This window comes from Capra hircus, chromosome 25, assembly GCF_001704415.2.
Source record: "Capra hircus breed San Clemente chromosome 25, ASM170441v1, whole genome shotgun sequence".
Classification (NCBI taxonomy): Eukaryota; Metazoa; Chordata; class Mammalia; order Artiodactyla; family Bovidae; genus Capra; species Capra hircus.
The window spans coordinates 14,410,187-14,480,915 of NC_030832.1; the positions used below are offsets into that span (position 1 = coordinate 14,410,187).

At 48.2% G+C, this 70,729-nt stretch overlaps 1 protein-coding gene across 1 annotated transcript; it reads left to right on the top strand.

Annotated features, from left to right (window-relative positions):
* Positions 270–56,854, top strand: LOC102178324 (nodal modulator 1). The gene is made up of 31 exons (XM_005697968.3): positions 270–546; positions 5,246–5,335; positions 6,869–6,914; positions 10,126–10,226; positions 11,119–11,225; positions 13,539–13,611; positions 15,396–15,548; positions 17,114–17,251; positions 17,582–17,671; positions 20,739–20,844; positions 21,025–21,175; positions 25,688–25,862; positions 27,197–27,338; positions 28,540–28,671; positions 29,918–30,054; positions 31,547–31,634; positions 35,144–35,207; positions 35,771–35,866; positions 39,025–39,243; positions 39,346–39,428; positions 40,255–40,414; positions 40,773–40,899; positions 42,426–42,539; positions 43,411–43,538; positions 44,458–44,599; positions 49,268–49,351; positions 50,525–50,635; positions 51,593–51,694; positions 53,169–53,288; positions 55,708–55,800; positions 56,280–56,854. Exons 1-31 carry the CDS (start codon positions 382–384, stop codon positions 56,409–56,411), a joined length of 3,669 nt encoding a protein of 1,222 aa, XP_005698025.2. The 5' UTR covers positions 270–381; the 3' UTR covers positions 56,412–56,854.

Consider the following 70,729-nt stretch of genomic DNA (forward strand, 5'->3'; position numbering starts at 1 on the left):
CGTCATTTCCAGTTTCAGTGCTATTGAATTACAAAGTAGGGGATTTGGAATTCCAAATTCCTAATTCCAAACTAGTAAACTACGAAATTCAACTTTGCAGTTTATGCCTGTACATCCGCACCTTGCAACTGTACCTGCCAGAAGGTGCGCGGAGTCCTCCAGGCCTCCAGAGGGCACCAATGATCTCCTTTCATTGCTGAGCTTGTACCGTAGTTATTCGGTCTGGGGGAATAGCCGTGGGGGCGGGACGCTCATGCGCGGTCGCGGCGGGGGCGGGGACAGGGCTGTCAGTTGCCTTCGGAGGAGGAAGCCGGCGGCAGCGTGCGGAGTGAGGGGCGGGACCCGGAGGCCTGCGGAGGTTCAGGCTGCAGAGGCCGGGCCATGCGGGGGCGCCGGGGTATGGGGCCACCCGAGCCGGCGGTGGTGGCCGCCACCGTTCTGCTGCTGCTGAGCGGGGTAGAACCGGCGTGCGGCTCCGAGGACATCGTGGTGGGTTGCGGGGGCTTCGTCAAGTCGGACGTGGAGATCAACTACTCGCTCATTGAGGTGAGTGCCCGCCCCGCGGCCCGGAGCTCGGTGTGTGACCCGGGGCCAGGCGCACAGCCTCGTTGAGCCGCGATGATCTCGCCTCCCAAGCGATTGCCACCCCCACCCCCCTCCCCGCAACTCCCCGCATTCTGGGAGCCCTTTCTTGAGAGGCGCTGCTTTCTGCGGGCTCTCCGCTGGTCTCCTCCCCGGTAGCGCTGGAGTGGGGGTTCTTATGTTGGGGTCAGCTACGCGGTGAGGTGGGGGTGGGGTGCGGAGCTCTGAAGGTGTGTACATATGGGTGTGAAGGACGTTTTTGGTGACGATGATAATGGTTTATAACTTTTGTTAGGTCACACAAAACTAAGGATCCTCCAGATCGAGACCCCAGATACTTAAGAAGGTAAACTCCAGATCCCCACAATGCAGGCCCGAGATCTCTTAAAACCCACTCTCAGCAGAACGCAGACCCCAGATCCTCAAACCCCCAGGAACCCAGACCTTCTGAAACTCAGATTTCCTGAAACTGATATTCCAGAACCTAGAGACTGCAAGTCTTAACCTCCACAGCACTGAGTTACCCCCAGATTCGAATCGACCATTCCTCCTACCCTCTGGGAAGCTTTAAAAGAGCATGAATTCTCATCCCAGAGATCATGACCCAGTTACTGTCTCTTGGCATCTCTGGGGCTGGGAAACTATTTTTAATTTCCCTGATAATGAAGAGTTGTCAGTTCCCTGATCGCTGGGTAGTTATTGGAATTACACAAGAGATTTCTGCCGAAGTCTTTTTATTAAGTTGCAAAGCTCTCTACAGTCAGATGGTTATTAGCTCAGTGGAATTGTGACCCAGAAAGCTTTTGTGAAGAGGAAGGGAGATAGATAGAGGTGGGCATAGAAAATCACTTGCAGGACAGATAGGAAGGGACCCCAGGGAGGGCTGGCCTCTATTTTAGGAGGGTAGTTACTGATGATGAGTCAAAAGAAGGGAATTAGAAAAGAAAGATCCTGGGAGATGCCGAAGCGAAGGGACTGGGGACCAAGACCCCAAAGGCATTCTGCCTGAGTAGCTAGAGGGCTATGGTGAAGAGCTGAACCAGCGTGTTCCTACAAAGCAGGTTCCTGAGAATTTGGGGGAGGGATCAGAAGTAGATTCTACAGTTGTTTGACTTAGCCTTGCTCCAAGTCCCAATTTTTGTTCCTGTAGCATGGTACAGATACTTAAGAAGGAAAACTCCAGATCCCCACAATGCAGGCCCGAGATCTCTTAAAACCTACTCTCAGCAGAACGCAGACCCCAGATCCTCAAACCCCTAGTAACCCAGACTTTCTGAAACTCAGATTTCCTGAAACCGATATTCCAGAACCTAGAGACTGCAAGTCTTAACCCCTACAGCATTGTTCAGTTCAGTTCAATCGCTCGGTCGTGTCCGACTCTTTGCGACCCCATGAATCGCAGCACACCAGGCCTCCCTGTCCATCACCATCTCCCAGAGTTCACTCAGATTCACGTCCATCGAGTCAGTGATGCCATCCAGCCATCTCATCCTCTGTCGTCCCCTTCTCCTCCTGTCCCCAATCCCTCCCAGCATCAGAGTCTTTTTCACTGAGTCAGCTGTTCGCATGAGGTGGCCAAAGTACTGGAGTTTCAGCTTTAGCATCATTCCTTCCAAAGAAATCCCAGGGTTGATCTCCTTCAGAATGGACTGGTTGGATCTCCTTGCAGTCCAAGGGACTCTCAAGAGTCTTCTCCAACACCACAGTTCAAAAGCATCAATTCTTCAGCGCTCAGCTTTCTTCACAATCCAACTATCACATCCATACATGACTACTGGAAGAACCATAGCCTTGACTAGATGGACCTTAGTCGGCAAAGTAATGTCTCTGCTTTTGAATATGCTATCTAGGTTGGTCATAACTTTTCTTCCAAGGAGTAAGCGTGTTTTAATTTCATGGCTGCAGTCACCATCTGCATTGATTTTGGAGCCCCAAAATATAAAGTCAGCCACTGTTTCCACTGTTTCCCCATCTATTTGCCATGAAGTGATGGGAGTGGATGCCATGATCTTAGTTTTCTGAATGTTGAGCCCTAAGCCAACTTTTTCACTCTCCTCTTTCACTTTCATCAAGAGGCTTTTGAGTTCCTCTTCACTTTCTGCCATGAGGGTGGTGTCATCTGCATATCTGAGGTTATTGATATTTCTCCCGGCAATCTTGATTCCAGCTTGTGCTTCTTCCAGCCCAGCGTTTCTCATGATGTACTCTGCATAGAAGTTAAATAAGCAGAGTGACAATATACAGCTTTGATGCACTCCTTTTCCTGTTTGGAACGAGTCTGTTGTTCCATGTCCAGTTCTAACTGTTGCTTCCTGACCTGCATACAGATTTCTCAAGAGGCAGGTCAGGTAGTCTGGTATTCCCATCTCTTTCAGAATTTTCCACAGTTTATTGTGATCCACAGCACTGAGTTACCCCAAATTCTAATCGACCATTCCTCCTACCCTCTGGGAAGCTTTAAAAGAGCATGAATTCTCATCCCAGAGATCATGACCCAGTTACTGTCTCTTGGCATCTCTGGGGCTGGGAAACTATTTTTAATCTCCCTGGGTCCCCCATTGGGACCCCTTTCCTCCGACAATGAAGAGTTGTCACCTCCCTGATCTCTGGTAGTTATTGGAATTACACAAGAGTGGGAGAGAGGCTGCAGAGCTCAGCATCGTGTATATCCTAAAGAAGTTACTCATCACCTTCAAGACTCCTATATCTGTAGCTTTTCCATCATTTTTGGTCTTAAGAAGTCAGGCATGGGACTTCCTTGAAGGTCCAGTGGTTAAGAGTTCAGCTTTCAATGCAGGGGGTTGTGGGTTCAATCCCTGCTCAGGGAACTAAGATCCCACAAACCCAGTGGGACATAAATAATCAGAACATGAATAACAGAAGCAATATTGTAGCAAATTCAATAAAGCCTTTAAAAATGGTCCACATAAAAAGAAAAAAAAATCTAAAAAGAAGTCAGGTGTTTAATGAGTCTACCCACTGGCAGTGGCAAGGCTTCTAGGATCTCTGGGTGCCCATGCCACCTTCTGGGCTGTGGGCACAGGGCATTCCAGAAGCTGTCTTGAACAGCTTTGCAACTTGTAGCTTCCTGGGGCTTCAGGAGAAACGTGTAGAGCACCAGGGACACTCCCACCCCGAACGCTTAATAGTGACTGGGAGAGTGGAGGGCAGGTTCTGTGACCTAGTGTGAAATATGTTCCCTGAGCCCTAGGGCTGCCTGTCCAGGTGGCCTGAGAAATTCATTCTTTCTTCATTTCTGATTATGAAATCTAGTGTTTCATACACATAATGTATCTTGTCATTCTGTGTCCTAACCTGTGCTTTACAGAATAAATGTAAATAAGATATTTTACAATCATTTCTGGGTTGTGTTTTCTGTGTCCCAGTAAAACTACCTTCAGTCCTCTCCATACTTCTTCCCTTCTGGGTATTTTCCCATCATATTCATTCAGTAACTGTTGAGTGAGCCCCAGCGTGTTCTGAAGCCTTGTCCCTGGTGGGTACAACAGTTCAATGAGCAGAGCAAAGTACCTAAAAAAGAAAAACTATATTCGTTGCTAATTCTTTAACACGTAGGAGGTTTCACATTAAAAACTGCATTCCTGATTTCCCTGGAAAGCCAGCTGATCTTTGGGCTGCAAAACTTGGCTTGGGTTAGGAAGCAGTCCTGTCCCCTTTTAGATGAATGCCCATTGATGGGACTTCCCTGGCCCCCTCTGGACAGGTGGGTCTTCAGTCCCTGCTTTAAGTGCATGCATCTGAATTTCTTTCTGGCCTGTGAATAAGGTCGGGTATTTATGGAGTGTTTACACTACATAAGACACTGGCCCAGGCACCATGAAGTGTCAGCCGTGGTCACTGCCCATGGGAGCCTGCAGTCTATACATGATTGCAGTGTTTCTTTCCCAAGCACGCACATTGTGAATTTGCTGCTTTCTTCATCGTCTTAGCTGGTATGACTGGGTTCTATCGTTTTCATGTTAAAGTCACAGATTATTAACACTGAAAGTTTTTAGATGGATGTTACTCCAAGTATTAATATTTTGGGGTTCTTTATACAGATCTCTGGCCCTCACCTTAGACCTTCTGTTTTAGAAACAGAAGTGGAGTTCAGGAATTGCATTTTTTTAAGGTACTTAAAAAAAAAGTAGTTGACTTACAGTGTTGTGTTTAATCCCTGGTGTACAGCAAAGTGATTCCGTTATATGTGTATATGCATTCTTTTTCATTGAGATTTAATGCAGGATATTGAATATAGTTCCTTGTGCTACTCAACTGTACCTGGTTGTTTATCCATCTTGTATAAACAGTAGCTTCCTTCTGGTAGTCCCAAATCTCCAATCCAACCCTCCCCGGGAATTGCATTTTAACAAGCCCCTTTCTAATAGCAAAATTGGTTTTAGACCCCAAAACAACATAGAGACAGACTAAAATAAACTGAAAAGCATTGAAAAGTACAACTTTTTAGACTAGTTTGTAATCTGAAGAATAGCAAATCATATTATTTGGGATGCTTTGTCTTATTTCCCTCTGTCTGTAATGCCCATTGTTAACAGCTTCCTAAAGTAGGTCCTCAGCAAATGCATTTTGACTGAATGCATTCAGGTTCATTGTATGTAGCTAATTCTCAGTGGTGATATCATGACTTCTCTTTCCTTTCTAGATAAAGTTGTACACCAAACATGGGACTTTGAAATACCAGACAGACTGTGCCCCTAACAATGGTTACTTTATGATCCCCTTGTATGATAAGGTAAGAAGAGAGAGCACTTAGTGGTTTTTGATGGGAAGTTGTCAGTGTGGCCCACAGGGCTGCGCTGACTGGGAGAGTGGCTTTCCCAAGTGAGCAAATACACCTCTGTACTATAAGTTATAAACGGAATATGGCAATTCTGGCCAAACTATGAGGGTGACGGCTTATATACTGGCTTGACTGATTAGCAGTGATTCTCAGTGTCTCCAGGGATACTTGGCAATGTCTAGAGACATTTTGGCTTTTACAACCATGAGGGAGGGAGAGTGGTCCATTATCTCCTGCTTGGAGGCCAAGAATGGAGCTAAACAGGCTGCCATGCTGTGCAGGTCAGGGAAAATGTCAGTGGTTCCAAGTTCTGAGAAACCCTGACTTAATAGAACTTCCTATTAATACTTGTAAGCGGGTTAAAACATTGTTAAAAAGTATTACACAGGGCTTCCCTGCCAGTGGAGGGGATACAGGTTTGATCCCTCTTCCCGAGATCCCACGTGCCGCGAGGCAGCTAAGCTCGTGCGCCATAGCTACTGAGCCAATGGTCTGCAACGGGAGAGGTCACTGGAGTGAAAACACTGGGCACCTTGGAGAGTAGCCCTTGCTTGCTGCAACTAGAGAAAGCCCACGCACAGCAGTGAAGACCCAGCGCAGCCAGTAAACAGACAGGCAAATAATTTTTGAAAAGTATTATACGAGTAGTGTGTGAATTCATGAGTATCGTGGGGGGAAAAAATCAAAGTTTTTAGAAGTATATGAAGTAAATTTTATCTTTCACCCCCCAAGTCCCCTTCCCTCTGTAGTGATGACTTCTGATAGGAGTTTCGGTGCATATCCTAGCAGATGGCTTTCTCAGCATTTCGAGTTGTACAGATATCCAAGAATATACATGCATGTACACATACGCAGACATGCAAACGCATGTGCTCAGAGATGGGTATCCGCATGCTTGTATTCCTACTCCCCATCCTCCCCACATTTCAGCTTTTTATGTGGAAATATAGATAAACGCAAGAAGTCACAAAAGTTACTACTAACAACACAGAGATGAATATTCTTGAACTTATATCTATACATAATACCTAAGATTGTTTTCTAGAGGTGGATTAGTTGATATTGAAATCTGTTTTTTTTTTTTTTTTTTTTAAAGCATTCTCAAGGAACCCTTTACTCAAGGGTGTATGAATAAAATCTCGTTTTAAGAATTGGCTTTAGTTTCTAAAGATCTGGCTGACCCTGGCAGACTTAAGGTTAAGGGTTAACATATGAAGGGTTAACATGAGACAGTAGAATGTTTGGTATTGAAAGACCATGAGTGGCTGACTACAGTGTCTCCAAGTCTTTGCTGGATTAAGTAGGAGTTTCTGGGGTTGAACTTGGCACACTGGTAGGGAGTCAAAAGTCCACTCCCATTTATGAGCGCAAAGTTTACACTTGGAATTCCATTCCGGGTGTGAAAATTCTACTTTTCATGATTGTAAAAGTTGAAGCATCATCAGTGCTTAGTCTTCTGCGTTGATTTTTTTTTTCCCCTCATAGGGAGATTTCATTCTGAAGATTGAGCCTCCTCTAGGGTGGAGTTTTGGTAAGTTAACAAATAACCAGGTATACTTTGTAAAGGATTAGGCTGTATGCTGAATGTTAAATTGATGGAGTGCAGAAATTGTTAAAATATGAAGGGTTCATTTCTAGTGTGCAAGAACATTTTTTTTTTTTTTTAACTGCTCCATCCCTGTTACTTTAGAGTAGATTGAATTTACTTTAGACCTATCCTAAGGTTTTCTTTCTTGTTTCTTGAAATAGGCATCTTTTCTTGTACATGATAGGAAATTCTGTTTTTGCAGCTTCATTCATTAAGTGCCAGAAGAACTTGATGACTCTAGGGGTCAGGAGTGGGGACTTGATTTCTGGCCTGGGATGGCTTCTTTCTTAGCCCCCTCAGTGTTTTTTTAATAAACTTTTTTTTTTAGTGAATTAATGGTAATATTAAACATTGTGAAGTTTGACATAAAAATTCAGATCTACTTAAGAAATCAGAAGATCTGGTAACCTTGAGGCCTTACCAGCTCTGTGACAACTTTGGATGAGTTATTTCCGCTGGGTCAGCATCCATCAGGCTCCCAGGTGGCTCAGTGGTAAAGCCTCCACCTGCCCGTGCAGGAGACACAAGAGACACAGGTTCGATTCCTGCGTCAGGAAGATCCCTTGGAGGAGGAAATGGCAATCCACTCTGGTATTCTTGCCTGGGGAATCCCATGGATTGAGGAACCTGGTGGGCTACAGTCCCTGGGGTCGCAAAGAGTCGGACACGACTCTTAAAATGTGTTCAGTTGTGTCCGACTCTTGAAAGCAGTCTTTCTGCACACAGAGAAGCTGCAGACTTCCCTGAGGTGAGTGTCTTTTAGCACGGTGGGAGGAGCGAAAGTGGGGTTGATCAGAAGAAAGGGTTCTACTGTGGTGTGGCTGATATTTTTGGAGAGCAGAGCCTGGATAATTCGGTAGAGGTGGGTGTGTGATCCCAGTTCTGTAGCTTGAGGGGAGAAAGGGGGCCCAGTTGTTCCTACCAGGCCTGCCTGTGAGTTAGGGGACGAGGAATTGAGTCCCTGCTGTCACAGAGGCAGTGATGTGCACCTGGGAGACCAAGATCTTTCTCGGGTCACAGCTGGGGCTGCCTGGCTGCTGGGGTCCAGAAGTTGGAGGGGAGTCAGCGCCAAGCCCTGGCCCGAGAGGTCGCAGATTGGAGGCCTGCGGGAGTGTTTTGTGTGAATCCCCTCCCTTCTTGTCAGTTCTTTTTCTTTTGATAAGCTTGTTAATTGAATCATAGCATGCGCGTGTGCACGTGTGCTAAATCGCTTCAGCCACGTGGGCTGTAGCCCACCAGGCTCCTCTGTCCATGGGATTCTCCACCTGAGAATACTGGAGTGGATTGCCATGCCCTTCTCCAGGGGATCTTTGCTACCCAGGGATAGAACCCGATGCTCTTGGTTTCAGAAATTCTCGTCACAGTGGTATCAGGCAGTGAAGTTCAACAAAATGAACACACATAAGTACCACCTAGATAAGGAGACAGAACCTGACCAGCTCCCAGAAGTGCTCCACCCCAGGTGCTTACGAACTGCCCTGCCCAACCCAGAATGATAGATTATTTTACCTGTTTTGACTAAATGGAGTCATCCAAGGTACAGTTTTGTGCCTGGTTTCTTTCTTGATGTTGTTCACAGGATTCATCCTCACTGTGTGTTACTATGTTAGTTCATTCGATTCCTGTGTGGCAGAAAGTGATTTACCCATTCTGCTGATGGTGGGCAGTTGGATTGTGTCCCGATTTTGGCCACTGAGAATAGTGTTCCTGTGAACATCCTTGTTACTCCTGTGAATCTTGTGGTGCACACGTGTCTGCGTTCCTGTTGAGTATTAGTATATACCAGGGTGGAATTGCTGGGCAATAGACTTTTTACATGTAATGCAGCCCTGGTAGAGATTTTTAGACCGGCAGAGTAGGTGTCGCAGAGCTTTGCTCTAGTAGCCGCGTGTAAGAGTTCAGTCCTCCACATCCTCACCAGCGTCGGCTGTCAGTCTCTTTTATCTTAGCCATCTTGATGGTGGAGCGGTTTCAGCCACTCACTGTGGTCTCAACTTGCATTTCCTGATGGTCCGTGAGATTGAACACTTTTTTATGTGTGTATTGGCCATTTGGATATTCTCTTTTGTGAGGTGCCTGATAAGGATTTTAACCATTTTTCACTGACATCTTCCCCTGAGTGTGTGTGTAATTCTTTATTTTACCCGACGTTCTCTTTTTAAAAAAATTATCTTTTTCTTTTGGCCACACCACACAACACGTGGAATCTTAGTTCCCTGACCAGGGATCCAACCTGGGACCTTGGCAGTGGGAGTGCAGAGTCCTAGCCACTGGACCGCCAGGGAATTCCCCTGAAATTCTCTCGATTTGTCCATTTTTTTTTTCTGTACCTATCACTTCACATTCTTCCTAAATTTTTAAAAACTCAACTTTAACCATATTATGATGAACTCTTCAGTTATTTTTAATTTCCTTGAATTGGTTGCTGATACTGAAAAATCAGGACACAGCGGATAAGACCCAGATTTTCAGTTTTTCACGAGAACTTAGAAGCTCAGGCAGCACCGGGTCACATGGCAATAGTGGGTGGAAGCTGTCCCCTTTTTTCCATTTGCCTCAGTCCACACTTGGCCTCTGCTGACTTCCAGTCCACCTGTTTACTATGGACACTGGCGTTTATGGTCTTGGTATAATGTGGCTGAACTCACGTACTTGACAGATCTGGAGCCAGACTTTGGCGGTTGAGAGTGGGCTCTGTCCCCAGGAGCTCTGTGATTTTAGGAGAATCCTTAACCTTTCTGTGCCTCAGTTTACCCCTCAGTCAGCTGCAGTGTTACTACCTACCTCTGAGATAATTGTCAGGCTTAAGTGCACCCAGCTCAGTGCCTGGTCTCTGGTGGGTGTTCAGTAAATAAAAGTTTCTGGCACTCACTAGATTTTCCTTGGGACTCTGAGATACAAGTCAGCCGCGAAACTGTTACAAACTGTTATCTTATACTCTTAACCCTGGTTCCCTCTGGGGTGGGGGAGGGAGACTTTTCCCTCCTCCTCCTCCCTTTGGATTTCCAGCCACGAGAGTGGCTCAGAAATGAATACAGTGAAAGTTAAGTAGTGCAGTAGGTTTTATGTGACAGTTTATATCCTGTCTGAGAACTCTGCTTGCTTTGTGTCCCGTTCTCTGTCCCCCACCCCCCACCCCCCTGTCATCGCGCAGAGCCGACCACTGTGGAGCTGTACGTGGATGGTGTCAGCGACATCTGCACGAAGGGCGGGGACATCAACTTCGTGTTCACAGGCTTCTCCGTGAATGGAAAGGTCTGGCGTTTGTCACGTTTGCTCTGTGGTACAGACTCAGTCTCCTCTTACCTTTAAAAAAGCGAGAATTTTGGAACGGGAGGCTTTGAGGCTCTAAGGGATGCACAGACAAGCCTCAGGAGGGCCTGGGAGCTCGATGAAACTGTATGTAGAATGTGGCGGGGGCTCTTGGGGGCTGGGTCACTCCTTTGTCCAAGTACAGCCGGCAGGAGGGCCTTGGAGAGAGATGGGGCCTCGGGCCAGTCTCCCCCTCGCGGCCTGCAGTGCCGCGGCTGGGGTGCGCCTGTTTATTGCCTGCCTTTTCTTCACGGTGGGTTTATTCTCCTTTTCCTTTACCCTGAGAGGGAGGGCCTTTGGTCCTGGCTTTATGTCTGGGTTTCTTGTCGGAGATGGGGACCCTGGGTATTTATTCTTCCTCTGTGGTTTAGTCATGCATCTTTAATTGATGATGCTTTAGAGTCTTTCTCAGGTGGTAAAAGTCATTCTCAGAGGTAAGAGAATCCCCCTGCTAACGCAGGAGACATGGGTTCAATCCCTTGGTCGGGAGGATCCCCTGGAGAAGAAATGGCAACCCAGTCCGATATTCTTGCCTGGAAAATTCCATGGACAGAGGAGCCTGGCATTCTACAATCCAGGGGATCACAAAGGATTGGACATGACAGAGCAGCCAAGCACACAGTGGAGTCAATGGCTGAAGTGCCATTTTCGCCCTGCCGTTCCTTCTCCCTGTGCCCCTGCTTCCCCAGGAAGGGCAACCACGGTCTCTACCGTCTTTTCCAAGGAATCCTGACCCAAAGAAGGTCGTGGCAGCAGGCGCAGGCTGGACAGTGCTGCTGAGGGGAGCATGTGACTGCTGGGCGGCTCCTAACCTCCTCCTCCTTCTCCACGGCAGGTTCTCAGCAAAGGGCAGCCCCTGGGCCCTGCAGGAGTTCAGGTGTCATTGCGAAACACGGGCACCAATGCGAAGATCCAGTACACAGTCACACAGCCTGGCGGAAAGTGAGTTAATGCCTGTGCTGCCCTACCCTGCAGCTAGAGCTGGACCCTGATGCTGGGGGGGTGGAGCTCTGGACTGAGGGAGGCCTGGGTTCAGACCCTGATTCAGCCTCTTACCTTCAGACAGGTTCATACCACACAGGGCCTCAAGTTCCTTACCTGTGAAGTGGGAGTCTTTTGACCCATATCTAGTGGTGATGAGATGATTAAAAATGAGATAAATAAAGCACCCGCTGCAGGACTAGGCCTTCATTTACTGGCTGGGACTGGCTCTGGTTCCCAGGTGGCTCAGTGGTAAAGAACCTACCTGCTAATGCAGGAGACGTGGGTTTGATCCCTGGTTCGGGAAGATCCCCTGGAATAGGAAATGGCAGCCCACTTCAGTATTTTTGCCTGGAAAATTCCATGGGCAGAGGAGCCTGGTGGTCCATGAGGTCACAAAAGAACTGACCATGACTGAGCGTGGCGTGGCGTGGCACTGGCTCTGGGGCCCAGCAGCCGGTTTGAATCCTGTTTCTCCCATCTGCTAGCTGTCTGCCCCACGGCAAGTTACTTGAGACCTCTGTGCTTTGGTTTCTTCATTTATGAATGAGGATAATCATGGAACCTACCACCTAAGGTTATTGAGAAGATTAAATTATGATATTATTGTTTCAAACTGTCTGGCATAGAATATGCACTTAATAACTTTTAGCTCAATACAGATTAGCTCAATTACGATTTTCAAAAATCATTTTATCACTATTACATCGCAATCATTTTGTAGTTGGAACTGATGACTATTTAATTAACCTTGTTGAGTCAAATTTAAAGCATTTATGTAATGGATTTATATTGTTGCATTGTAAATGTTAATAGATGTGCCAAGATTAATATCCGAATAGTTCCAACTGATCATTTTGAAAGCATACAAATCACCATTGACTGCTTCAGTACACAAATCTGACTAAACTGCAAAATAGAAATTTATAATGAGCCTGTCAGTATATCATCCAATTTTTAACTGATGCTTGTTGAAATTATATTTCAGTTTTGAAAAATACTTCTTGTTGCCTCTCCAACTCCCTCCTCTGATCTGTAGAAGGGAATGTAGGACTTTCATTTTCTCTGGTCTCAGTAATTTGCTGCTGGCCCTGATGGGGGAAAGGGACCTGAGCTTTCTGAACCCCCTTCCTGTGCGCACACTACACGGAGAGTCGCATGCAGAACTGGGGTGCTGTAAGCACAAGCTAGAGGCTGAATCTGACCCGGAGCGAAATCCAGTGGCAGTATCAACGGCCCTGCAGCCGGCGCGGCCCTGTGATGTTATTACAGGCTACATCGGATGTGATAAAATACCGCCGCAGAAGAAGGAACTGAGTTGAAATTTTGGCATTCCTGTCACTGGAATTAGCCCGCCTGTGGTCTGGTGCTTTTGCACATCTGAAGGGCTGACTGTGTCAGAATCCTGGAGGCAGTGTTTCCAGGCTCAACTCATCTCACTCTGGTCTTGGTTTGTTCACAGCTGCTGGAACAGTCTTTGTCGGCTTCTGGTTTCATCACAGTTGCTTTGCGCAAGAGCCCAGAGTGGCTTCTGTTTGTTCCTGATAACAGATCTGAATAAACTCTCTGGGGTTGGAGTCAAGCTCGTTATCACCTGTCCCCTGACGCTTAGTGTCATCTTGCGTCAGCGTCCGTCTCAGCTCAGCGGGCCTGTCCGCCAATTGCTTTTTTTCAGTTTTCTCCTTTAATTTTTTAATGAGTTCGGTTAGTTACTTGGTTGTGGCTTTTTTTTTAGTATTATTTTTTGTCCTCACCATGTGGCACGTGGGATCTTCCTTCCCTAACCAGGGGTTGAGCCCATGCTACCTGCAGTGGAAGCGTGGTGTCTTAACCTCTGGACCGCCAGAAAAGTCCCTGTCCCCCATTCTTCACCGATCTTTCCTCCCTTCCCACTTCTCTTCGTTTAGACACTTCCCCTCTCCTCACCTCTTCATGCCTCTGTCGGCATACACTTGAATGATCTGTGACTGACCCCTGCTGAACCATGGGGGCTGGTGTTTAGACTAGAATCCCTGGGGCTGAAGGAAAACATCAGCCTTCCTTCTCGTCAGCACACGAGCGAGCCCCTCTCCTTGCACACAGCCAGTGCTCAGTAAGTGCTGTCTGATGGGGATTTGAACAGTGAAGGATTGAATTTCATTTATGCTCCTTTAACTGGCTCAGGGCAAATTTGTGGTAACTCATGCATCATTTTCTTGTGCTTGGAAGAGTAGTCCTAAATTACAAATATTCAGGTTGCTGGAAGAAAGTGAAGTGGTATTTTTTATTTCTTAGGTTTGCATTTTTTAAAGTTCTTCCTGGAGATTATGAAATTGTTGCAACTCATCCAACCTGGCCATTGAAAGAGGTGAGCATTTATTTCCATTATGTTGATGGCCATGCCAACAATGTGCTGATCTGGGGACAAATGGAGTGGTTTTCAATTCCGGATATGAAATTATTTTATGTTTTTTCTAGAAGTTGATGGAAAAAATAATAATGCTGCTGATTAGTTTGGTGGTGTTTATACAGGAAAACTCCCACACTGTAGCAGATGCTGCTTATGTTGGTTTTTGTTTTAGGTAACAACATTGTCTTCCTGCTGTGAAGTTGGTTTGTTATTAACTTATACCTATTTTAAGCTAAATCAACACCAGAGGGACCTGATGAGATTATTTTATTGTTCTTTTTTCTGTCTGTAACAGCAATACTTATTCTGAATTCTTGTTCTTGTGCCCAAGGAGAATATGTAAGAGTGTTTATTGCAGCTTTGTTTGTAATAGCAGAATATTGTAAACAACCTATATGTCCATGAAGGGGAGAGTGGATTGTGGTTTCACCACATGATAGAGTTCTGTATATCAGCAGTAACAAATGAACCAGAGCCACGCGTATCAATATGACTGTACTTAAAAATATAACATTGAAGGGAAAGGCAAGTTGCTGAAGGACAAGGTAATATGATACCATTTATATAGTGATTAGAAACACTTGTGATCAGAACCACTTCTGGATACATTCATATGTGGGAAAACCATAAAGATGCTGCAAATGGGAATGGCAAACAGTGTATTCATTATGGTGCTGATGTCTGCAGAGGGAGAGGGGAGGGGTGTGCAGGCCTGCAGGGTCTAGAATTGTATTTCTTCTCTTTTATTCTTTAGCTGGTTGGAGCTTATATAGGTTTTCTTTGGTATAGATCCCTGTATCTTTTTGTTTGACTGAAATAGTTTATAATAAAAGGTCGAAAAAAAGAAGACAACTACTAAATGTGGTTCTGTAAATAACTGAAAAATCAGTTTGAAATAAGACCTAAAGAACATTTCAAAAGGTTAGTTTTTATATTGGTTTTGAGGCTGTGTTTCATTCTTGCTAAAGAAGCATCAGAATTTCAGTTTTTACTCTGTGAGTTTTATGCATTTAAAAGTGATGGTATAATTTCACACCTCGATGTGTCTGTATCCTGTCTATGGTCTGGTTCTTAGGATCTCTCTTTTGGTCAACATTTTAAAATGTTTCACTTAAAACTCAGTAGCTTATAGGTTATAAATAGAATACGTTTTAAGATTTGCATTGTTTGTTAGTTGTATGCAAAAGGAATTTGAGTTTATTCATGTAAAATTGTGTTTTAGAGTAAAGCAGGCTATTAAAAGTCAGGAAAATGGTTGCCCTTTGGGGGAGCAGTATCAGGAAAGGAACAAGAGGGGGCTTCTGAGGACCCAGTGTCTGTTCCGTGTCTGGGTGCTGGATGCATGGTGTGTTGGGGAAAATTACTGTTCCTATGTGAATTGTACATTAACCAAGAGATTAAAAATACATGGATGCATACCATTCAACATAGAAAAAAGTGTTCATTAAAAAAAAATTGGAATGTACACAAGAACATGAAGGAGTGGAAGTGGAAATTTTGGAAGGTGGTAAAGTGTAAAAGAAATAAAATGCCACCATCATCGTTTCCGTTTTGCTGCTTTTCCCTGCACTTCATCTTGCCCGTTAAAAACAGTTGTGATCATGCTCCACATTCATATGCAATTTTATACCATTTCATTTGTTGCTTTTCTCTGACTTAATATTTTAGTGGAAGCATGTCCTCCTGTTGTTAAACACTTCGTGAGCATCTGTCCTTTTGGAAGTTACAATCTTCTTTTGTAGGCGAGCACCACTGTGCGAGTGACCAGCTCCAATGCCAACGCCGCGGGTCCCCTCATAGTGGCCGGCTACAACGTGTCTGGCTCTGTCCGCAGCGATGGGGAACCCATGAAAGGGGTGAAGTTTCTTCTCTTTTCTTCTTTAGTGACCAAAGAGGTAAGCAAAGAGGAGTGAAGAGCAAGAGAGATTGTGGGCAGGGAGTGGAGGAGATGGGCGATCAGAGAGTAAGAAATTCAGGTCAGTCACAGACATGGAAATCAAACTTAGGGTTTCCCAAGGGGGTAGCTGGGTGGGGGAGGATAAATTAGGAGCTTGACATTAACATATACACACTACTGAATATAAAATAGATAAACAGTAAGATCCTACTGTATAGCACAGAGGTGCATATGTACTCAGTCGTGTCCGATTCTTTGTGAGTCCATGCACTGTAGCCCACCAGACTCCCCTGTCTATAGGATTTTTCAGGCAAGAATACTGGAGTGGGTTGCCATTTCCTCCTCCAGGGGATAGCACGGGGAACTATATTCAGTATCTTGTAATAAACTGTATAATTGTGGTGCTGGAAAAGACTCTCAAAAGTCCTATGGACTGCAAGGAGATCAAACCAGTCTATCCTAAAGGAAATAAACCTTGAATATTCACTGGAAGGACTGATGCTGAAGTTGAAGCTCCAGTACTTTGGCCCCCTGATGCGAAGAGCCAATTTACTGGAAAAGACCCTGATGCTGGGAAAGGTTGAGGGCAGGAGGAGAAGGGGGGGACCACAGAGGATGAGAGGGTTGGATGGCATCACTGACTCAATGGACATGAGTTTGCACAAACTCCGGGCGATAGTGGAGGACAGGGAAGCCCGGTGTGCTGCAGTTTGTGGGGTCACAGAGAGTCAGACATGTCAGTGACTGAACAACAATAAGCTGTAATGGAGAAGAATCTGAAAAAGAATGTATATATGTATAACTGAATCACTTTGCTGTATAGCAGGATACAATTCATCATTGTAAACCAACTATACTTCAATTAAATAAAAAGATGCAGATCAAAGTTGATGGATAGTCTCACCATCTAAGAACCTTGTATCTCTCTTTTGACTCAAAGTAAATTGAATGTCTGCTCTGGGAGGCAGTGTAATTCAGTGGAAAGTGCCCAGGCTTTGAAATCGAACAGACCCAGCTTCAGACAGATCCCAGCTCTGCCTCTGGGCAGCTGTGTGAACTTGGGCCAGTATGGTTTCTCATCCGGACTATGGTGATCCATGGTAGGGGAGGACAGTCGTCATTTTTTTTTTTCTAAGAAGGCTGTACCATTTTTAACTTTGCGAATGAAAATTGAAGTGTTACTCACTCAGTCATGTCCAAGTCTTTGCAACTGCGTGGACTGCAGCCCACCAGGCTTCTCTTTCCATGGGATTCTCCAGGTAAGAATACTGGAGTAGATTGCCTCTTCCTTCTCCAGGGGATCTTCCCGACCCAGGGATTGAACCTGGATCTCCTGTATTACACTCAGATTCTTTACCATCTGAGCCCCCTGGGAAAACCTTAACTTTGCAAACTTGTATGGAAAGATTTTTACATTGTGCTCTGTTCTCTGCTGCATCGTAGGTTTCAGAAATATTTTGTGAAATAAAACTTACGCAAGTTTTTTGAAAGGTGGCTATTTGATAAAAATCAGAACACCGAAGTGGAAAAGGAAGTCATTTTGGCCTTTTTCTCCTGACATAGGATGTCCTGGGCTGCAACCTCTCCCCGGTGCCCGGGTTCCAGCCCCAGGACGAGAGTCTGGAGTACCTGTGCCATGCGGTCTCCAAGGAAGACGGGTCCTTCTCCTTCTATTCCCTGCCAAGCGGGGGCTACACTGTGGTGAGCAAAGCTGGCTTCCGTTCTGTTTATGTTTGGGAGTCTTAGGACAGGAGGTATCAGTGCCCTTGCAAAATCAAAGGACTGAATGGTTGGCCTGCAGTTCCATAAACATTTTATTTAGCAGTAACTTAAGCTGTGACTCTGTCTCCTCAGTAACAGCTGCAGAAAGCCTAAGTCTTTCCTCTTTTAAATGTGAAACCGTTATGATTAATAGTGTCTGTTTGCCCACTTTGAACCTCTAGTTATTTGTGGGCTGCTGGCTTTGAGTGTTAGTATTGATGGTTGAATCATGTTCCTGGCTCTTGGTAATTAACAGACTTTCCCTTCCAGATTCCGTTCTATAGAGGAGAGAGGATTACCTTTGACGTTGCTCCTTCCAGACTTGATTTTACCGTGGAACATGACAGCCTGAAAATTGAGGTAAGACCTCCCTGCCTCCTGGAGGGACAGGTGTTGGAGTGCCCATTCCTGGGCACAGGTGTTGCAAACGTGTTAAAAAACAATTAATATTTGTCTAAAAGTGCTGTTGGAAAAAACAGAATCTTACACTTTCTTCCACTTTATTCTGGGATCCACGGAATCCTGCATGTCGCTCACATAACATCTGTATCTTAGTCAATTGGAGCCCTGGTTTTATCTACTTCATTCAGTGAGATATGTACACTGAGTGTCAGTGACATATATTTCAGGTACTGTTCTAGTGATGGGCTTATTGGAGTAATTGAAAGAGGCGAAAATTCCTCTTCTTGTGTAATTCATGTCCTGATGGCAGAAGGAGATGATACATTTATAAATAAGGAAATCAGAAAGTGTATGAGAAGGGCATGTGTTCTTTAGAAACTAAGCAAGAAGGGAGATTATACCGTTTCAAGGTCAAGTGGGGGTTGAGGTCTCCTGGGTTGTACTTGGGTAGGCCTCACAGGGAGGTGACTTTTGAGTAACAGCCTGAAGGGGAAGAGGCAGTGAAGTGTACTTAGGTCTGTGGGAAGTGTGTGTAAGACCCGGGCGTGGCAGGTGTGAAAGTCCTGAAGCACGAGCGTGGCTAGGAGGTGTGGGGAACCCCCAGAGGCCAGGGCGGCTGGAACGGAGAGAGTGAGGAAGGAGGGAGGAGGAGGGGGGCCAGAGCGGTGATGGGGCAGGTCGTGCAGGTCCTGGCGGGCTTTCTGGGCGACACTTGGCACCACTGAAAGGTTCTGAGCAGGAGCAGGTGCGCCCCCCTGCCTGCCACGGTGAGCAGAGTCTGCAGGGGGCAAGGTGAAGGCAAGGGACCAGCCTGGAGGCTGTGGCAGGAGACCAGGTGACCTGACAGAGTCTGGGCCATGTGGGTTGACAGGTGAGGTGACGGGTAGGGTGAGAGGTGGCCTGACAAATGCTTTAGACCTAAACCAGGTGGTGAACGTGCTTTTCATCACCTTTCTATCTTTAATTACAGAGGTAGAAGATGGTTACTGTAGAAAATGCGCTACGTCAAATCCCCAAAGAAAACAGCAGCCTTTTATAAGTGGACCACCTAGTGTTACAGTTATTGAAAACAGTAGATTTTAATCGTTTTCTTTTACATTAGAAAGGACTACATTGAAGTAGCTTAACCGGGTGGAAGCTAGCTTTCAGGTTACGTGCTCAGCGGGATTCTGACTCTGCCTTTTAAGATCCACTAAAGCATTTGACTGTTCCACTGTGTGCTGGAGGGGGGATGGGAGGGTAAAGGTCAAGCCCTTGGTGCTTCAAGGGACTTGCCCAGAAGGATGGGGGCAGGTGAGTGGGGAAACACATTTCCCGATTGCAAACCAAAGTTTTAAACAGACATGAGTGGAATTTCAGGAAGCAGTCTATAAGCTAAATAATGTAGGACCGTTGAGTCTTGTTCTTTTATTGTATTTCTAATACGTGATTTAGTGCCAGGTACATGGCAGGTGCCTAATAAAGATGATTGTTGAGCAAATAGATGATTTAATAAGTGGGTTAACCACGTCTTTTTAGACAAAGAGCTATCTGACTGAAGAGGAAGCCATTTTCTTAAAGCTCTCAAATACCGTCACATGCATGCTTTCCATCCGTTCATTCAGGAGCCATTTATTGAGTGCCTACTGTGTAGGCAATGGCACCCCACTCCAGTACTCTTGCCTGGGAAATCCCATGGATGGAGGAGCCTGGTGGGCTACAGTCCTTGGGGTCGCGAAGAGTCGGACACGACTGAGCAACTTCGCTTTCACTTTTCACTCTTCCTGCACTGGAGAAGGAAATGGCAACCCACTCCAGTGTTCTTGCCTGGAGAATCCCAGGGACGGGGGAGCCTGGTGGGCTGCCGTCTGTGGGGTCACACAGAGTCAGACACGACTGATGTGACTTAGCAGCAGCAGCAGCAACTGTGTACCAGGTGACTAAGACAGAAGAGGGCCCTGTTTTCATGGAGCTCCCATTCTAGTGGGAGGCAGACAAAATAGGAAGAAGTCAAACAAGGACATTGGAAAGTTACTGGCTATTGGGAAGGTTTTTGCTGAAGCCACTAAAGTGGATTAGTGTGATTGTCAGTGCGTGGCTGGGGCAAGAGGCAGGGGCTCCCGGGAGAGGGTAGTCAGGGATGGCATCTCGGAGGTGGTGACGGTTTGAGCAGAACCTGGAGGATGAGATGGGGCGGCCCGTCTCCCATCTTCTCAGGTGTGGAAGGAGATCCAGGCTGAGGGAGCAGCTGGTATGAAAGCCGTGGTGAAGGCACATGGGAACCCCAGATCAAAGTGGCTGGAGCCCAGCAGCTGCGGAGGGCTGGGCCCTGGCCCTCACAGGCAGGGAGGGTGCAGACACATAAACCGAGCTGAGAATGTGGGATGAGGGGATGCGCAGCAGCAGGGGCTGAGCAGGGGGTGTAGGCGGACCTAGGACTTGAATTCCGGTGTGGCGGGAAGGCAGGAGAAGGGCCCGAGAGACCTTGCAGAGGTGGAATCCACGCGCCTGTGATGCTGGGGGCTGGGCAGCGGCGTGCACGGCGATCCTGGGTCTAGGCTGGGAGACTGCAGGGTGGCCTGGCCCCCCAGAAACAGCGTCTGGAGGGGAGCGGACATGGAGGGGTGCTCTCACAGGTCTGACTCAGTGGTCTCTGGGGAAGTCAGTCTCTTGATCTTTTTCATTCAGTTATTTGACAAATACCCAGGTTTTGGGAGAAGGAAATGGCAGTCCCCTCCAGTATTCTTGCCTGGAGAATCCCAGGGACGGGGGAACCTGGTGGGCTGCCGTCTGTGGGGTCGCACAGAGTCGGACGTGACTGAAGTGACCTAGCAGCAGCAGTAGCAGCAGGTTTTGGAAATCTGAGAAGGAAGGAAGACAGTCGTGGGAAGGGGTCGCTGGTGGGTGAGTCGAGAGGGAGCTGGGCTGTCACAGGGGACCTGGAAGAGCCAGCGTGGGCCGGGGTGCTGAGCGATGGCCTGAGGGGCCTAAGAGGGGCTTTCTCAGCTCAAGTACACGACAGCTTCTCCCTGTTCCTCATCTTCAGCCGGTGTTCCACGTCATGGGATTCTCTGTCACTGGGAGGGTCTTGAATGGACCGGAAGGCGAAGGTGTCCCGGATGCGGTGGTCACCCTGAACAGCCAGATCAAAGGTGGGCAGACACGCTGGGCCCAGGCCTGATTTCCGGGGCTGGGTTTTGCTACAGGGGGAAATGGAAAGGAAACAAAATCTTGACTCTGTGAAAACAGGCCAGCTTTCGGTATCCCCGTGTAGATGAGGGACATGTAGCTGTTTTTGGCTCATCCTTTGTCAGCATGTTTTTGTTCCACAGTCAGAACAAAAGCTGATGGCTCGTTCCGCCTGGAGAACATAACCACCGGGACGTACACCATCCATGCCCAGAAGGAGCACCTGTACTTTGAAACCGTCACGATCAAAATCGCACCCAACACACCTCAGCTGGCTGACATCATCGCCACAGGGTAAGGGGGTCATGGGGGGCCACAGGGCTTACGCTGGCAGTCAGCAGAGACCAGAACACCTTCGATCTGACCGTGTTTCTACCACGGAGTCTCATCCAATCTCTGACGCCTGTGGAGACGCAGTTGGCTTCTTTAAAAAGATGAGAGCTAAACGTTATAAACTGAAGGTACTTAGCTGTTGGCTGCTTCCCGAACATCATCTTGCTTCAGAATTAAAGTGGGTTTACGATAGAAGAGGATCTGTCGTGCCTGATTTCACATCTGTGGGGCCTTCCTTGGCTTAATTGGAAGGTAGTGTAGTTGGTTGAGAACATTGGTTGTAAGATGCTTCGGGTCATGGGTCACAATTCTTCCTGTTTTGTTGTGCTTAGCGTGAGTTGTGAGGGGACATGCCGTGGTTGAATTCCTGTAGTTTCATCACACAGTGACAACGTTTAGTGCAGAGAACCCCGGCCTTGGAGTAGAATCTGGGTCTTTCTTCTCTGCATGTTCCCTAGAGAGTGGAGGTGGGGGGAGGCTGCCATCTTTTCCTCGGCAGTAGGTGCTCACTAACAAGTTACTTGGTGGCTCAGTTGGTAAAGAATCTGCCTGCACTGCACGAGAGACCCGGGTTCGATCCATGGGTCGGGAAGATCCCTTGGAGAAGGCAATGACTACCCACTTCCGTATTCTTGCCTGGAAAATCCCATGGACAGAGGAGCCTGGCGGGCTACGGGGTGGGGCAGGGTCTGCATGGAGAGCGGCCTCTCAGAGCAGCGTGGTGTGGATGAGGGATGGGAGCACAGCGCCTGGTGTTGCTGGAGTAGAAAGTGCTGAGCAGACGGAGGGAGCAGGTGTCGCAGGGCCTCTTCATGCCCCATTGGAAGTGGAGGGCTTTTTCCATCAGGGAGAAAAGTCAAAGGCCAGTGAACAGTTGTAAACATGGAGGTAACATGGGTAGATGTTTGTCTTCACTGAGACATGTTGGTGCCATGGCGGGGCAGGCCTCGAAGGGTCGAGATGAGGGTGCGGGAGGCTGAAAGCAGAGTTGTCTGATGGAGAAATGTCTCGGGGTTCCCAGCCCGAGAGGCCGAGGCCCTGGAGAGGAGCCAGGTGGGGCTGAGGCTTCGGTTGTGACCACGGGGTCCGCAGGCCCGCTAGGTGGCGCCCTTCACCAGGTGCTCAGATGGATTGTGACTCCGGAAGACTTGGTGGCAGAACCTTGGAAAGGGTAGGAGCGGGTCATGGGGCACAATTCTTCCTGTTTTGTTGTACTTAGCGTGAGTTGTGAGGGGACATGCCGTGGTTGAATTCCTGGCATGGAATCTGTGGACTGGAAGTAGAATGTCAGTCCTCGAGGGGCGGCCTCAGGAGAGCCTGAGGCGGGGGCTTTAGCTGTGACCTCCCGCCGGTCATGGGGGTCCGGGAGCTGAGCCCTGAAGACATGTGTTACTGGCCTGGTCACTGAGGAGGTTTTCTCTAGGCAGGTGGGGGCTCTGGGTCAGGGCTCCAGCGAGGAAGCAGACCCCCGAGGGGCCTCAGGAAGCGATCCTGGGCTTCAGTTCTCCCTGAGCAGTTCTGAGCGGCGACTCTGGGTGAGGCACCGAGGTGAATGCTGGGTGTGTACAGTGAGCCAGACTGTAAGCTACGGTGACTGTAAGTTACGGGGGGTGTGCCGGAAGCGCTTGGGGACCCCCAGGGGACTTCCTTCAGGCTGGGGGCTGTGGAAGCCGAGACCTTCGGGAGGACTGAAAGGCAGCCGAGTGGACGACTTGGCAGGTGGAGGGGTCAGTGTGTTGCAGGAGGGGGGCTCCTCCTGGAAGGTTCTCTGGGTAGAGGGGTGGGGGGACAGACAGCGTGGGTGGGGGTGACGGTGAGGCCTTGTGGCCATCTTGTGTGGGTGAGCTTTTCCCCAGGTGAGTGCAGCCCCTGGACGGGTTTTCAGCAAGGGAGCTGTGAATCAGGGTGCTTTGGAAAGGGTTTCTTCTCCTGACTGCTGTGTGGGGAATAAATGGGGGAGTGGGGAGCCAGAGTAAACTTGAGGGAGTAAATAGGAGGTGCTGGAGGAGTTTCCTGGAGGAGATGGTGACCCGTGGGACCTGAGACCGGGTTCTGGGGGGGATGGGAGGAGTGGGTAAGTTTGATGTGTGATAGGCCTGTGCCTCAGAGCTCAGGTTTCCTATTTCAGCCATTTGGGTAGATGGAGGAGGTACCATTCCCCGTTCATGGAGGTAGGGAAACGTAGTTTAATTTTACATTTACTCTTTGAAATGGAATTTTGAATCAAAGAGAAACCACATTCTTTGAATATCTTTGGAGAAGCTGATCATTTTTCTTTTGGGCCATATAGCATGTTTGTCTTTTAATTCATTGATATTTCTTTCTTTTTCTTTTGTTCTCTTTTAAAACATTATTTGAAAAAGAGAAAAACTGAGTTAAATGACAGAATGTAGCTGTCTCACTAGGCACCAAAATTACTAATTTCTCTCCATAAATGTATTAAATTCTGATGAAAGAATTTTTTTTTCAGAGTTTAAACTTTTTATTTTGTATTGGGATATAGCCCATTACCAATATTGTCTGATGAAAGAATTTATTGGCACAAATTGATTTTTAAGGGCTTCAGTATAACAAACACTCTCCTACCAGCTTTTTAGTTCTTTTTCTAAATGAATGTGTATTTGAGGTTTAGTGTAATGGGTCACTTCTCTTTAATGGAGAATATGAGCTAAAACACATCATATGGTTAAAGTATTAAAACTTAGGCAAGGGGGTTCAACTTGTAATGAATAAGGGGACTTCCCCCCGCCCTCCCCCCACCGAAAAAGACACAAATGAAGAGTGTATGGAAGGGCCTTGAGAACAGTTCTTTCAGTATTCCCTTCCTGTCGATTTTCTCTGAAAGCACACAGTAGGGAACCGAAAAAAAAAGGCAAACCTTTGCATCCAGATCAGGGCTTGGCACACTTTTTCTATCAAGGACCAGAGAATAAATATTTTAGACTTCATGGGGCCATACAGTCTTTGTGACGAAGCCCACCATAGACAATTCATAAATGAATGGGTGTGGCCATGTTCCAGGAAAACTTTATGTGCGCACACTCTAATGATATACTTTTTATATGTCATGAGATAGTCTTTTGATTTTTTTTTTTCCTTTTTAACCCTTTAAAAGTGGGAAAACCATTCTTAGCTCATGATCCCAACCAAAACAGGTGGCTGGTGTGACTTGACCCCTGGGCTGTGGTGTCTTACCCCCTGCTGTCCAGCCTGAACCCTGGTGGCCAGCCTGGTCACGTCCGTCTAGAGCAGTGGTCCCCCAGCCTTTTGGGCACCAGGGACATGTTTTTTTTTTCTCTTTTGAGATCTGTGTTTTAGAAGACAGTTTTTCCATGGCCTAGGGGAAGGAGGGGGATTCTGTGATGATCCAGGTGTGCTTTATTTATTTATTGTGCACTTTATTTCTTTATGACATTGGCCCCACCTCAGATCACCAGGCGTTAATTAGATCCAGGAGGCGGGGGCCTCTGCTCTAGAGAGACGACCGTGGCCTGCACCGCCTCGTGGTTCCTTCTGTTTTTTCTTTGCAGCCGAGTGGGCCTGTCAGCACCTAGTGCACCCCATTATTGTCCAGCACTGAACCCAGCATTTTTTATTCTCTTCCTGTCAAAAGTAGCAACTGGTTTTTATCTAAAGCGATCCTCTTGAAGATTACAAAATGTAAATTTTAGGCCGTTGAAGAATTGCTTGTGACCTCCAGCGGTGGGACATGATTACAACAGACTAAACATGAAGATGGCCACTCAGGGGACACTGGGCTTTGCTGGGTTTTATTAGCGGGTGGGTGTGCCTTTCCTGTGCTTCTGGAAATGTGCCATGTCGTACTTTACACTCTGCTCATTTACAGTCTCCAGTCTGAGTCATTACCTTAATAGGGCTTTTCAATTATAAGTTGCTTCTGTAGCTCCTGGCTCCTAAGGAGTTCAATTTTAGCTCTGCATTTCTTTAAACTTAATTACCTTTCCTATTCAGATCTCTCAGATTGCTTTTCTGTGTGCATTATATATAATCACAGGCGAGGAAGCCGTCTTTGATAACCTTGCCTTGTTTTATCGCCTGGGTAATACCACACTTCCTTAGGCAGCTTTCAGCTCTTGCCTTTAAGGACTCATCCGCATTCTTGGTTGTGGCTGCTCCACCGTCAACGATCCAATTACCTGAAACATTTTTATTATCCACAAATTGTCTGAAAACCGCTTCTGCAGTGGGGAATGGCCAGCTGTCACCCAGAACGCACAAACAACCCTGCCCCAGGCCCTCTTTCTGCCTTTCCATGTGCAGAAAGAGGTCCAATCTTCTTTCTAATGATTGCTTATAAAATTGGAGTCGTTTGGTCTGTATTCCCGTCTCTTCATTAAGATCACGCTAATCTCAAGGATGAGGGCTGGAAGCGAGATTCCAAGTCTGGGTTGCCAGCATCTTTCCTGTGATAATTGAGTTCTCCTGCTGGGCTGAATGGTCCTCTTGTTGCAGGTTCAGTGTGTGTGGCCAGATATCAATCATTCGCTTCCCTGACACTGTCAAGCAGATGAGTAAATACAAAGTTGTCCTGGCCTCTCAAGACAAGGACAAGTCTTTAGTCACCGTGGAGACGGACGCTCAGGGATCTTTCTGTTTTAAAGCGAAACCAGGGACCTACAAAGTTCAGGTATGACGAGTTTTGTTCCGTTTAAGATATTTGAAAAACAAACAAACAACAACAACAAGGATTTGAAAGGGTTATTTTAAGATGGGATCAGAGAAGGAGCATTTTCATTCCCAGCTTCTTATTTTGGTAACTTTACATTCCTGCGTGTCAGTAGAGCACATAGGCAGCCAGCTTGAAAGGATGCGACAGGTGTTTCTCTTTTCCCGTCCTGATGTTTGTTAGGGGTTAGTATCAGGCTGCCAGTCACACGTCTACCTCCTCAGGCTTCTGGCTGCTGTAGAATATCCATGGGTCGTCAGACGAGATCAGAGTGAACTCTCTACTAGTGGCAGCTCAGTTACATCCACAGAGCATGGCTCTGGACCCTGAGGCCAAAATGGAGCTTCCCGTTTCCTGCCCTGCTGTAAATTGGAGATGCTGAGCAGGCACCCCCTGATTCCTCTATCCATCTCCCTGGTGAAGAAGCCGGGGAGACCCTGGCCTGTGGTCTCACCACTGGGGTGAAGGCCTGAGCACAGGTGGGGGCAGGAGGCCAGAGGTGAGACAGAAGCAGAGGTTCAGCCCACCAGCCCCACACTGAGACCGTGTCAACTGCTGCTGCTGCAGCGGTTGGGCGAGGGGAGGGAGTCAGGGAGGGTCCTTCTAAGACTTTGCTCTCCTCCAGGCCAGTGGAATCTCCCCACTCTGAGGAGGTGGGGTAGAGGCACAGCCTTCCCCCTGCGTCCAGGAACAGCATGCTGTGTGTGTGGTCAGCTCCTTTACCAACCAGCCAGCTTCTTGTGGTGTTGGCCACATAGACAAGCCTTTGGAGACTCCATCAGAGGCACAGTCAGGGACTTTTCCAAGGAAGGGCAGCTCTGGAATGTGATCTCTCTAAGGATGAAGAAGGCCAGCACTGCCTCTTCTCCCAGCCCCTCTTGTGAGCCTAAGAAAGGCACGCAGAAATGAGGGAAAAAGAAATGGCCCAGGTCCACTATTGGTCATCCACGTGGGTCCACAAGCTCACAGTTCATGTCACAAGTGACCTCACACCAGAATTCTAGGAGTCTAGAATCCGGGTTCTAGGATTTAGTGATCAGTAACAGCTTTGCGTGCCCCGATACGCTTTTGTGTGCACCCTGACACCACGGAAGGCTGGTGTTCTGTGTCTGATTAGAAATACATTTTCTTCACACCAGCAATATGCAGATTTGTTGTGGTTATAAAACTATGCCTAGGAATGAACCTTCTCCTTCAGAATCCGTCTAGCCTCAGGCCCAGATGATCTGGTGTCCTGTTGGCCAGGGAGCAGTGACCCTGATGTAGCCGCTGACCTTGTCCTGTGTGTCCCACAGGTGATGGTTCCTGAGGCAGAGACCAGGGCGGGGCTGACTTTGAAACCCCAGGCGCTGCTGCTGGCTGTGACCGACAGGCCTGTGATGGACGTGGCCTTTGTGCAGTTTTTGGCATCGGTTTCTGGGAAGGTCTCTTGTCTGGGTGAGACGTTAGTTGAAAGCAAGAATGGATGAGTTCGAAGAACCAGGCTGATAGAGGTGGGATTTGGGTGGGCTCTTCCTCACTGGGCGGTGGCAAAGATCACAGCAGAAGCTGATTGGGGGAGTGGTGTGTGTGAGGCCATGTTGTGTGCAGTTCTTTCTGAATAATCGCCGCAATCATCAGGAACATTTCTCTTAGAATACTCCTGCTTTGGCTCCCAAAAGAACGTGTGGGATTCTTTTTCTGAAAGGAGTTGGGCCCAGGTTTCAGTCCTAGCTCTGTCATTTACCAGTATGAGACTATAAGCATTTACTTGCCCAGCCTCAGTTTTCCTTCAGTAAAATGGGAATACTGCTGCTCTCAGAGGGTTTCAGTGAGGCTTAAATGTGGTCATATCAAGAGGCCGTATAGTATAGTGGTTAAGATCATAGACTCCAGAGCCGGACCACATGGGTTTGAACCATCGCTGTGTGATGTAGGGTAAGTGACTTAACCTGTGCTGTGAGTTCCTCATCTATAACGTGGGGATGTTATCAGTACCTGCCTCACAAGGTTATTGTGACGATCAAAGGAGTCAGTGTGTGTGTGGTAAAGAATCTACCTGCAATGCGGGAGACCCAGGATTGATCCTGGGTCAGGAAGATCCTCTGGAGAAGGGCATGGCAACCCACTCCAGTATTCTTGCCTGGAGAAGCCCATGGACAGAAGAGCCTGGCAGGCTACAGTCCACGAGTTCTCAAAGAGTCAGACATGACTGAGCAGCTAACACTTTTTTCATAGCCATTAGAAGTACCTGGAACACAGCAAGAGCCATATAAATCTTTGCCGTTGTTAGTAATATGATGATGATGATAAAGGGCCCAGTACTGTACCTGGTATGAAGTGGGCATTCAAGAAAGTTTCACTGCTTGTCTGACTTTTTCTCTGGCTCCCGTTGGTGTTCCCTAGATACTGTTGCTGCCAGTGTGGTAAATGCTGGGCAGCCTTATTGCTTGGTGCCAGTACCTTACGTGGTGGGAGAGGTGGGGGTGTGGGGAAACTTCTTAGAATCAAGTAGACGCCTGTTAGCTTTGAAGGACCCCTCCTGGGGCTGCCCTTCAGGAGCTAAGTGGTAGCAAGCAATTCACAGCAGTCGAGGGTTGGAACAGGTGTTGTGGTTCCCAGAGCCGCCAAGCGAGGCCCCTGCATCTTTTCTCTGCAGACACTTGCGGTGACCTGCTGGTGACCCTGCAGTCCCTGAGCCGCCAGGGCGAGAAGCGGAGCCTCCAGCTCTCCGGCAAGGTCAACTCAATGACTTTCATGTTTGACAACGTGCTGCCCGGAAAATACAAGAGTAAGAGCTGAAGGCAGCACTTCCTGTCTTTGTAAACTTTCTGAAAACTCGCTCTCTAGTTGCATCCCAACGATACTTGTTTAACTCTTGTTTGTCTTTGTCCTTTGACCTTGGATTTGCATCATTTAGCTTGGGCAGTAATGCAGGAGTTGAGGCTTTCTGAACCAACTGCTGCCTTATCAGGATGATCCATACACTCCTCATGCCATTTTATTTGTAAATTCCTGAAAACAGTGACACATGATTACACTGACATGCTCTACCACTTAGCAGCTGTGTGAGCCTGGCAGCTCACTTGATCTCCCTGGGGCCCGGTTTCCCCTTCTGAAGCAGGAGTCTGCACCTTTCTGCAGAGTGATGGAATCCAGTTTGTAAAGCCCCGGCACAGTGCCTGGGAAGGAGAAGGCACTTTTCCTTGTCTTCCTCAAGAAGCTGCCCATTGCCTATACTTTTGTTCTGTCAGAATTCAGCTTGAAGCTGCTGGCTGTAAACAGCCTCGAAAGTAGTAGACTGATTTTTCAGGGAGATTATGTTTTCTGTTAATGTCGGGTGTTGGCAAACTATGATCTGAGGGCAGCTGCCTGTTTTTATGAATAAAGTTTTATTGGAACAGCCACGCCCGTTTGTCTGGCATCTGTGGCTGCTTGTGCGCTGCAGAGGCAGAGTTGAATAGTTGAGACCGTGTGGTCTGCAGAGGTGAAAATATTTACTCTCTGGTCCCTTAGAGAGCAAGTTTGCCAGTGTCTGAAGGTCTTACCTATAGCCTGGTCTTAGGCTCAGTTGGATTTCTTTGTTAATGATTTTAATGGCCATTGGTTTCAGTTGTTTTTTGTTTTGTTTTTTAAGCAATTATTTATTCCCAGCATGGCCAGCTCTGTATATATACCTACACACACACACATACTTGTTTGTATATATGTGTGTATAAGGGCCTCCAAGGTGGTTCAGTGGTAAAGAATTTGCCTGCCAAAGCAGGAGACAGAGATTTGATCTCTGGGTCGGGAAGATCCCCTGGAGAAGAGCATGGCAACCCACTCCAGCATTCTTGCCTGGAGAATTCGATAGAGGAGCCTGGTGGGCTACTCTCCGTGGAGTCTCAAAAGAGTCGGACATGACTGAGCGACTGAACAATAAGAACAGCGTGTGTATAAACTCATTCACGCACATCATTAGCACTGTTTTTCTGGGGGTATTCAGGGAGGTGGTACGCTCTGCCCACATGGTGTCCGTGTCGTGTCCTTTGCAGTCAGCATCCTGCATGAAGACTGGTGCTGGAAGAACAAGAGTCTGGAGGTGGAGGTTCTGGAGGACGATGTGTCCGCCGTTGAGTTCAGGCAGACGGGCTACATGCTGCGGTGCTCCCTTTCCCACGCCATCACTCTGGTAAGCGGGCTGCTAAGGATGCTCTTATTTGGAAGGACACTCGCCTTTTGGAGAGAGAGAAGGACTAGTGTGCCAAGAGGACCATCAGCATAGTCAAGCCAGATTTCCTTTTCTGCCCCTCAGCTCACCCACCTATTATGGAAACACCGTCAGGAAGCATTTTGAGTCCCTTAGTGGAAAGATGCCTTTGTTGGGGAGAGTTCCTTGTCCTGGCTCCACGTTAAACTCTAACTCTGACTAGTGGTTTTGGAAAGCTGTTGATGTAGTGCAGAGCATGTGGGCTTTGTAGGCCCTGCCAAGTTCAAGTAATGTTTGTGAGCCTCCATTTTTCCTTCTGAACTTGAGATCGTAATACTCACTCCCCAGGGTTGTAGTGAGGCATGAGTAAATCTCTCATGTATTTGAAGTTTTCCTGTGTACCCTGCTCTTTCTTAGGAACAGGTGCAGCTGAGCAGAGTTGGTTGTCCTCTTGCAGTCTCTGTGGCTGGGTTGGCAGTTACCCAGTGGGTTTTAGGATGGGAACATCTGTGTAGCCCTGCGTAGGTCTGTTCCTGAACTTCGTATAATCTTCTGACTTCTAGCAGTGGCAGGTGTCATTGTCAGATCTCAGTGGCAAAATGGGGGCAAATGACAATTAAGTGGCTGCTTATGTTAGACACCAGAGCAGTGAGACTGGTCTCTCTAATGCCAGTTGAACACTCGAACCACTTAACTACAAATGGTCCACAGACAGCTTTGTTATAGGAAACGGGTTGATTACTATCCAGTTGAGAACAAGCGAGAGATATTCGGGAAACCAGTCCTTGATTTCCATTTCTCTTAGACTAAGAACGTACTCCTAATGACGGCCAGACCTTTGCTGACTCCTGTCTCACTCCCTACCCGTCTCCCCCTCGTTCACTAGCTGCCTCCAGTTCCACACCAAGCTCGGTCCCTTCTCCGGGCCTTTGCACATACTCTTTTCTGCCTGAAATGCTGCGTCTTCTCTGTGACTCAGTGTGATTGCTTTTTCTCATCGTTCAGGCTGAAGCCCCAGTGTTACCTGCTTGAGGGGGCAGGGGGTGGGGGGGCCTGTCTTGAGGCCAAGCTGAACAAGCCTCTGCGGAGGGCACTCTGTCCTGCTCCCTGTTTATTTCCTGCTAAGCTCTGTGACTTCCTAGCTGACGTCTACTGACTTCTCTGTTGACTGCATGGATTTCCTGTCTTCCCGTATCAGAATGTAATCCATGCTGAAAACAAGAGCCGTGGCAGCAGCCAGGGCCCAGCCTTGGGCCGGCCGCATGGCAGGTGCTCAGTAAATGTTAGTTGACTGAATGAAAAAGGTCACGTTTCTGTTGGAAGTTTTGGAGGGCTTTTAATTTTCCCCTGGCTTCCAGCTGTTCAAATGATTAATGTGCAAAACAGGTGACTGGTTCAGAAGCAGAAAGCTCACTCCTCGTCCGGGTGTCTCCATCTTCCCTGGTAAGGCATCGGCTTGGCTTTGTTCCCGTAGGAATTTTACCAGGATGGGAATGGACCTGAGAACGTGGGGATTTATAACCTCTCCAAAGGAGTCAACCGGTTCTGCCTGTCCAAGCCCGGTGAGTCTGGAAGGATCGATGTCCTCTGAGCGAGGGAAATGGAGAGGCTCTCGAGAGTGTTTTCAGAGGTGTTTTTCTCCATCTCGGTTCAGTTTGCATCAAGCTATCAGTTTTGGTTGTGGGTAACGCCTTTGGAGGGAGCAGCACTTTTACCCAGAGAATTAGAGCTGGGGGTTGGCACATGTTCCCAGGCTCTTGAGTTTGAGTTGAGTCCAGACCACAGGGCCCTTTGACTTTGAAAAATCGAACACCATCAGCCCATCATCTCTCCTGCTGGGTGATCACTCCCACCTTGCTTAAAATCCTTCAGTGGCTTCTTTCTTTGTTAATCACTTTATTGAGATGCAATTTACATACCATAAAATTCACCCACTTAAAATGTACAACGCAGTGGTTTTTAGTAAATATACCTAGCCATATAACCATATAATCCAGTTCAGAACATTTTCATTGTTCCAGTGATGCCTTCCTACATGTTTACGGCTCATCTCTATTCCCAGCTTTTGGCAGTCACTAATCTATTTTCTGTCTCTAGGAATTTGCCTTGTTTGGACACTTCATATAGTGAAGTCATACAATACTGTTATTTTTTAGGCTCCTTTCACTTAGCATAATGTTTTTGAAGTTCATTCAGGTCATAGCAGATACTAATAATTTGTTCCTTGTTATTGCTGAACAGTATTCCATAGCATGGATATATCACAGTTTGTGTATCCATTCACCAGTTGGTGGGTAAATTGTTTCCAGTTTGGGGCTATTATAAATAATGTTGCTATGAACATTTGTGTACAGGTTTTGTGTGGATATCTCTTGGGGAGATATCTAGGAATGGAATTAAATGATAAATTTATGTTTAATTTTTTAAGAAACTGCCAAAATATTTTCTGAAAAAGCTGTATTTGCCATTTGATATTCCCACCAGCTATGTCTGAGGGTTTCAGTTTTTCTACCTCTTTACCATTATTTGTTGCTATCTTTTTGATTTGTAGCATCCTGGTGGTTCTAAAGTAGGATCTCATTGTAGTTTTATGTTGTGTTTTCCTAAGGAATAATTTAGGGACTTTTGTTGGTTCTCAAGATAAAGTACAGTAACCTCCATTTACCCATGGTTTCACTTCCCACGGTTTCAGTTACCTCTGGTCAACTGCAGTCTGAAAATGTTAAATGGGAAATTTTAGAAATAAACAGCTTATACCTTTTAAATTGCATGCCTTCTGAGTAGCATGGTGAAGTCTCTGACTGTCTTGCTCCTGTCTGGCCCTTTGGCACATCTACATATATGTTACCCACCTGTTAGTATAGGTAAAAACTTAGTACGTAGTGGGTTTGGTACTGTCTGCGATTTCAGGCATCCACTGGGGGTCTTACCACGTGTACACCACGGATAGGGCACAGTCATGTATAAAACCCTTAATCAGACCTTGAACTCCTGTGTAATCTAGCTCGACCTGTCACCCTCTGTTCCAGCCACTGTTTCTGTGTTTTAATTAGGATGCCTTTGGCTGCAGGTAACAAAATCTGTATGACAACCCCCGACAAGTGGGGTTAATTTGATTCATTAACAAAGACTAGCAGCGGGACTTCTCTGGTGGTGCAGTGGTTAAGATTCTGCCCTTCCAATGCAGGTTTGATCCCTGTTTGGGGAACTAAGATCCCGCATGCCATGCAGTATGGCCAAAAAATGAAAAAAAAAAAACAAAAAAAAACCCAAAAAACAAAGACTAACAGCTCAGGCGTGGGTTCAGATGGTAGGTATTAGGGTAGGTGTCTTTGTGATTCTTTTAGTCCTTTCCCTTTTTCTTTTTTTTCTAATGAACTATGCACTGCTTTTTTTTTTTTTTTCAATTTTTAAGAAGTGTATTTTGTGCTTGGTCTCCATTAGTTTGTGGGTGTTTCTTTAGTTGCAGTGAGCAGGGGCTACTCTTTAGGTGCAGTGTGCAGGCTTCTCATTGTGGCAGTTTCTCTTGTTGCTGAGCGTGGGCTCTCGGGCACCTGGGCTTCAGTAATTGCAGCTCCTGGGCCCTGAAGTGCCGGCTCAATAGTTGTGGTTCAGTGACTACACAGCAGCAGAACGGGCTCAGTTGCTCCGTGGCATGTGGAATCCTTCTGGACCAGAGTTTAGACCCTTGTCTCCTGCACTGGCAGATGGGTTCTTTACCCCTGAGCCACTAGGGAAACCCCCACTTGGTTTTTTTTCATTTTCTGCCTCGTGTTTTCAAGGAGCCTACTGTTGCTCCAGAAAACTTAGGTCTAAGGCAAGGAGATGAGAGGAGTGGTGGGCAAACATTTTCCATGCCACATCCTCCAGGAAACTTCCTTTATGTCTTATCATCCAGAACCGTGTCCCTTGGCCACTTCTAGCTGCAAGGGAGCCTGGGGCAGCTGGATTTGCTGCTGGAGGCTGGCATGCCTTCACTTGAGCGTAAGCGGGAGCTGGTTTGAAGGCAGGAAGGCAGCTGTTAGGCAGCCAGCAATCCTGTGGTTCAGATGCTGTGCTCTGCCGCAGCGCCCTCCACCCCACCCGCCTTCATCTAGCTCTGCCTGCCCGCCTGCCACTTCTTGGTTCTGATGTTCCTCCCCAGGGAGGCTAGTGCCCCAGTGTTGCTGGGAGCTCGGCTGCTCATGCCCACGAGGCCTAGTTCCTCCCCAGACCGCACCCATCACACCTGGTGGCTGTGGAACCCTTCTCTTCCTCTCTGTAGATGGCAAGCCCCATGAAGGCAGGGACTCTGCATGTTCCCCACTCTGTCAACACTCGACACAGCACCTGGCCCGAGTGTTGCCCTGCCAACATTTGTCAAGTGAAAGAACAAAGAAAGTAAAGGAAGAAACCTAACAATTTGCTTTTTAGGTAACTGCACTGAGGCTTGATCAGTGTGATGAGAACCGCAGAAGTGACTTGAACGAATTTCATGTTTGGGCTGGGCGGATGGCCAGAATGCTGGTGAAAGAGCATTTGGGAGAATCCGCTATTACACTTGGCTCCTTCCTGGAACTGTATTCTTCTGGCAAACGACATCATATGCCCTTAATCTGAGTGTTGGCCTGATGAGCTCATGGCGTGGAAGTGTTTTCTGTAGTTATTTTTTGGTTTTCTGAGACTTCCCTGCCCCATGCACCTTTTAGGAATATTTATAGGATGGAGTCCAGACTGTAGCTGTCTTTTGGATCTTTAACAGAATCTGTTAAGTAGGAAATTCTCAGTCTGAATCCCAGTAGAAATGTACTTCCTGTTCCTCCTCGTGCATGTGTCTGTTAGCTTGGTCTATGCAGAATAAACTACTGTGAGCTGTTAAATGATGGAAAATGAAAATCCTGACCTGGTGAGCAGACCTTTGAGTGGATGGGTCATTGGTAAGAAGCCGTCCGTAGGCAGCGGAAAAGGCCTTTCAGATCCTGTGTGTGATCTGTTAGGAAAGAGAGGCACCGCCTTGGGATTCCAGATGTTGGAATTGCTCAGTGGAATAGATGCTGTCCTCTGAAAATGACTTTTGATTTCCTGGCTGCAGGCGTGTACAAGGTGACCCCTCGCTCCTGCCACCGGTTCGAGCAAGCGTTCTACACCTATGACACGTAAGCTGGGTGTTGACCGCTCTGTGCTGTCTGTGGAGGGGAGTGAGCGTGGATCTCTGCGACAGTTATTTCTGAGAACAAGGGAGTTTTTTTTTGTATGTTTTCTGGAAGTAGTAAGGTTAGGGAGTGAAAAGAATTTGTAGATAAGGATTTTAAGACAGTTGGGTAAATAACTGAGGAAGCAAATATAGAGCTCTTCCCCAAGAATTCTGTAAACCCAGGACGGAAGCCTGTGGTTTTGAACTGTCTTGCACGTAATGTCTGTTGAATCTTCCAGCCTCACTGATAGGAATTTCTCAAGCTCTAGTCCTCCATTTTCCTGTTTTTACAGATGCTTGTGGGTTTCACTGGAAATTAGAGACGTAAAGTTTGGGAATGGAGAATCAGTTTACCCTTAAAGACACTTGTATGTATTTGAGAAGCTTTCTCATGCCAAGCTAAGAGCAGTTTCACGTAGTATATTTCAGGGTCAGGAAGGTCGCCCATAAAGGGCGTTGTTTGTGATCCTTTGAGGACGTCGAGGTGGTGTTATGGTGTTTTCTTTCCCCCTCTCTGATTTACAGGTCTTCACCCAGTATCTTGACATTGACAGCCATTCGCCACCACGTCCTTGGAACGATCACCACTGACAAAATGATGGATGTGACCGTGACAATCAAGTAAGGCCGGTGTTCCATGGTGGGCCGAGCGTGGGAGGGTGGGGGGCCAGGCCATCTTCTCTCAGAGCTGCTCTGAAAACTATTTTTGATTTGTTATTTCTAGGTATACATACAAATGGCCTTCGCTCTTATATGACATGGCCGTAAATTCACAACAGCCCTCCTTTCCTTTTATGATTCAGGAATTAACCGTGGATGAGGAAGAGCCTCCCGACAGCTCGTTTCAGTGCCTCAAATTTCTGCCTGAGCTCTTTGTACTTCCTGTCTCTGCTGAGGGGGAAAAAAAATCTCTGGTTTGTTCATTGTAGTTCAGGTGTTTCAGCAAATTCAAAAAAATTTGCGTATTTTTCTTTAGGCCGTTTCTCGAAGTCTTGGGAAATAGAGATGGCACCTTGTGTGAGAAGGGTCGTGAGAGAAAGAGGGTGAAAGGCACTGTCTCGCTGAGGGCCACGTTTGCTTGCGCACCACCTTTGAGAGGAACTTCCGCCCTGTGGTGGCTGCATCTGACACCCTAATTTTCTCAAGAAATGAAGGGGTTTTAACAGTATGACTGCCTTTGTCAAAGAGAATGGATATCTGAGTAACTTTCTTCCAACTTACCTTACTTGAAGTTGCCTTTCCCGCCACGTCTGCATTTTTCTGTATACCTCCTGTCCACCCATCCATCTGTGAAGAAAATATTTACGGAGCATCTCAGTGTTGTGTTAAAGCACTGGGCATAGGCAACAGCCCCTGCCCTTGTGGAACTTACAGTCTCACGAGGGAGGCAGATAGTAGTCCAGAGCTATAAAACTGCAGCTGTGTCAAGTGCTTTGCATAGAACAGGCTTCCCTGATAGCTCAGTTGGTAAAGAATCCACCTGCGGTGCAGGAGACCCTGGTTTGATTCCTGGGTTGGGAAGATCTGCTGGAGAAAGGAGAGGCTACCCATTCCAGTATTCTTGGGCTTCCCTTGTGGCTCAGCTGATAAAGAATCTGCCTGCAATGCAGGAGACCTGGGTTTGATTCCTGGGTTGGGAAGATGCCCTGGAGAAGGGAAAGGCCACTCCAGAATTCTAACCTGGAGAATCCCATGGACTATACACTCCATGGTGGGGGCGTCTCAAAGAGTCAGACACGACTGAGCAACTTTCACTTAAGTGCTTTGAATTTGACCTTGTTGGGGGGTTGGGGTCTATGCAGGAGAGGTAGGCTGCTGGGCCCAGGCCATGTTAAGGGTTTTAGCTTTGGCCCTGGATACTGTGACATATTTCAAGTAGATGGATCATGCTCTTTGTTTCAAGAAAGTCCCTCTGGGTGCTGAGTAGAGAACAGATACAAGAGGCCCAGGAGTGGGCGTTGACCAAGGCAGAGGGCAGAGAGTCCTTAGGAGACAGGCTGAGAGAGGATGGGGGCTTCATCCAGACGATGGCAGTGGGTGGAGGGCAGTGGACAGATTGGAGAGTCATTGGGCGGACTGAGTGGTGAGACGTGGCAGCAGGCTGACCATGTGGGCTCAGGGAGGGAAGAACAGCGGGGGCAGCTGTTGGTCTCTGACTTCATTACTGGGGTTCATATTCACCAGGGTGACCAGGTGGTGCCGGAGCAACATCTCTTAGTAGTTTCCCACCTGAAAAGTGTGAATTACTGGTATGACTAGGAATTCACATTTTTACCAGTAGTGAGTCCATGTTATATTGTGTTTGGTCTTCATTAAGTTTATTTTTGTAACCTCAGAAGAGTTTTTGTTTTGTTGGCTTGTGGTGAGAGTTACATGAAATGCAGCTGGACATGGCCAGGGGTGGGGTCCCTTATGGGGATCTTGTACTTCCCGGATCCCACACCGGGCTCCTCGTGGTCACCCTCCACAGATCTCCTCTGTAGCCTTCCCTGTTTCACATATGGCAGCTCCGTCTTTCTCGTTGGTCCTTGACAAAATCTTTTTTTCTCTTGCATTGCATACCTAGCTGATCCACCTGCAAATCCTGGGCTCTACAATCCATGGGAGTTGGTTCCAGGGCCCCCCGTGGTTACAAGAATCTGCAGATGATCAAGTCCCTTATAAAGCAGAGTCCCTTTGCATATAACCTGCTGCACATCTTCCCCTGTGCTTTAAATATACTTTAAATCATCTCTGGAATATCTTAGAATCTTACTTAGAATATCCAGTGCAATGTAAATGCTATGTAAATAGTTGTAAATACAATGTAAATGCTACGTACATAGCTACCAGCATGGGGCAGATTCAAGTTCTGCTTTTTGGAACTTTCTGGAATATTTTCCCCCCAAACATTTTCCATCTGTGGCTGGTTGACTCCTCAGGCGTGGAGCCTGTGGAAGCGGAGGACTGACTGTGCGTCCGCCATCCGTGGCTTTCTTAGCACTTGGCTCTGTGCTTTGGTTTCACCCACTGTTGTCTCCCGCCAGTTCTTCCTGTCTGACCTCTGTGTTTTGGCTGTTGCTTCATAGCAGTGTTGTTCATGTGAAATCGGAGTGATCTTAGTAGAAGTGAAGTGAAGTCGCTCAGTCATGTCCGACTCTGTGCAATCCCATGGACTGTACCCTACCAGGCTCCTCCGTTCATGGGATTTTCCAGGCAAGAGTACTGGAATGGGTTGCCATTCCTTCCTGAGCCCCTAATAGAATATAGTCACCCTCCTCCATCCCTGCCCGCCCAGCTCTCTCCTCTTTCCATGCTGCTTTAGTTTTCTTTATTGTACTTATCATCTGACATCATTTTTCTGTTGGTCATCTGCCTCTTCTCACTAGAATGTGGATTCCACAGGTTAGCGGCTGCTGTCTGTCCTGTACAGTCTCCCCAGCCCGATTCTCTTGCAGAGCACATTCTCAATAAGGTTGAAAGAAAGACGGAAGATGGTAGTGTGGAAGGAGCTCCACATCCTTTGGGAAGTTGACAGTTTCCTTCAGATCATAAAGGCAGTGATATTTCATCCCAGCCCAGATCTCCCAGATGCTTCCGCATGGCAAAGAAGTTCAGTTTCCTGTTTTTTTTTTTTTTAAACTGTTTATCCCAAACAGGAGAGGACTGTGCCACAGTTGGTGGTCTTATGAGGTGCTTGGTTTCTTTTTAACTGATGGATCTCTGCTTGCAGAAGTGTCCGATTTCCACCGACCTCAGGGGTCCCTGACTCCGTGTGCTGGGCTGCTCCTTTCCTCCAGGTCTTCCATTGACAGTGAGCCCGCCCTGGTCCTCGGCCCCCTGAAGTCTGTGCAGGAGCTGCGGAGGGAGCAGCAGCTGGCCGAGATCGAGAGCCGCAGGCAGGAGAGGGAAAGGAGCGGCGGAGAGGCCAGCAGCGAGGGGAGGACCAAGCCCCCTGTGCAGGAGATGGTGGACGAGTTGCAGGGCCCCTTCTCCTACGACTTTTCCTACTGGGCACGGTAAGCGCCCGTGGTGGGCTTTCCTTGCAGGGTCCTTCTGTTCAGATGTCCTTCCTTCTAGGGGTACAAGCCAGCCACATTGAAGTGTCTTAATTATTTTAGGTCCGGAGAGAAAATCACTGTCACACCCTCATCTAAAGAACTGCTCTTTTATCCTCCTTCCATGGAAGCCACTGTCAGTGGAGGTAAGTGTCAGCTCAGCTAGCTGATGACACACCTTCACAACTGTCCTTTTCCCTGCCTTTAGGATTCTGTTCTGTGCTGTTTTATAGTGAAGCCATCTTCGTAAGGCATCTTCAGTCCCCGTTGGCGCATAGATGTTACTATTTGATGAGTGAGTGAATGAGTGAGAGGTCTAAATCAGTAAACGTAACTCTCACTGTTAGAATTGGGGATCTTTTTGAAAAGGGACTTACTTTTCCTTGATGTTATCAGGTTGACACCAGAAGGCAGATAAAAAGCAACAGCATCCGTGGTTGAAACGTCTGAAATGTCTTCATGTATCTGAACTGTTCGTGATGTTTATTTTGGGTTGGGGTGATGGAAGGGTCTTTTGGGGATCAGATAACCAGGAGCTGGTGGAATGTTTAGGCAGCTTTTGCCAGCATCGCGGGTTCAGTAAACTCTGAGCATTTGTGTGTTTAGAAGGAGAGTGTTGAAAGGCATGGCTGTCCAGCAGGCAGCCTGTCTGGAACCACCTTCCATGCTGGGTCCTCAGGTCTGGCTGCAGAGGCCCTGACCTGTGGTACTGGCTTCTCTCCTCACTTGTGGTCACTGAGGGCTGAGGAAGAGGAGCTGGGGAAAGCCAGCTTTGTTGGCTATTCCTGCTAACATTCCTGAAAGTTTAACAGGGCCGATCATAAATGGTGACAGGCTTGGGCCACTTGTAGTTACTGAGGATTCTGAGATAGTCAAAAGCCTCACTGGAGTTAACTTTGGATATCTCAGTTTTAGGCCCTTCTTTAATGGGAAGCCCCACTCTCTTCCTCTGTTTGTCTCTTTCCTTTGTAGAAAGCTGCCCAGGGAAGCTGATCGAGATCCAAGGGAAAGCAGGCTTGTTTCTAGAAGGCCAGATCCACCCTGAGTTGGAAGGAGTTGAGATTGTCATCAGTGAAAAGGGGGCAAGTTCACCCCTGATCACGGTCTTTACCGATGACAAAGGTGCCTATAGGTAAGCCCGTGACTAAGAACCAGTTGGTTGGGACCAGTCAGGGAGCCCATGCTGAGTCAGACGGTAAAGAATCCACCTGCAATACAGGAGACCTAGGTTCGATCCCTGGATTGGGAAGATCCCCTGGAGGAGGGCATGGCAACCCACTCTTCCCTGGAGTGTTCTTGCCTGGAGAATCCCATGAACAGAGGAACCTGGCGGGCTACAGTTGATGGGGTCGCAAAGAGTTGGAACACGACTGAGCAACTAACACTTCCACATTTTCAGTCAGGAAGCCCAGGGGGAAGCTGGGGAGCCAGGTGGTGCTTCCTCTAGGATTTGAAGCAAGGCATCACCAGCGTTTCTTTCTTTTATTCAGTGTTGGGCCCTTGCACAGTGACCTGGAGTATACTGTGTCCTCGCAGAAGGAGGGCTACGTTCTGACTGCAGTGGAAGGAACCATAGGCGACTTTAAGGCTTATGCCTTGGCAGGCGTGAGCTTTGAGGTAACACCGTGTGCTTTTAAAAAGCAGTTTTATGGAGTATAACAATCATACAATAAACTGCACGTAAAGTGTGTAATCTGACAGTTTCGACACGTGACAACACCCATGAGCATACCACCACAGTCAAAATAGTGGACACATTGTCACCCCTCAGGATTTCCTCCCACCCTTGGAAACCCCTCTCTCCTGGCCCTCCCCACCCCTCTGATCTGCCTTCTGTCACTGTGGATCAGTTTGCATTTCTTAGAATTTTATATAATGGAATTATTCAGGCCGTACTCTTTTTACTCTGCCTTCTTTCACTTGTAATTTTGGAGATCTGTTGACTTCAGCTTGTGTGCATACCTTCTGGGAAGCATTTTAAGCTTTCATCCTTGACTCTGTTCTCTGTCAAAGGACACAGAATGTTCTTAGAGTGGAGTAGATGTCTTTCTCTCTTCCCTCCCTCCTTCTTGGGAAGAAGCATGCTGTGTGATGGCCAGAGTGAGTCCGGAGACCCTTGAGGCTGAATGTTGTTGACATCGAGACCAAAAGAGGAAAAACATCCCATTACCTAATAAATTAAAATTCTGCATTGCAGAATGCCTTTTAAAACAAATGGAAAGATAGTCCAACTGGAGAGAAATATCTGTTCCATAAATAACAACCCCAGTTTACAAGAGTCTCCTAAAACCAATAAGAAAAAGACAAGCCAACAGAGAAAAGGCGAATCAAGGACATGAAAGGCCATTCGCAGAAGTCATCCAGGTCACTCGTAATCACTCGGGAAACGCTTGACTTCGATAGTGACTGGGCAAACGCAAAGGAAGTTACCATAGAAACTCTGGGTTTGGGGTTAGAGTTGTAGTAATGAAGACACTATCCATTTTTTTTGGCAAGTGTGTGTTTTCCCATGCATAGGTAATTTAGGAGCTGGAAATGGTTATAGCCACCCTGGAGTTCAGTTTGGGGGTTTCTTTCTGGATTTCAAGTGCATACATCCACGAAGTCATTTCTACTCCTAGGAATTGACTGTTTGGAAAAAGAAAAACTTAATTGTGCAAAGATACACACACTTGGGGACTTTCACTTCGTCCCTTCTTTTCCATCGCAAAACTCAGAGACTGGCCTGTGTGCCATGGTTTGCCAACCCTTGCTTTAGAATGAGATGCAGCTTTTCTGAACAGTGAGGCTGATTGGTGGGGACTGGTGGACAAAGGCAGTGGGGGAAACAGCTGAGGCCAGAGAAGGCGACTTGGCCAGAGGGTTGGGGGCCCTCCTCCACCCCACTCCGACCCACTCGCTTATGGAATCCATCAACAGTAGCCATGGTGTTGTCTCTTTGTGTGCGCACAGAGAGTTCTGGAAGGCTGCAAAGCAAATTGTTTATACTGGTTACCCTGGGGGAGGAGGGGAGACCTTCTGACCTCCCCCGCGGGCTCCAGTGAATGACAATAAAAGAAAAACTAGCCGTGCAGAATGACCTCTTGACACCTTCGCGGTTTGTATGAGTTAACCTTGCTCTGGGGTTCCTTTCTCACCCCCAGATAAAAGCCGAAGACGACCAGCCCCTCCCTGGGGTCCTCTTATCCCTCAGCGGTGGTGTGTTCCGTTCCAACCTCCTGACTCAGGACAACGGTATCCTGACCTTCTCAAACCTGGTAAGGTGAACCACTACTGCATTGCCTGCCCGGCTCCCCCATGAGCGCGCAAGGACACGGCGGCCGTGACTTGTGTATCGCTTGACAACGTGAGAACAGAAAACCATCGTGGAGTGCCTCACATTTCTTTGGGGACCAGCAGAACTTAATGCTGCTGATGCACGTTCCCTTCCGCACAGACGTCTTGTTTTCTGGTCTCCCACTTGTCACTGAGACAATGTAATTAATTGCCCTGGCCCCAGCGGCTCCCGTCTTAAGTGTCCCTTTGTTTCACCAGAGGATCTCATTGTTTATAATGCCAAGTCTCCTTCAGGGGGTGAGCTTGTGTTTCTTCTTCTGCAAAGCACCCTCCCTGTGGTGGGTGGACAGCACCCATTTTCCACTGAGGATGTAGTCTGAAGCCCTGACTGGTGGACATGTGAGCTGGTCATCTTGTCAACCCTGGGAATAAAGTCACCATCCCAGAGATGCTGCAAACAGGCAGTGAAGTGTAGCCGAAGTGTAGCTGAAAGATCCCAGACTGGGACGTGAAGCACTCCCACCTTCGAATCTTCCCTCTGCTACTTACTTGCCATGTCGTCTCAGGCTAGTTACTTGACCTCTCTGAGCTTCAGTTGCTTCATTCCTAAACTTCAGATTTCTACCCTGCAGAGGTACTCTAGGTGCGCAGTAATGACAGCTGGTGTTAGAAAGGTAATTGCTGTCACTGTAATGATTTACTGTAGAGTTAGTTACCGTCTCTGTGTGTCTGGGAAGCCTTGGGGCTCTTGGGGCCTCATTCTGGCCTCTTTCCTTCATGACTTGAGCTGCTCCCTCTAATGCCACCCCTCAACTTGCAGCAGAGGCTCAGCTCGTGCTTGTGTCTTGGCAGAGCCCTGGCCAGTACTACTTCAAGCCCATGATGAAGGAATTCCGGTTTGAGCCGTCCTCGCAGATGATCGAGGTGCAGGAGGGGCAGAACCTGAAGATCACCATCACGGGCTACCGCACAGCCTACAGGTGGGCTGCCCCCTTTCTCGTCTCCCCTGGGCCGGGCAGTGGGATCACTCACACACTCTTTTCTCTCGGAACCCATCCCAGTCTTCAGGCTGGTTCTGTTTGGAAGACGAGCCATGAGACGCAGTCCGCAGGTTCCTGACTGCCAGCCTTTTCTCCTAATGTCTCCCATGAATGATTCAGTCACAAAGCTCCTCTTTTGAAATTGGCCTCTGAGAACCTACTGAGTTCCTAAAATTTTTATTTTTAAAAAACGTTTGAAACATGAGTTAGATTTTGGAAAGAAGGAAATGCATTCACTTGAGCAAAATTTGGAAATGTTGAAAAGAAGATATTCAGTGTGGAGTTTCCCTTCTGTCCTGGCCTCCCAGCCACCTTAGGTGTTCGAGCATTTCTGAGTGCATCCAGAGATGGTTCATTCACATAAGTATTTATAATTATAGGCACACACATATGTACTTATATACATTTATAGAAGCACTTCAAGGTTGATTAATCAGAAGGAACAGGTTTAGAAAAACGGGCCATTTTCAATTGAATATAAAAATAGAATGAAAGGGGAAGTGATTTGTTTTCATTTTATTGGATGCTTCATTATTTAAAATAAAGTTTAACAAAAAATACAATAAAGCAGAGTGAAAGAAAGTAGCCTTTTTAAATTACAATTTTTCTGGAGCATCCCTTAAAACGTATGAGGAGAGAAATTGATGATAGGAATGGCCTGAGCCCTCTGGCAGGAAGGCTCAACTTGCAGGCGACATAGCTGGCAGGGAGTTGTCTGGGTCATTTGGGGTACAGTCCTCCACTGAGCTATTTTGCACTGTAAATTGTTGGTAAATGCCGGACACTGTCCCTGGAATCTTTTGTGTGCCTCAGAAAGCCCCGAGAATGTCGTGTTCCGTTTCTTCTCTCGTCTGTCTAGTTGCTATGGTACAGTTTCTTCTTTAAACGGAGAGCCAGAACAGGGTGTTGCCGTGGAAGCAGTGGGCCAGAGCGACTGCAGTATTTATGGAGAAGACACCGTGACGGATGAGGAAGGGAAGTTCAGGTTACGTGGACTGCTGGTGAGCCTTTGGATGTGTTTCGTTAGTGGATTTTTTCATACTGGGTTCAGCGGTGCCTGGGTTCAGTGGTGCCCCCAAGATTGCTAGGAATGAGGGCAAGAGGGTTGAGAGGGGGCATAGGGCTCTGAAACTTTCCAATCCCTATCTTAACTGACATATTCAACGCTTATGTAGCTGACATACTGGGTTGCAGTTTTATGGCAAAATGCAGGTAGAAAACCATGTGTTTGGTACATCTTTTGCCTAGAACAGGTGGTCTAGCTTAGGCCAGCCTCTCAAATCAGATACCTGTGGGGCTCGAAGACAACTGTGAAAGGTTGGAATGGACTGGGTGCCTGTCGGGAGCAGTGTGGACTGTGGATCTTAGGTCCTGGCCCATGAGAAGGGGCAACCGCCACGTAGCTCCAGCTCTTCGTAGCCATGTGGGGAGATAACTCAGGGTTGCCAGATGATTAGAGTTTATAAAAGAGAAGTCAGAAATTCATATCTCCACATGACAACTCCTGATTTTTAGATATTGACCACTAATTAAATTTAAAAAAAAGGGGGCTTCCCTGGTAGCTCAGATAGTAAAGAATCTGTCCACAATGCTGGAGACTGGGGTTCGATCCCTGGGTCAGGAAGATCCCCTGGAGAAGGGAATGGCTGGTTACCCACTCTGGTATTCGTGCCTGGAAAATTCCATGGGCAGACAGGAGCTGTGCAACCATAGGGTCACAAAGAGTTGGACACAACTGAGCAACTAACACTTTACTGGGGCCATGCTGTCCTTTCCCAAAGTTAAGAAGACCATGTCTCGTGTCTAGGCATCCTCACTCTGATACTGGGAAGTCAGGGCAGGAGGTTGCTTGGTGAGCGAGGAGTGTTCAAGCCAAAGCAGGAAGGCAGGCTTGGGCGTGTCTCCTGGGGCTGTGCTGAGGACTGGAGAATGTCTGCTCTCATGGGCTAGCTGGGTGGGCTTTCTTTGGGGTCTGGCCAGCCTTACTGCGATGCTCCCTTCTCCACCTCCTCTGTCCTCGGGGAGGCCCTGCCTGCCGCTAATGTTAACTCATTAGCACTTTCAGTGTGTGTGGCGTTGCCCCCTTGTGGCCGCCAACCCCTTCCGTGGAAAAGGCCTTGGATGCTGGAGGAGTAGCCTTGGAAGCGGAGCGTGCTGTCACGCTGCCATTGGGACATGTTCCCAGGGCCCCAGGGCGCTCCCTGCTGTCCCCCAGGCCTGCTTCCCTTCCTCGTGGCAGTGGTTCCAGAGAGAACAGGTGGGCCGCATGGGTGTCCCCCGTCCCCAGGCCAGCTGCAGCCAGGACCCCGGGAGAGGTGACGGGTCCTCAGATCCGGGTCTGTCACACGTGTTCATGCAGATGCAGGCTTTGGCACTGCGTCCTTAGTTGCCTTTCTGCCTGGGTTTGAATCCTGCTTCTGTCACTTCTTAGCTGTGTGAGTTCAGGCAGGTGTCCCATGCCTTCTGTGTCCATTTCATCATCTGTAAAGTCGGAGAAGACTCTTGAGAGTCCCTTGAACTGCAAGGAGATCCAACCAGTCCATTCTGAAGGAGATCAGCCCTGGGATTTCTTTGGAAGGAATGATGCTAAAGCTGAAACTCCAATACTTTGGCCACCTCATGTGAAGAGTTGACTCATTGGAAAAGACTCTGATGCTGGGAGGGATTAGGGGCAGGAGGAGAAGGGGACGACAGAGGATGAGATGGCTGGATGGCATCACTGACTCGATGGACATGAGTCTCAGTGAACTCCGGGAGATGGTGATGGACAGGGAGGCCTGGCGTGCTGTGATTCATGGGGTCGCAAAGAGTCAGACACGACTGAGCGACTGAACTGAACTGAACTGAAAGTGAGGATGAGGATCATGGCTGCCCTACAGGTTGGCTGTCAGTATGAAGTGAGTTAATACACATGGAGCGGTGCCTGGCGCCCTGACTCCACAAATGGTTAGAAGCCAGGTCAGACCACTCCTTTTCCCAAGGTGTTCCTCACCAGAACTGCCAGCTTGGGGGATTGTGCAGCTTTCCTCGGTCCAAGTCACAGCAGAAGGTAGGCCTGGGGGCCGTCTGTGCCCTTCAGTCTGCCGCCTTCTCAGGTGGACACAGTGTTCTGGCTCATCTCCCTCTTACGGTTGCAAGAATTCAGATTCTGCATCACCGTGTTGATTCCCCCGGAGTCTTACTGACCCATACATCTTTTTCTTTTTCTAATATTGGAGTACAGGTGCATTACAATCTCGTGTTAGTTTCTGCTGTACAACAGCGGGAATCAGCTCTATGCATACATATATCCCCTCCTCCCTTGAGCCTCTTTCCCACCCCACCCCCATGCCACCCCCATTCCACCCCTGTAGGTCATCTCAGAGCCCTGAACTGCAGTCCCTGTGCTATATAGCAGCTTCGCATTAGTGATCCATCTTACACATGGTAGTGTATATATGCCAGACATGTGTTTCTAAACTCACCAACTTAACACGTTTAATTTAACTAAACCAAATATAGTTTCCTTCTCCACCTTGATAGATTCATGTTTCAATTAATCCCTCACACCCTTCTCCTTGTAATAGGTGTTAATTCATTAGCACTTTCAATGCTGTGTGGAGTCGCCCCCTTGTGACAGCCAGAGCCTTCCACATGCCAGGCCTCAGATGCTGGAGGAATGAATATCCTTAGATGGTTCCTGTCAAAGGTTTGGACTTGGTTTGCCAGGCTTCTAGGGGACAGCAGGCTGGAGAGCCCTGGTTGAAGATTTCCTCAGGATTTTGACCCCCAGGAGAATGCATTTCTGCAGTTGATCTTTCTGGGCAGTGTATTTGGTGAGGCATTTTGGGTGAGAAGCTGCCTGAATCTTGCTGCCAGAGGCTGAAGGTGAACTGCTGAGTCAGCGGCCAGGAGTGAGGAGCCGGGTGGTTGGGGTGGGCTCCTGCCCTGCTGGGCATGGGAACGAGGGGGCAGTGCCCGCAGTCCCCATCTCCAGCAGTGCCGTCTCCTTTTTTTCACGCCTTGCTACCATTTTCTGAGGTGCAAATAGCTGTTGCTAATAGCTGTTTTGAACAAGCCCAGTGCTGCCAGTCCTCACTGAGCTATAAAGTGAATTAATTTGTCTATTGGTGATCATAAATTTGACTTTTCTTGGTTTTTAAAAAAATAATAGTTTTACTGTCTTTGTAAAGGTTCCATATGCTCATTATAAGATAGTTCAAAGCAACATATTGAAAAGGACAAAATTTTGAAAGGGGAAAAAGTAGATCACCCTTACACTCCCCCAGAAGGACTCATGGTTAATATAGAGGGAATGTTGTTTAAGGTGCTGCTCTGCTCACACACAGAGACGGTCACAGTACACGTGGTTTTAGGAAACCGGGCCATGCTATCCTCGCTAATGTACCAGTGAGCAGCTACAGTCTCAGGGTTGTCCCCTCTGGGATACACACAGTCGTCTTTGGACTCGGCCCCCGACTCCAGATGCTCATGTGTCCTCAGATTCGGTGTGCAGTTGGTGCTCAGAAGTTGGTCACTTTAGAAGTTCTTTAAGCCCTGCTAGTGTAAGTGATCTGTCACCCTTTGGGGAAAGATGCAGATCTTTTCTTTTAATAAATGTGTAAGAAAAAAAAAGTTCAGAAGTTGACAAATGGTGGGTTCATCTAGCCTATTAAAGCCTTTCGTAAAGCTGAATTTTATCTGATATGCAGCCTTCTGAGAAGTTTTCCTTTGAACTCGTATATCTTTCTCTATCAGAGTTGCCTCTAGCCCACATAGCAATGTACAAAACAAACAACTTTATTTCTTCAAGGCAGTTTGTTGTAGCTTGTTGTTTAGTCGTCGAATTATGTCCGACTCTTTTGTGACCCCATGGGCTGTAGCCGGCCAGGCTCCTTTTTCTATGGGATTTCCCAGGCAAGAATACTAGAGTAGGTTGCCGTTTCCTTTTCCGGGGGATCTTCCTGACCCAGGGATTGAACCCGTGTCTCTTGCACTGGCAGGTGGATTCTTTACCACTGAGCCACCAGGGAAGCCCTTCAAGGCAGTTTATTTCCCTCTGTTGGAAACTGTCGTAATGTGCTGGCTTAGAACAAAGTCTGTGGTCTTTACTGCGGTCTACTAACAAATGATCTGAGTAAATAACGTACATCCTTCATGTGTGCAGTGTCAACAAAAAAAAGTCATTTAGAATAGTGAGTTTTGTTTGGGTAAACATCATATGTCCCTATACATTTGAGGAATAGAATAAAATGTATAACGAGGAAATCTGTTGTAAAAAAGGAAAAATCTCAAATCCCACTTCCCAGAAATAATACTCCTTGGGAGTGGCATTCCAGACACCACTCAGTACATACATACAGGTGCAGGGGAGGGATGGACAGCAAAAGGGAATAATTTTATCGTAAGAATAAGCTTATCTTGTTTGCAATTTTGAAATCAGAAACCACATTTAATTTTCCTTGGGTAGAATAAGCTGAATACAGTTTGAAGGAACTGTAAAACTTCAGAAAAAGGTTTCTACATCAGGGTGCTTTTTCAAGGAACTCTTAAGAAGGGTGATAGGCCTGGGAACCAAGGTGGGACAGAAACTTGTCCACTGGATGGGGGCCTGCAGGCAGAGCAGGCTCCAACCAGGTCTCAGGTGATAAGCCCTTTTCCAGATAAGTGACTCATACATTTGTTTGCAGCCGGGCTGTGTGTACCACGTTCAGCTCAAGGCAGAAGGCAATGACCACATTGAACGAGCCCTCCCCCACCACCGGGTCATCGTGGTAAGATGTGGAATTCTTCAGCAGAATCAGTGCATGATTGCATCTCTGATCAAAAATCCTTCAGCGTTCCTCTGGCTGTGGCTGCCTTTCATCTGTTGTAGGGGGGACGTTACATCCTAATTAAGGGTCCTCTCAGAATAGTGTCATCTTTACAAGCAGCGTCTTTGGGCTTTTAATGAACAGCAGCGCTGTCTTGCATCCAGAGCAGAAATCCGAGCTGTTGTTTCCCCACTTCCCCTGCTAGCTCTGATCATTATTCTACAAATTGAGGATCTTAAGGCCTAAGTAGCATTTTAGATCAAGGGAGGGTAATAAAGGGAACATGGGCTTCATCAGTGACAGGGCCACTGACGTGTCTTATCTTCAGGTGACTTTGTTCTTCTCACCAAGGAAAGTCTCTTGATCTGTAAGATCATGACTCGGCTAACTGATCCCTAAGGAGGCAGCCCTCCAGGTTACAGGAGGTGTCCCTGGCATCATTTTCAGTGAAGTTTTTTCCCATGGAATAAGCCTCATTTGCTAGACCAGAGGATTTGGGGCCAGACAAGAAGCCTTTGGTGGCTTTATTAGGTGGCATTAGGGGTAAAGATTACGATGGGTCCAGAGGCTGGTGGGCCATTCAGGAGTTTTGGCCTAGACAGTGAGTTTTCTTGATGTCTTTATGGCTTTTGGCATTTTAAGTGGTTGTGATGGCTGCATCTTACTTTATATTTTCCTGCCATGGGGATTCAGATTGGGATCCCAGGCAGTCATGTGGACTGCGGCCCCACAGATGAAAAGGTGACTGATGGGGGCACATGCCCACCCCAGGGGGTGTGGAGGAGCTGGGGCTTGACTCCTGCCAATTCCTGCCAGGCAAGAACATCCTTCTCTTTTTCAAGAGCCGCTGGGAAATCTGGCTCTTTTAGTATGAAATTTCTTTTTGAAAATGTTGATAAGTCATTAAAACTTAAGGAAAAAAGTACTGTCTTTGTCAAAAAGCATGTCCATGGCGAGATGTCACCCGTCTCCTCTCAATTTGGGACCTTAGATTCAGGCTGCTTGAACAGCAAGCTTTGTTCCCTGAATGCAAAGGGAAGTCGCTAGGAAATAGAGCTCCAGGGATGTCCCCTGCTGGAACAGAGGCCCCCCTCTTCCAGCTTCCTCGGCCCAGCTTGCTTTCTTTCTTCCCAGGTTGGGAATAATGACATCGATGATGTGAACATCATAGTTTTCCGGCAGATAAATCAATTTGACTTAAGTGGAAATGTGATCACTTCCTCCGAGTATCTTCCTACATTGTGGGTAAGGCCAGCTGTTGATGATTAACGTGCTCTGCTCTTTCTGGCTTCGAGACAGGAGGGAGCAGGATATCCAGGCCTATCTAGCCCTTGCTTTAGCTGAGGGTTGAGGTTGAGATTAAGAATCTTCAGTCCCAGCATGTGTCTGGTGGAATGACTGCTAGAGAAAAACGTGGTCTGGTTTCAGATGATAGTTTTGCCAGCCTTGTGTGTCTTTAGAAGCATCACAGCAGAAGCCTCATGAATGAGCAGTGTGATCTGGGATCTGAAACAGAGAGATGGTTTTGTGCAAAGCACCTGCTCACTTTCTAAATTCTGTGCAAGGTGCGTGTGGCAGGCAGTGGACTCAGAGTCAGATGATGGTGGGGACAGGCAGCGAACCTGGGCTGGAGGGAAAGAAAGGCCACCAACAGAACACTAAACTGCTCCTGGAAGTGGCCAGGAGCCCAGTGCCAAATGGGAACGTGTTTGGAGTTTAAGGAGCAGCTGTGGGTTGAGGTGACAGTACACGGTGGGGGACACGCTGAATGAACAAGGCTGGCGGTGATGACATCAGGTGACCAGGCTCTCTGGGTCTCCATGGGGACAACAGTGATGCCCCTTTGGGAGTCAGGGTTGGTGATGATGTACGTGAAATGCCTGCCCTGCCCCTGGCATGTTACAGATGTGTTAGAAGCTGTTCTCTTTAATGTTACCACTGCACTAACAGGTGTTTACTCTTTTGAGCATTAATGTAAGTTGTCAGAATCTTAAATTTTAAAACATTTTGACAACTGTCACATCGCTGGTGTCTCAGATGCATTAGGAATGGCCCGTCGGGGAGGACGGTTGCCCTTTCAAAGATCGGTGTTTCCAGAGTTCCTCTCCCTAAGAGATAAGCCATCCCAAGGTGTCGAAAATGCGGTGTTGTTTATCGCGTTGGAGTTTTAAAAGCACACCCTGCTTTGTCTCTGCTCTCCAGGTGAAGCTTTACAAAAGCGACAACCTCGACAACCCGATCCAGACTGTGTCCCTGGGCCAGTCCCTCTTCTTCCACTTCCCACCCCTGCTCAGGGACGGCCAGGTGAGCCCGCTCCTCTCCGCGCTGTCTTTGCTAGAACGACTCCCCTTTTCCGCTGAAGGAGCTCAGTTTTCCCACTTTTTCCCCTCCTGCCACCTTGCTGACACAGTTGAGTCAGAGGAGGTGGGGCTCTCTAGGGGTTTTTTTTTTTTTTCCCAGAATTAGCTCCTTTTCTGTTATAAAAATAATACACATTCATCATGGCAGGAGATCGGGGAAGGGGGTGGAAATCAGACATAATACTGTCATTCAGAAGCAACTGCTGTTAACATGTCAGTAGGTTTCCTTTTGACCTTTTTTGACGCATGTGCATGTGTGTATAAATATAACAACACGTGTGTCTTCGTTTTAGTAACATGAAGCTGGGACTGTTGTGTACCTTTTCTCGTAATGTGTGCTTTTCAGTGAAGACTTTATCACCCGTCCTTTCTCAGGCATGATATTTAATGACTGCACAGGAGACCATGATAGAGAAAATACCGTGATCTATGTAACCAAGGCCGTCATCACTTACTGATGACGGGATGTTTGCCATCAGCTCTAATTGCACAGAGCCAGCTATTGTGGCTGCCCCGGTGGCAGCAAACTTTGGAGAGAGCTTGGTTCCTTTTGGGGACTTAGCCTGAGAGCATGAGTGGTGAGCCTGTGTGGTTCCTCCCCTGGCTTCCTGCCACCTGATCCTCTGGCCTTTCCCAGTGTGAAGTGGCCGTGAAATAACAAAGCAGGTTGTGACAGAGTCTGGGGCCTCCCCCGCACTGCTCCAGGCGCCCGTAGTAATCGAGCCACTTCTGGCAGCACTGCAGTGTGGTCACAGGCTCCCCAGGGCTCGCAGCCTGCTCGGTGCCTTACCAGCTGAGTGACCCTGGGCATGTCACGCTTCCCTTCTTCGGGCCTCTCTCCCCCCATCTGTGAAATGGGGCAATAGTCCCGATCTTGTAAGTGGTTGAAAGCATACGCCTAATGTGCTCACAGCTCTGGGCCCCTGGCTGGGGCTCAGCACACAGGCCCGTGACGGTGACCAGGACCTCTGCAGTGGGTGCCGCATTCTTAGAACTCACCAGCTAATGAGCCGAGAATCGTCCCTTGGAAGTCAACCTTGTTTTGGATGAAAAACAGTCTTCCTCAGTTTAACCGTGTGTCTCCTTCATCAGAATTCATTCATCAGAACTGTGTGTGTTTCGTAAAGTCAGATTCTCTAAAGACCACGTAGCAGCCATGGTTTGATACACTTAGAAAGACGAGCTGTGGGCTCCAAGCGCCTGTTCAGAGATGGCAGGGTTGCGCGGCTGACCCTGCTGGACTGGCCCGCTGAGGCCGCCACATGTGAGTTAGTGACCTAGGCGTGGACGTGTAAACTTGGGGGTTCCTAAAGGAAGCACGAGGTCCTTTGCATCACAGTCATGCATTAGGACTTAGTGTTCATTTGCTTTGCCCCAGCTGCCCTTTGTAAAAACTGCCCCTCCCTCCTTGTGCCCAGAATTACGTGGTCCTTCTGGACTCCACGCTGCCCAGGTCCCAGTACGACTTCGTCCTGCCACAGGTGTCCTTCACGGCAGCGGGCTACCACAAACACATCACCTTGGTCTTCAACCCCACGGTAAGGAGAAGGGGGCTTCCGGGCGTGGAGTGTGCAGTGGTCCCAAGGTGCCACTGAGCGCTTTTCAGACCTCCATCCATGTGGTAAGCTGGTGGAGTCCTCGTCCCTGAGATAGAAGGCGGGAGGCTCGTGTGTAGGGGAGCCTGTACTTGGACGTGGCCCTTCTGCTGGTTTCCAGCTCGTGCTCAGTGACTTGGCCTCCACGGTCTTACCCTGAGTAGAGGGTTCCTCCTCTGACCCCAGGAGGAAGCACTTGTCTCGTTCACCTCAGCAGAGACTGAGGAAGTGACAGAGACAAGCACGGCGGGAACTGTTTGTCTCCGTGTGGAGGCACATGCAACCCCAGGGAGGAGCAGTGCCTCTGCGGAGGGCACTAGGGCTGCAGCCTGGACGTCCGCCGGGCACCTCCCGGCTCTGGGGAGCACGTGGGCAGCCCAGGCAGCATGGAGGTGCTGCCTGGTGGGGCCCAAGCGATCAGGCCTCGTCCCTGCCGCCAGGAGTGTGGCCCCACTTCTGAGACTGTGGGAGCGGAGCCACGTGCCAGGGGAGGGAAGGCCTGGTGGGTCCTCATCCCAATCCTTCGTGGGGAGGTGCCTCTCTTGCACCCTTCTGGTGGCTCAGAAAGACTGAGTGACTTACCTGGGGGTGCTCGGCAGAGCCGGGTGCTCAGCAGAGCCAGGTTCTCACGTCCCAGCCGCCGGCCGGGTGGCTCAGCACCATACGCTTACGAGGGTCGTCAGGGCGCTTCACTGCATCCCGTGCTGAATGTCAGTTCCGACAACCACGTTCCTCACGCGTCCCCCAGTGTTTCACGCGCGGCTAACCACTCCACACACCTCGTCATTCCCCACAGTAGGTGCTGTTCATATTATCGCCATTTTTTAGTTGAGTCAACTGAGTCTTAACAAGACTGCCCAAGGCCACATGGGAAGACCCGGCCTGCAGCCTGGACTGCGGTCCTCAAAGCTTCGCCTCACAGTTGCTCTGCCTCTCCCCACTGACTCCAACTTGCTCTTTAGGATTCACTTTGATGGAAACTGGTTTGGGATCTAAGAAGTCAAAAAATGTGGGGGCAGATAGTTAGGGATCCTGCCGCTATTCTTCTGTTTATTAAGGGAGCATCTCGCTCCGGCTGTCGTCTCGGGTCAGAGGCCCTATGGTCCTTCTCCTTCCTGCGTGTCCGCAGATGCTTTGATCTTGGGACCTCTTTACACTGTTAAAATTCGTTACGAATCTCAAAGACCTTTGGTTTGTGTGGGTTATATGTGTATTTATCATATTAGAAGTGAAACCTGAGACATGTGGGAAACACAAGCATCCACAGGCCACACATCCCGTTACCTGTCAGAGTGAGGACGTTGTCGTGCTGCAGCCTTGGGAACGTCCCCTGCCCCGTTGTAGGTGCATGAGAGAGAGACTGGCATGTCGTATGTTCACAGTATAATGAGAGCAGGTTGGACTGTGCAAATCTGAAAGAGGCTCCCGGGCTGTACCTTGAGAACAGCGCTATGGCTTGTTAACCTGTTTTATCATCATCTGAAAGTGCTTTATTTGTTTCCATTGTCGAGGTGGAGTGAGTTAGTTGGGATATAGGTTCATTTGCTATTACAGAGACCCAGCACTTCAGGGCTTCAGCAGGAGGGAAGGTCTTATGTTGACCTTCCAGGGGTCGTGCGGAAGCTCCTGGGTGTCGGGCTCCTCCTCTCCGTGGCTCTGCTGTCCTCCAGCACATCGCCCTTCCTGGAATGGCACAGTTGGCTGGAGGCTGTCCAGTCAGCAAGGAGGAAGGGCACACCCAGGGTACAGCCTGGGTGTGGCACTTGTCACTTCTCTTCCTGTTCTGTGGCCAGAGTTGACCCCGGGGCCCCACCTGGCTGCGAGGGAGGCTGGGAACTGTGTTCTGTTCTCACTGGCCCAGCTGACAGCCTGGCCTCCCCTGGAAGGAAGGGTGAGCGGCCCCAGGTCCCCAGCACTGCTTCACCGCCTCACTGGCACTTCCTTGATGCTCATGGTGTCCCTGAGTCTGGAACAGTGGGTTCTCGATGCCTCCTTAGAGGAAAGAGTCCCTGGATGCGGCCGGGGCTCAGCAAAATGAGGCCCTCATACATTTCAACCACAGGGTCCCCTGCCGCCCACAGCTCTTCGTCTCCTCAGTGTAGACAGTGAAGGGTCCGGGGGTGAGGAGCACCTTGTTCTTGGAACCTGGTTATTCCTGAGCTTCAGAGAGCAAGCGAGGGGAGTTTGTGCGGCAGAGGATTCACTTGGGATTTAGTTGTGTCGCTCCAGTTACTTCTTTTGGGTACTGAGTGTCTGGGTCACGTGGGTGCTAGGGGTCTTGAGGAGGCCGGGCAGGACTGGGCTGTGGATGGGGTGCTGGCAGAGAGCTGGTCTGGGGTGACGGTGCTCTGGGTGTTCGCAGAGGAAACTGCCCGAGCAGGACATCGCCCAGGGATCATACATCGCCCTGCCCCTGACGCTGCTCGTCCTGCTGGCCGGCTACAACCACGACAAGGTAGGGGGCCTGAGCCCTCAGGGCAGCAGGCGTGCGAGTGGGGGGCGGATCCCTCACAGCTGGGACATGGCCGGGGAGGAATGGGCATTGTTACAGAGGTGACCGTGTTTCATGACAATGGTTTAATAGCTGGGTCCAGTCGGACTCTTGCAACCCTATGGACTGTAGCCCACCAGGCTCTTCTATCCATGGAGTTTTTCCCAGGCAAGAATTATGGAGTGGACTGCTATTTCCTTCGCCAGGGAATCTTCCCAAGACCAATGCCAAGGCCTCCTTCCAAGGCTAGAAGTCTCTTGTATCCCTCCTACCCCTTAACCCTGAAGTACTTCTGGGTCTCTGGTGACCCTCTCTGCGCTCGGCTGGGCTGAGAGCACAGAGCGGCGGGGATGGGCTGGGGCAGGCCAGGGGTGGGGACTTTGGTGTCCCGCTGGACAGAAGTCTCCTGGAGCCCCCCTCTCTCATACCTTCTTTCTTCCCAGCTCATCCCCTTGCTGCTGCAGCTGACAAGCCGCCTGCAGGGAGTCCGAGCCCTTGGCCAGACGGCCTCTGACAACAGCGGCCCGGAAGACGCAAAGAGACAAGCCAAGAAACAGAAGACAAGGCGGACGTGAGGGATCTCCCTCGGAACAGGCCCCTGGTGTGGAGGACGCACGTGACTCTTGCCATCAGCTCCGCGGGCGCAGCCACCCTTCAGCCTCTCCTCCCTGGCCCCAATGTGACACCGTGAAGGAACCCTCCTGTCATTCTGCAGAGCACAATTGATTTTCTGAGTCGAAGATAATTTATTATTTTTATTTTTGTCAAAGAAGTGTTTAAGCTGTGCTGGTGGTGTGCGAATGTTATCCTGAGTCTTCCAGCTTCATTTGCAAAAGGAATTCCAGTAAATGGGTGTCTTGACTCCCAAATCAAGCTCCTGTTGGACTGACCCTCCCCTTAATATCCCTGTGCATCTGAGGTCCCTGCTGGAAACCTCACAGCCTGTGTGCACTCCTAAGAGGGTGTGTTGTGTGGTAAAAAGTCAATAAAATGGCCCACTTGTTTGTGTTGTAGCTCATCTTGGGTGCAGTCCTTGGAGGACCCTGGCCTAATGCTGAGATCACGATCGAGCTGCCTGGAGGGACATGTGGGTCCTGAGTGAAGCTGAGATGACACGCGGCAGCTGGCTTTTGGCCTCAATGATAGGAAAACGGGAGAGGTGGTGGGGGATGATGGCGTGAAGAGCCCTGCCTTGGTTGGGGGGGGTGACGGTGTGAAGAGCCCTGCCTTGTCTGAAGGAGTCCGAGAGGCGCCCCGCACTGTGCTACGGAATCACGCGTTCACGTCTCTAGAGAAGCCGGAAAAACTAAGATTTCTGTGAACTCTTCCAAGTTTTAAATGTTAGCGACAAATTCAGTTTGTAACTTCTGGTGAAGGAAAATGTAGGCTGTGTGGAGCCTGAAGGCTGCCAGTTTGCATAAGGGATCCACAGGGATTCTCAGCATTTGAACAGTATTAATTTCATTCTCACGGGAAGTGATTGAGTTAGGTAGGAAGCAGCGACATCCAGCCATCCAATGCTTATTGAGCCCCACGTGTGACGGGCACCGGGGCTGTGAGACGAGCAGAGCAGACAGGAGTGTAAACTTCAGGAGCTGGATGAGGACGACCCCGTTTTGTCCCTTGTCGTGTCCCTGGCGCTCCCTGTGGAGTGGGCACTTTAGAAGGAACAGATGATGAATGCATGCGTGGATAGGCGTGGACGGGGACACGTGGCACCCGCTCTCAGAGTGCACGACCCATCCACTGTTGGCTGGAAGACAAGCCTGTCGGGACAGGGCAGGGCAGAGAGCCAAAGGCTTCCTGGTGGAGGAGGCTCAAGTGGCCAAAGGGGCACAGAGCAGAGGTCAGGTCCCACCTGAGAGCTTAGGGAAGCTTCCCCGGCACGATGTTTAGGCCGAGTCTGGAAGGACCCAAAAGGGAAAGAGGAGTAAGGCAGGAGGTCTTGCTGGGCGCCACGACCAGTGAGGACAGTCAGCTTGAGGATTCCCGGGCTCCAGGGGGCCTCCCAAAGAGCTGCTGCATTTCCAGTCCAGCGGCTGTTGGGCTGTTGGCCATTTCACAGGTATTACTTTTTCACTGTGGAAGGAAGTACGCTCTTGGAGATCTGGGAGAGACGAGATGCATAATCCATTTCTTGGAGTGTTTTCTAACTCTTCTTCCAAGTGGACACCCAGAAACATGCCTTTTAAATGTTAATGGGGCTTTTTATTGACGCAGTGTAAAGGTTAAGAGCTTGTGGAAGATACAACTAAATGTCAGTGTGTTCCATCCAGTTCCGGACGCCGCCATGAAGGGGCAGTCTTTCCCCGTCGCTGCTGCAGGTCACCTTTCTTGCCGGTGGATCTTCTGAAAGGGCTCTGTTCCTGGAAAAGAAAAGGCTGCTGCCTTTCTCAGCCCGGATGGAAGCTCGGCCTGTTCTGTTGCCTGTGATCGTCTTCATTTTCTGGCAATCTCAGGACAGCTCCCCTGCCCCCTCTGTGAGGTGTGAGGATGAATAGATAGAGGATTTTAAATGCAGCAAAAGTTATACAAGACAGATTTTTTTTTTCCCCTGAGTAATTAAAGATGTCTTAAATGACGGGTCCCTGAAGAGCTCCCTTGCTTGCGCCTTTTTGTTTATTATAAGTAGCCCAGCCTCAGCGAGGATACCCCCAGAGACTGACTGACAGGAAGGTGCCATTCTAAGGTGCTGGCTTCACCTGAGTCTTCCCTGGGTTTCCTTTGTTTGGAATGTTATCATTCAACAAGCAAGGATGGTTGGACGTGGGTGGGGGGGTGCTGGAGGTGGGCATGGGGAGTGTGTAGGGGGCAGGGGCTACAAGAGAGAGGTAGAGGGAAGAGGTGGTCCTCGTGCTCAACTCTCCAGGGGCTGTGTTCAACTCTCGAGAGACGAGTCATGAGATGAGGGAAAAGCGAATGATTGCCTCGCTGAATGAGGAGCAGCAGCGGAAAGGAGTGGACCATGTGCCGGGCACCGCACTGAGTCCTTTCATGCATGAGATGCTGGGTCTTCAGGACCTTACGACATGAGTATGTTTTCAGCTCTACCTCACAGGAGGAAGCAGACTTAAGAGCGTCGAAGCCACTCAGTGGCAGAGCTGGGGTTTGAACCCGGCTGCAGGCTCTTAACCACTGTGCTCTGCCGTCTCCTGCTGTACAGAATGAGACGGGGCATCTATGTGCCAGGTTGGGGATAATTCAGGTGTTGAGAAAGAGAATGTCATATGCCAGAGATGTGGGCATGAGCTGTGATCAATTTAGTCAAAGCACAGTGACATGTAGCCGTGTGTGCAACAGAGGGTCAGGCCTTTAACTGTTCCTTCAGCGTTGTTTCTAGGACCAGAGTTACATGGCTAAATGCTTAAACCCAGTTCCCCAAACACAAATCCAAATCCAATGGGCAGCATTCCCCCTTTCCTCGAAAGCTGGAGCAACCTGATGAGGGGAGTTGGGAAGGATTCTGGGAACAAAGTTTGTGTGGTTCCATTCCATTCTGTCTAAGCTGAATGCTCACTGGGAATGAGGACTGTCTCAGCCATCCACAGTTCCAGGCCCTGCACACAGTGGGGGCCTGAGGAACGGAGCCCGCGTCAGACTGACTCCCCCCAACAATCCCCACAGCCTTTTCATATTGGGTCCCCTCGCACACTGAGTCAGGGCTGGACTCAGGTGTGAGTGGTGACATGTGCCTTCTCAGATGGGGTTATAAAGGGCATCACATAAACAGATGAATGGATGAAGACCATGTGGGGTGTGTGTATATATACAGCTCAGCCATAAAGAAAAGTGAAATGATGTCATTTGCAGCAACATGGATGCAAGCGGAGATTATCGTGCTAAGTGAAGTAAGTCAGACAGACAAATACTATATGATATCACTTACGTGTGGGATCCAAAATACGACACAGATTATGAAACAGAAATGGGATCACAGACAGCATAGACGGATGGTTGCAAGGGGCAGAGTGGGAGGGAGAGGGACGGGCTGGGAGTTGGGGGTTGGTAGATGCAGACGGTTACGTTTAGAATGGATAAACAACGAGGTCCTAATGTATAGCACAGGGAACGATACTCAATATCCTGTGATAAGCCATAGTGGAAGAATGTGTCTAGTACAGTGTTTGTGTATAACTGAGTTACTTTACAGCAGAGGTTGGCACAACATTGTAAATCAACTATACTTCAGTAAGGGCTTCCCAGGTGGCTCAGAGCTAAAGAATCTGCCAATTCAGGAGATGCAAGAGATACAGGTTCGATCCCTGAGTTGGGAAGATACCTGGAGCAGGAGATGGCGACCCACTCCGGTATTCTTGCCTGGAGAATTCCATGGACAGAGGAGCCTGGTGGGCTACAGTCCACGGGGCCACAAAGAGTCAGGCATGACTGAGCAACTGAGCACACACACAGCATACTTTAATTAAAAAAATAATAATAACGGGCTTTGCACTTGCCATTTTGTTCCTGGGGGAGACCAGCTGCCTTGTGTGGGGATACATTAGGCAGCCCCCTGGAGAGCTGAGGGCCCTGGACAGCAGCCAATCCAGCTTGCCAACGAGGCGTTTCAGGGCCCCAGGACCTGGATCCGTCAGCCCTGGTCAAGCCTTTGGATGACTGCAGCCCCAGCCAACATCGGACTGCTGCTGCTTCAGAGACCCTTTCAGAAACCCTGACTGGCTGAGGTCTTCTCAAATTCCACGCAGAATCTGTGAATATGATGTATGATTGTATTAGGCCTCTAAGTTATGGGGTAATTTGTTATGCAACACTAGGTAGCTGGAATAGTACTCAATAAAGGTGTATCATCAATGGACAGTGACTGAGAGACCTCCAGTAAATCAGTGTATTTCTACCTGTGTTAGTCAAGGCTATTTTCATTTCAAGTAATAGGAGCCCAACTCCAACTAGCTTAAGCAAAATGGGGCATTTCACTGCCAGTGTAGTGGAGAACCCCAGGAGCGTCTAGCACCATTCATGGCTGCATCCAGTGTATGTCTTAGCCTCCCAGCTCTGTTTCCCTTTGTGAGTTGACCGTGCTCTTCCCTCCATCAAGGCTCTATGCCAGCTCTCAGTGCTTAGCTCTGAAAGAGCCCTTTGCTGGAAACCGGCCGACTTTGAAACCAGGTCCACAGCTTCTCGCTCAGTCATGCTGTGCCTGAGGCAGGGCAGCCGTGGGAAGACTTCCACTGTGAGTGAAGTTTGGGAAAACTGGCTTTGACTTCTGCCTGTCCTGCTTCTGCAGAAGGCGGTCACCCTGCAGCTTTGGGCCTAAATCATCCCAATTTGCAGGCCCAACAGAAAGAGAATTCCCATCCCACAGACCCTGTGTCCTTCTGGGGAAGGTGAAGGACTGATGGGCAAACTGCAGGATCGCAGGGGCCCGGCCAGGCCCCAAGCCACAGCTCCATCCATGCCATGCGAAGCTCCTGCAGTGGGGACGAGCATTTCCCAGAGAAACAAGGGATCCTGGGTGGCAAAACCAATAGAAGTCAGCTCTCCTCCCTTTGTGGCTTGATGACCAGGTCGCAGTCACTCACCATTTCTGGCTTTATCTTTTCATTAGCAAATAACCATGGCTTTGTTACAACATGCCCAGGGGAGGGAAGAAGCTCATCTTGCTGTGGGCCTACTGTGTGCCAGGGCCCAGGGGAAAGGTATGCAGAGACCCCCTTCCTCCCCCTTCTCGGGGGAGGGGGTGTTCATGCTTCATGATACAGTGGTGGGATTGCAGGGGGAGCTTGGCCACTGTCGCTGAGTCCTTCTGTCCCCCCACACCTGGGCTCATCTGTGATGCCGCACACTTCCATACCCTTTCAGATGAGCGACTGTTTCACTGTTCCACCGTGTGGATGAAACAGCAGCCCATCTTGCATTTGCTTTTTGGAACTTGAAGGTTCTGTAAAATAGATGAATGCATTGGAACAAGTGGTCCCCACGTCTGTGCAGAATCTTTGCCTCCGGGGACTGATGGCTGCCCCTCCCTGTCTAGTCTGCAGGGGAGACGGCTGGCGAGAAGAGGGAAGCTGACAGCTGCTGCATTTTTATCCTGTTTCTGCTCTTGGAGCTGAGAGGAAGAGGTGGCTGACCGCCGCCGAGTGATCAAACTCCAGATGGGCCTCTCTCGCTTCCTCTTCAGGGCTGGGGTGGATGGGTATACGGAGAAAGAACATTCTGCTGCCTACCCAAAATGCTGCTTCCCTTGCCAGTTTTGGGAACACTTCACCGAAGTGATGAGTGATACTTAGTTAATGGTGGCAAAGAACTGACCACATGTGAAGGCAAGGTCCAAGAGTGCCAGTGGTTGAGGTGAGGGTCTGCAAACCCCGGCCCCCAGAGTCTGCTTCTGTTCTGCAAAAAGTTTATGTGTATAACTTTTTAGAATTCCACATATAAGTGATGCCACAGGACACTTATCTTTGTTTGATTTCACTTAATATGATATTCTCCATGTCCATCCATGTTGCTGCAAATGGCATCATTTCATTCTTTAAAAAAAAAACTTTTAACTTTGTATTGGAGTATAGCAGATTAACAATGCTGTGATGGTTCCAGGTGGACAGCAAAAGGATTCAGCCATACATACGTATTTCATTCTTTTTATGGCTGAATAGTATTTCATTGCATATATGTAGCACATCTTTTTGGTCCATTCATTTGTCGAAGGACATTTAGTTTGTTTCCATTTCTTGGCTATTATCAATAGTGCTCCTATGAAATAGGACTATATGTATTTTTTTTTGAATTACAGTTTTCATCTTTTCCAGACATTTGCCCATGAGTGGGATTGCTGGATCATATGGTAGCTCTATTTTTTATATATTTTTTTTAAGGAACCTCCATAATGTTCTCTATAGTAGTTGCTTGCAGACATAGAAAACATACTTATGGTTACTAAAGTAGGGGAGGGATAAATTAGGAGTTTTGGATTAATACACTCTTTTAAGACCTATTGTATAGCACAAGGAACTATGTTCCATATCTTGTAATAACCTGTAATGGAAAAGAACCTGAAAATTAAATATATATATATATACATACATATATATATACACACATATATATATATACACACACACACACATATATATATCTGAATCACTTTGCTAACACAACAGGGTAAATCAATTATACTTCAATTTTAAAAAAGTTTCAAGTTGCTAAAAAACAAAACAACCCCCTCCCCAAAACTACAACCCCACCAGGCCAACTAGTTCACTACTGTGTTTGTAAATAAAGTGTTAATGGGAACACAGCTGTGCCCTTTCATGTGCAGATTGTCTGTGCTATTTTAATCCAACAACAGTGGAGGTAAGTAGTTGTGGCAAAGACTGTTATGACCCACAAACCCTGTAATATTTACTATCTGCCCCTTTATGGAAAAGGCCTGCTGACCTCTAGTCTAGTAGGCACTTTGTAAAGTTTGATTTGGGCGGGGAGACACTGGTTCATTCGACAAGCATTATCTGAGCATCTGGGCTATGCCAGACCCTGTTCTGTGACTGGGGGTTTATTGGTGGGAACGTGCACCCAGGCTTAAACGCCAGGCTCCTCCATCCCTGGGATTTTCCAGCAACAATAGTGGAGTGTGCTGCCATTTCCTTCTCCAGGAGATCTTCCCAACCCAGGGATCGATCCCAGGTCTCCTGCATTGCAGGCAAACTCTTTACCCAACATTTGAGCCACCAGGGAATCCCAAATGAATGAATGGTCATTAGTAATAAAGTTGGTCATGATCCATCTACATGACTCATATTGAGACCATGTCACCAATTCACACTTGTCTTCTGTTTAGGATGAACCATATGAAACTGCCATTTTTATAGGTCAAAATGGTTGATTAATTCACACCATGCCCCTCCTCCAGGGGATCTTCCCAACCCAGGGATCAAACCTGAGTCTCCTGCATTGGCAGGCAGGTTCTTTACCACTAGCGCCACCTGGGAAGCCCAACCATTATACGTGCATACTGAAATTAAACAAGTAAATGAAAAGTGAATGTGGGAGCCAGTTTCTCATGGTTGGAGTGGAACGATACAAGTAAGCGAAGAAGACTAGAATGATCCATGTGGTGATGGATTAGAGTTGGAGACGTCAGGATGAACTCAAGTTTCATATAGACACAGATGGTTGCATTTGGAAATATTTATACATATGTGCACACACACAGGCTAGTAACATACATATGCTTCCTTGCTCTGCCAGCTGAGTGGGGCTAGAAGGAATGACAGCGTACCGGCAACAAACGCCCAGTGCCTAGATCCCCGTTCTCTAACGACACCCCTCTTCAATAAAAAGCACCAGGGCTCCGTGGAGAAGTGTCCTAGGACTGGGGTGGGATATATAAGATGAGCTCGGAGCATCCTATAGTGTCAGAAAGTAAGGAAGTGATACTGACCAGGGTTCTTGGCCTCCTCAATCAATAGAAATTGATAAGAGGCCAGACAAGACATTCAGGCAAGGCTTTATTGGGGTACCTGCTACAGCAGAGGGGAGCAAACACAAGTAACAGGGTCCCTTGCTTGCTCTGCAAGGTGGGACAAGCTGGTTCCTTATGCGGCTTGAGGGTAGAGGTGTGTTCAGGGATTGGGCAGGAAGGGTGGCTTAGGTGGTTTGCCCATCTCTTTGGTGTTGGTCTGGCTTCACTGGTGGCTCAGATGGTAAAGAATTCGCCTGCAATGCAGGAGACCTGGGTTCATATCCTGGGTTGGGAAGATCCCCTGGAGAAGGGAAGGGCTACCCACTCCAGTATTCTGGCCTGGAGAAGTCCATAGACAGAGAAGCCTGGGAGGCTATATATAGTCCACGGGGTTGCAAAGAGTCGGACACGACTGAGTGACTCACTTTCACTTTGGTGTTGAGTGCAGGGGGCATGCACAGGACCTTGTTTTTGCTCCCCATCCCCTGTTTTTTCTCCTGGCTCTTCAAAAGTGGCAGTTGGGTTTTTGGTCGCTTGGTATTTTGTCAGCCATAATTTGCTCCAACTGTGCATGCACACAGTTATTTTTAGTCCATCGTCGTTTCTCTGTATTTTGTTGCTAGAGAGGGTTATCCAGGTATGAACACTGCAGCAAAGGGTCCCAGGTCCCAGCCTGTTTCAGGAGCGCTAAACAAATCAAAACAAATCAGCACATTGATGATGGGGAGGGGGAGGGGAGCATCTCAAATGGGCACAGGAGCAGCTGAAAGAGCTCTCACAGTCAAAGCTGGTACAATTTTGACCAACAGAATGAATAAAGTAGTACTGGATTATAACTCAAAGTATAGAATAAATACCCATGGTACCATACTGACTGACATAGATTAATGACTGAAGAAATAAAGGGCCCAGAAAAATGATACTAAATAAAAATGAGGAAATCTGAATAAATTTGAACTTTAATTAATCACAATGCATCAATATGTGGGCATACAGAAACTGTACTCTCTTTTCCCAGAACTGTTCTAAAATAAAAAGTTTAAACATTTATTTTAAAAAAGATAGAATGTGGCAATGTCACATGCTCAGCCTCGTAGTGTTTTTCCTGGTTTAGTTTGTGGGCATGAATTCATATTGTGCCATCTAACCTCTGTTGTCTGAACTTCAACATAGCCAGTGACCCCAAGGGACAAAAAGCCCAAGTTAGGGATATGTCCTGAGGCCAGGAAATGGCCCGGCATCCAGACTGCACACATTGGTTACCCGGAAAAGCCAAGGAATAGGATAGACAGGGGGTGGCCCATGGGTCAGATCTGGGGGTGGGGTGCATTTTTGTCAATAAAGGTTTATTGGAACATAGCCAGCCTGCTTATTTACATGTCATCTATGGCTGCTTTTTTGGGACAATGGCAGAGTGGATTGTTGCACCAGAAATCCACATGGCCCACAAATATTTATAATCTATTTGTTCCTTTAAGGAAAACGTTTGCTGACCCCAGGATAGCAGACACAGTTCTGTCACCATCCTTTAGCAGGAAGGGCAAGTAATCCCCATCTCAGGACAGGTCAGTCTTTTTAACAGTGGAGCACACAGCCGGGCAAAGCTCATGGCTCACTTCCTTGGGGCTGAAATGGGTCATTAATATTGAATGTTAACAACCTACTTGCTCCAGATGATTCCATTTAATTCTACTGTCTCTTGTAACAGGGCTCTCACGTGCAGGGGTCGGGGCTGTTTGTCTTCCTCGGCTTTCTGAGGCTTCGGAGCATATTGATTCTGTGAAATGTTCATTTCTCGGGAAAGAGCGTCTCCCAACATGACAGGAGATCACACATCACTTGTTTCCCGTGCCTTTCATTCCCCTCTGAACATAATAAAATCATGATCCCAGCATCACCGAGGGACCCTCGTGTCTCTTGGAAGCAGGCCTTCTTTCATTTGCCTTCTTTTTTCATCTCTTTCAATCAGTGAGGCAGAGTGGAAAACTGTTCACTGGCTTGGAGGCAGGCAGGTCTGAGTGTGAGTCGTCCCCCGGTTGCCTGCTGGGCTGCATGACTTTGGACAAGCTGCCTACCTCCCTGGAGCCTGTGGCTGTTCCACAGTAAAATGGGGAGCAGGCGGGCATTACTGGGGATTCTGTGAGGATCAGGAGGAGAGTGATGCTTGGAGAGCACCTGCTGCTGCTGCAGGGCTTGCCTTGTGGTGTAATCCCTTCTCAGAGGCGGGGCTGACGTTAGGTGATACATACTGATGTGGCCGTGACAGTGGAGTTGGTCGCCGTGCTCTTTCTGGTTGGTCACTACCCACACTGCAACAGATGCTCGATATTCTGAAAGGCATCGGTGAGTAGAGATGAACTCTCTCCTTCCTTTCAGAGCTTCAGACAATTCCATCGGCCTACACTGTGCAGAGGCCGTCGGAGTCTGACCCAGACCCCGCTGGTCTGGCCAGGGCACCTTTCCCCAGCTGCCGTGAGTGCGGCACAGCCGTGCCTTCTCTAGAGAAGTGCCCTCTCCAGGGGGGAGGCGAGCCCTTGCCCCAGGGGGTAGACGCAGCCACAGGGAAGGCTGGCTGCGCCTCTGGGTGCTGCAGTCTGTGCTCCAGAGCACAGGTCGAGGGAAGACATTGTCTTCAGAGCTCAGCTCTTTCCCCTTAGCTTCCTCAGGCCCCCACCTCCCTTCTCCTGAAAGATCCCCACCCCTTAAAACTCATGCCCACCCAAGTCCCTGTCTTTGGCTCTGCTTCTAGGAAACCCGGCCCAAGGGCACCAGGGTCCTGCAGTCACATATCTTTATGCAACCCCTGGAATAGTGACCAATCTTGGGGACCCAGTGAGCAAGGGTCTGAGTGGCCATGTGCATGGAGCTGGTTGGGTGGGGTCTGCAGGGGACCCCATGGGGAACATGATGCGAGGGTTTTGTCAAATATCGCTAATCCCTTGACACACATCAAAAACTGTGAGGTCACGCTCCAGGCTTTCCCCTACAACACACTGGCCCCTGTTGTCTGCTGTGCTATCAGCAGGTGTTGAGTTTGGGAAGAGAGTGTGTGTGATGTATGTGATGTTTGTGTGTGGTGTGTGTGTGATGTGCGTATGCATGAATTTATATATGGGGTTCTCTGTGTATGTGATGTGTGTGTGATGTGCATGTGTGATGTGTGTGTGGATGCATTTATATATGGGTCCTGTGTCTTGTGTGATGTCTGTGTGTGCTGTATGTGTGATGTGTGTGTGTCATGTGTAATGTATGTGATGTCTATGTGTGTGATGTGTGTGTGATGTGCCTGGATTTATATATGGGGTTCTGTGTGATGTGTGTGTGATATGTGTGTGATGTGTGCGTGTGTGATGTGTGTGTGATGTGTGTGTGATGTGCATGTGATGTGTGCATGTGTGATGCACATGTGATATGTGTGTGTGATGTGCGTGTGCATGGATTTATATATGGGGTTCTGTGTGTGATGTGTGCGTGATATGTGTGTGATGTGTGTGTGATGTATGTGTAATGTGTGTGTGGATGCATTTATATATGGGTTCTGTGTCTTGTGTGATTGTGTGATGTGTGTATGTGATTGTGCATGTGATGTGTGTATGTGATTGTGTGTGTGATGTGTGATGTGTGTGTGATGTATGTGTAATGTGTGTGTGGATGCATTTATATATGGGTTCTGTGTCTTGTGTGATTGTGTGATGTGTGTATGTGATTGTGCATGTGATGTGTGTATGTGATTGTGTGTGTGATGTGTGATGTGTGTGTGATGTATGTGTAATGTGTGTGTGGATGCATTTATATATGGGTTCTGTGTCTTGTGTGATTGTGTGATGTGTGTATGTGATTGTGCATGTGATGTGTGTATGTGATTGTGTGTGTGATGTGTGATGTGTGTGTGATGTATGTGTAATGTGTGTGTGGATGCATTTATATATGGGTTCTGTGTCTTGTGTGATTGTGTGATGTGTGTATGTGATTGTGCATGTGATGTGTGTATGTGATTGTGTGTGTGATGTGTGATGTGTGTGTGATGTATGTGTAATGTGTGTGTGGATGCATTTATATATGGGTTCTGTGTCTTGTGTGATTGTGTGATGTGTGTGATTGTGCATGTGATGTGTGTATGTGATTGTGTGTGTGATGTATGTCTGTGATGTGTGTGTATGTGTAATGTGTGTGTGGATGCATTTATATATGGGTTCTGTCTTGTGTGATGTGTGTGTGTGCTGTGTGCATGTGTAATGTGTGTGATGTCTCTGTGTGTGATGTGTGTGTGTGATGTGTGATGTGTGTGTGATGTGTGTGGTGTCTATGTATTATGTGTGCGTGTGATGTGTGTGTGTCATGTGTGATGTGTGTGATGTGTGCGTGTGATGTGTATGTAATGTGTAATGTGTGTGATGTCTCTGTGTGTGATGTGTGCATGTGATGTGTGCGTGTGATGTGCATGTGATGTGTGTGCGCATGCATTTATATAGGGGTTTCTGTGTGTAAGGTTTGGGCCCCGCTTCTGGCTTGCCTCTGCCCGGGCCTGCCTCATCCATCTGTTGCTCTGGGTCCCTCGGGAGTGACTGGCCGGCAGAGAAGGAGAGCACTGGGGCGCCTTGCTCATGGGGACTTTGGACCATCCCCACCATATTGGGCCTGTTGGCCTCTGGAGCATAACTTGGCCTCTTCTGGCTTTGAGGGCCTGCCAGAGGTGCCATCTGGTCTGGGAAGTATTCTCAGACTGGGCACAGCCTGCTGGTCTGTGATGTCTCTGAAAACAGCCCAGCCTGACCTGAGTGGGCACCAGGGGTGGGGCTACATCTTGGGAAAGGCTGGTTTGGGTGAACCTCGTTTCTGGACTTGGTTCTGCCACTAAGGCGCAGAGGACACTGGGCCAGTTGCTGCCCACTGGCCCCATCCTAGCCTGCCTAGAGGAGAGCTCGTCTCTCCCTGGGTGAGCCAGGCTGAACCAGCTCTGCCTGGGTGACGAGCTGGGAGACAGATAGTGACCTCTGGAGCAGTGTTGGACTAGTCAGCACTCTTATTTGCAAGGGTTGGAGACCAGCTTGCGTTAACTTAGACAAACGTCTCCAGAATCCAAGGAAGGGCAGGATGTGCTGGGCTTCTAGAACGCTTGGAACCACCGGCCGAGCCCCTTCTTCACCTTTGGCACAGAAGTAAGGGACTTTATCATATTTTCCTCATTTGGTACCCAAAACAGACTGCTGGACGAAACGGAGACTCAGAGCGGCTACCCTCCCAAAGTCACACAGACTGTAAAGGTGTCACTGACTTCAAAGCCTGAGTTCTCAGCCACCAGGCATTGTATCAGTGTATTCACGAGAGGTGGCTAAACTGTTGTAACAAATAGACCCAAACCCAGTGGCATATACACAATGGAAGTTTATTTCTGACTCATGTTAACTGTGACGGGGGGCCCAGGTAAACTGGGGAAGGGGTGGTTTATGGTATGCACAACTGTTTGGGGCACAAGCTCAAAGTCTCTGACATCTCCAACTTGTGTCTTCTAAGGAACTCTTGGAGACACAGCATGGGGAAGCATTGTGGTAGGAGTTTATGGGCCAGAACAGGAAGTAGCACATCACTTCTGTTCCCATTCCATTGACTTGAACTCAGCCATGTGGCCCCATCTAGGTGCAAGGGCTGCTGGGAAATCTGGTTAGCTGGTCTTTGAGGAAGGGAGGGACCAAATCTGGTGGGCAGCTTGCAGTCTCCACCACACTGCACAAGCGTTTCCATTACGTCTTGCTTTCTTCTAGTCCTTGCTCATAAATAGTTTTCCTACTTGAGCCAGAATATATATATATATTCTAGTTTTTATCTGCTTTCTTTCACTTAACATAATCCTTTTTCTATGTGGCTCCACTGAGTTTTCATAACAATCATGATTATAGGCTGTGTACTCCAACTGTTGGACAGTTAAGCCACTCCAGGTCTTTTCAGATAATAAAAACAGTAAACACTTACACAAACAAAAAACAAAAACCAAAAACTTTGCTACTGTTGAATTATTTCCTTAAAGTTTTAGGAGTGGGAATACCAAGTATAATGTGTGAGCAGTTTTATGGTTCTTGACGCTTATTATTTCATTGCTTTTCAAAGGGTTTGTCATCATCCACAGTGATACTCATTTTCTTACCAGTGAGTAAGCACTGGGTGCTATAATTTTTTTTTCTAGTTTAGTTGTTGGAAACTGGTTTATTATGATGGCCTTTTTCAGGTCTCACTATATTAGGGGAGTTTGTGTGTGTTTGGGGTGTGTGTATCTGGCCTAATTCATCCTTTCTGTAATTTTAGCCTCTTCTTTTGTCTTTGGAGGTGACAAAATAATTTATTCACTCAACAAAAATTTAACGACTGCCTGCTATATGCCCAGCAGTGGTCTAAGCCCTAAAGCATTTAGGGGAATAAAAAAAAGACAGTCTTATAATGGGACCTAATAAAACTTAAAAGCTTTTGCATAGCAAAGGAAAA

What these genes read in the sequence shown, in the direction of transcription:
- LOC102178324 (XM_005697968.3), top strand. Translation starts at nt 382, where the DNA reads ATGCGGGGGCGCCGGGGTATGGGGCCACCCGAGCCGGCGGTGGTGGCC. An exon ending in TGGGAAGGTCTCTTGTCTGG is followed by an intron (nt 27,339 to 28,539) that starts GTGAGACGTTAG and finishes TTTTCTCTGCAG; the next exon opens with ACACTTGCGGTGACCTGCTG. An exon ending in GTTCTGCCTGTCCAAGCCCG is followed by an intron (nt 31,635 to 35,143) that starts GTGAGTCTGGAA and finishes TCCTGGCTGCAG; the next exon opens with GCGTGTACAAGGTGACCCCT.